General features: G+C 35.6%; 2 protein-coding genes and 1 pseudogene across 2 annotated transcripts; all 3 read right to left on the reverse strand.

Annotated features, from left to right (window-relative positions):
* Positions 1-8,139: 8,139 nt before the first annotated feature.
* LOC129883419 (uncharacterized) lies at positions 8,140-12,404 on the reverse strand. Its single transcript, XM_055958096.1, has 10 exons — positions 11,907-12,404; positions 11,065-11,466; positions 10,639-10,887; positions 10,433-10,543; positions 10,211-10,279; positions 10,000-10,110; positions 9,410-9,924; positions 9,192-9,327; positions 8,453-8,994; positions 8,140-8,365 (listed from the first exon to the last, which is right to left on the reverse strand). Exons 1-10 carry the CDS (start codon positions 12,402-12,404, stop codon positions 8,140-8,142), a joined length of 2,859 nt encoding a protein of 952 aa, XP_055814071.1.
* Positions 12,405-43,366: 30,962 nt separating this feature from the next.
* On the reverse strand, positions 43,367-45,040 carry LOC129883420 (uncharacterized). The gene is made up of 2 exons (XM_055958097.1): positions 44,879-45,040; positions 43,367-43,642 (listed from the first exon to the last, which is right to left on the reverse strand). The coding sequence occupies exons 1-2, from the start codon at positions 45,038-45,040 to the stop codon at positions 43,367-43,369; spliced, it is 438 nt and encodes a 145-aa protein (XP_055814072.1).
* A 2,298-nt stretch (positions 45,041-47,338) lies between these two features.
* On the reverse strand, positions 47,339-49,960 carry LOC129881520 (laccase-17-like; annotated as a pseudogene).
* Between the last annotated feature and the right edge of the window lie 22,129 nt (positions 49,961-72,089).

The following is a 72,089-nucleotide window of genomic DNA, read 5'->3' on the forward strand; positions in this document are numbered from 1 at the left end:
GAACGATTATATCAAATTGCCAGAATCAAATAATGAATCATAAAATTGATGAAATGTTGAACGCTTGAAAGTTGAAACTTCCACTTGATGTTGTTAATTGCAAAAAATAATAAAAGATTGATATTACTTTAAGAGAGAATTGAGAAATTGAGAGAGAATTAGATGATTGTTGGTGGAAAAAAATGATTTAATGTTGTAGGTATTTATAGAATTTTTTTTTGATTAATTAAATATTTTTTTAAAAAAATAGGCATAAATTCAGATTTGGCCGTTGGGCCAACGACTATATATAACCGTTGGGCCCAACGACTATTTTTGAAATTTGTCCCAAATCTGCAATTTTCGAAAAAAAAAATCCTGAATCGGGCCGATACCGATCCCTTTACCGGGCCTATCTTACCGATCCGAGGCCAAAAATAGACTGAATCGGCCCAATTTTTTTTTGTGTTGGTCCTGTTTTAGGGGGCCGATTTGGAGGCCAATCAACACATTTGACAGAAAATACATAATGAGCCACTAGGCTTATAATGCTTATTAAACGAAGAACAAAGAACTTGAGGATAGTTGATGAGACCTTTGTAGTGTAGCTTTAAATAATCTCAAAACTTGCAATTAGTTTGGTTTTTTGACAGAGATGACACCCCAAGAGTATTGATCATTGGATAGAGTAAATTGATGAGAAATTTTCATAAATAGTGAGATGTTGGAGCCTATTTATCATACCCAGTGATATTTTTTATTTTTATTTTTATCAAATCTAGAGACATTATCACTCGTGATATAGTGTATTAGACACGCTAGGAGGTTGTATCCAAGATATAGATGCAGTTTAAAAATGTAGAAATCGTTGTTGAATCCTTTTTAGAAAAACAAAAAGGCTTTTTTAGAATCGTGCATATCTTCAATCCAAAAATAGATCACACAATTGAATCATTTCTTCTTTCTTTCTTTTAAAGAGAAAATCAAACATTAATTGATACGGAAAGGATCAAAATTGATTGTACTGATATAGTCTATTATATATATTGTAAATAAAGTCCATATTATATTTAGGCCAATCTGTTAAGTTCACAAGACGAGCCCAACTCATGTTCTTCAAGTCCAAGGTCGTCTAAAATTACTTGAAGACCAAGATACTCCAAAACCATAGCTCACACCTTTATAAAGGGGTCTTCATAAGACCAGAAAGACAGACAGAGGAAAAAACAAAAACAAAAAAAAACACAAAAATACATAGAGAATCCTTGTTCTTCAGTGGTAATCTGCAAGTTTTCTGCATATAAAGAAGTTTTCATCTCCAAGTGTGGAGCCGCAAATATTCCATCAAATCAAGGACGAAATAAGACTCTTGAATTGATAATCGTGAAGAAAAGAATTAGGGGATTACATCTTTCTTTCTTAAGATTTCATAAAAGATTGTAATATTTGCACAAATCATTCAAATATAAATATTATTGTTTGCTTGCTATTTTCCTTTGTTGATCGCCATTTTTTAGGAACGAAACTTAGTCGCATACAATAGTGATCAAGAAAGGAAAATAGCAAGCAAACAATAATATTTATATTTGAATTATTTGTGCGAAAGTTACAATCTTTATGAAATCTTAAGAAAGAAAGATGCAATCCCATGATTCTCCTCTTCACGATTATCAATTCAAGAGTCTTAATTTGTTCTTGATTTGATGAAATACTTGCGGCTCCATACTTAGAGATGAAGACTTCTTTGTAAGCAGAAGACTTGCAAATTACCACTGAAGAACAAGGATTCTCTATGTATTTCTCTGTTTTCTTTTCTTCTTGTTTTTTCCTTTGTCTGTCTTTCTGGTCTTATGAAGACCCTTTTATATAGGTGTGAGTTAGGATTTTGGGAGTATTTTGGTCTTCAAGTAATTTTAGAGGACCCTTGGCTTTGAAAAACATGAGTTGGGCTCGTCTTGTAAACTTAACAGATAGGCCAGAATATAATTTAGACTTTATTTAAGTCATATATTTAATTTGGGAAATTTTCAGATATGGCAAACCTTTTAAGTATAATTACTCCATATGGGTATAGTTTTCCTAATTACTTATAATGGCAAACATAAATTTTGCCACTATACTAGCGAATCATACAAAAATTGCAGCGAATTATACAATCGTTATACCCATGAATTATTTGTATACCAAAATATACAAACATTGGTATACATATGTATTTGTATATCTGAAAAGCGAGATTGAGAGAGAGGAGGAGAGAGGAGAGAGAGATCGAGAGGTGGAGGAGAGAGGCGTGCGAGAGGCGAATTTTATATGTATATCTGTCGAATTGTATACGTATATTTGTCAAAAAATTGTATATATGTAACTGGTCTACATATGTATTTGTATATCTAGCAAGAGAGATTGAGAGAGAGAAGGTGAGAGGCGAGCGAGATCGAGAGAGAGAGGAGAGAGGCGAATTATATATGTATATCTGTCGAATTGTATATATTTGTAAGAAAAATTATATAATGATAACTAATATACATATATATTGTATATCTGGCAGCGAGATTTGTCATATCGAGTTAATATGTTTGCTGTGAGCCATAATTATTTTAAACTATATCCATATCGCATAATATAGTAGAATGGTTTGCTATACCGCGTAATTTTTTCATTTAATTTTAGCTTAAATATTGATCCAACTTTATTAACCAATAATTTGACTTGGTCAATATATCATGAATTTAAGGATTAATTCAAAATTTAATACAATCTGATACTTGTATATATAGTATGTATCAAAAGCATTTCAAAATCAAGATACAAGGTGAAGACAACGTATAATAATATGTATCCATTTGATAACAACTGATACATATTATATCTTTTTCTCCATTGTTACACAAAGGCAAAAGCTTGAGAAAATCATATCGATACATACTGTGTTAATTTTGCCATTGATATATATACCAAAACAAAAACTTAAGAAAATGGATAAAAAATCAAATTTACTATTTAAAATCTGAGAACCACTAAAAAAAGGTAAACTTTACCTAAATCCCATAATGAAAAAGTCTAATTACTATACATCCCTCATTGTATCAAAATTACCCGATATCCCCTTTTTTTCAACTTTTCTGATACATTAGATTTGTATCTGATACATCAATTATCTAATGAGTAATTAATGAAGATCATCTATTTATGGATAGTATCTTAATATAAGGGATGATTGGTTCTTTAAATCAATTATTGATCTAATTAATGGGATTACTTTGGTTAAAAAAAGAACGGTTGTGCAGTTGAAGATTTAAGCCAAAAAAACAGAGCATAAATTCAAACCAACTTCGATTTCAATTTTTTTTTCCAGTTTGGGCGATACATAAGTTATGTATCTGATACATCAATTGTTAAAGAAATCAACTGTTATGTCCATGAAGATTCAAGCCAAGAAACATAGCGTCGTCTCGAATGGAAAAAATAGAGCATCAATTCATACCGAAGTTGATTTCAATTATTTTTCCACTTTTGCTGATACATAAGTTATGTATCTGATACATAACTTTAGCTATAGAATAGTTAATGCACATCAGCTATTTATGGATAAAAGATTGGCTCTTTATATCAATTACTGATCTATTAAAGAAGGCGACATTTATGTACATGAATTTTGAAGCCAAAAGTCAGAGCATCGACTCCAAGGAAAACAACAGAGCATCAATTCAAAGCAAAAATCGCATTTCATCAATTAATCGATATGAATATCCCGATACTACTGAGACATTCTAGAGTTTGGCAATCCGATATTACTTATGAACAATACAAAAGTGATGGAATCATTGTCGGTGACAATGTATCTTACTCAAATCTAAAAGCAGCAATCGCTGCTAAATTGAGTGTGGATGAATCAGAGAAAGAAATTGAAATCCGATACATAGTTGATGGTTACTCGTCGCCAATATATATTCGTAATGATATGGGTGTTAATCTTTACATAGAGTTGAAGAAGAAAGAGCCTGGTTTCGTGAATTATCCCCTGTGCATATCAAGCTTTGATATAAAAAGATGTGAGATAAAATCATTCGACAGTACATCTGGAGCAATCGTTTGTGCCGAATCAAATGCGAATGAGTCCCACAATTTTGGTTTAGAAGAATCTGGTAATGTTGCAAATTGTTATATAGCAGAATTGGAGTTGATGAACTACATAGATGATATAAATGGTGCGGAAGTGAAGGAGAATCAATTCTATAAGGATAAAGCAACTCTAGTTGATGTAATGGCCAAATACAAAATCAATAATGAATTTAATTTCAAGGTTAAAAGATCCGACAGTAAAAGGTATGCGCATATTCTGCATTTGGAAAATTTGATGTTGGATAGTATCCAACAGTATGTATCAGAAACATATTACTGTGTGTATCTGATACATTCTTAAAATAAAATAATTTTTCCTGTCATGATACATCAAAACTCCATTTCTGCATTTGGAAAATTTGATGTTGGATAGTATCCAACAGTATGTATCACATACATATTACTGTGTGTATCTGATACATTCTTAAAATAAAATAATTTTTCCTGTCATGATACATCAAAACTCCATTTCTGTATTTGGAAATTTTGATGTTGGATAGTATCCAACAGTATGTATCACATACATATTACTGTGTGTATCTGATACATTCTTAAAAAAAAAAAAAATTTCCTGTCATGATACATCAAAACTCCATTTCTGTAACTCAGTTAAAAAATGATAATAATGCTGTCAGTATGTATCAGATTCATAATACTCTATGTATCAGATGTTATTTTTTAATAATACATACAAAGAAGCATGTATCAAGTACATGGGTTGACACACTTCCTATCAGTATGTCACTGTATTTGTTGATATTATAAATGAAAAAATATTGGTATGATACATGTCATTTGTTTTATACAAATGCAGTTATGTGTTAGTATGCCTTTCAGAAGGATGTTGTTGGAGAATGAAAGCTTCATGTTGGAAAAAATCGAATATATTCAAAGTTAGATATTTCAATAGTGAACATTCATGTGCACTGAGAGATAGGATTTTCAACAAAGTTCATGCTACAAAGGCTTTTGTTAGTGCATTTACAGCCCCTAAATTGGTTAATCATAAGAGAATTGTCACCCCTAATGATATACGATAGGATATTAAATCAACGTATGGAATTGATATTACCTATCAACAGGCATGGCGTTCAAAAGAGCATGCTTTGCAGATGTTAAGGGGAAAACCTGCTGATGGGTATAGACAGCTGCCTGTATACATACATATTCTAAAAACCGTATATCCAAATTCGTACATAAGTATGCACAAGTCATTAACTGATGAGTTCATGTATTTGTTCATAGCGTTAAGGCCCTTGATGAGGGGGTTTCAGTTTTGTCGACCAGTAGTTGTTGTTGACGGTGCACATCTTGATGGACCTTATAAAGTGACGTTTGTATCAGCTAGCACACTTGATGGGGCAGGTATTACTTTCTTATACTGTTTCTTATTGAATAACATTGTGTCATCTCATTTTTCACGTTTGTTGTGATTCTGATGAATTCTAATAACTAATGTATCGCTATTATTGATTTATTAGGTTGCATATTACGTTGGCGTATGGTATTGTTGATACGGAAAATGATTCATCATGGACGTGGATTTTTCAGAATTTTAAGAATGCATTTGGAGAGAGGGATAATATGTGTGTTGTATCAGATAAGAACGAAAGCATAATCAAGAGTGTAAGCATGGTATTTCCCAATGTTCCTCATTTTGCATGCATATGGCATATATGGAAAAATGTGTGTACTAAATACAGAAGGAGCAAAGCTGTACTAAGTGACATCTTCTATTCAATGGCCAAGGCATACCGAAAAGATGAAGTCGATAAATTAATGGCCAAAGTTGAAAGAATCGATCAACGGGTGGCACAATATTTAAAAAATGCAGGATATGAAAAGTGGTCAAGGGTTCATGCCACTGTCAACAGGGGTAGAATGATGACTTCTAACATCGCAAAATGTATCAATGGATATCTTGTTGAAGCACGAGAGCTGCCTATAATTGACTTTTTGGAGCAAACGAGAATGTTATTTGGTTCTTAGAACTGCAAAAATAGGGAAATAACATCTTATACAAAACATACTTTGGGTAAAAAATTCGAAGATATCCTAGTTTCAAACACGATCAAGTGTTCGAGAATGAAGGTACACGATACATACTTTCTGACACATATATACTGATACATCAGTTCTGGTACATGATACATACTTTCTGATACATATTTTCTGATACATATATATTGTTACATCAGTTCTGATACATCATTTCTGTAATTGATACATACTTTCTGATACATATATCTGAAATTTATTTCTTGTTGGCTGATGATTCATCAGTTATGTATAACATGTGCTAATTAAATAATGAAACTTCAATTATGATACATAAGTTCTACATTTGATACATAAGTTCTGATACATATATGTAAAGATTATTTTCCTTCAGGCTGATGATTAATCAGTTATGCATAACATGTTCTAAATATATACTGATACATCAGTGTAGATACATTAGTTGTGTAGATGATACATAAGTACTAATAGATATATGTGAAGTTTATTTATATCAGTTTGTTGCTTCGTCATTCAGGTATAGCCTGTGCTCATTATACACTGATATATCAATTCGGATACATCAAATGTGTAGTTGATACATAAGTACTGATACATATAAACATAACATGTTTAAAATACATATTGATACATCAGTTCTGATACATCATTTCTGTAATTGATACGTACTTTCTGATACATATATGTGAAATTTATTTCTTGCTGGCTGTTGATTCATCTGGTATGTATATCCTGTGATAATTATTACCCTTTTACATCAGTTCTGATACATAGTTGTGTATGTGAGGAAGCAGTACTGATACATATATTTGAAATATAATTCCTGCAGATTGTTGCTTCATCAGAGTATCTTTATTCTGTTTACGAATTAGATATAAGATACATTGTGTGTCTAGAGAGAAAAACATGCACTTGTGGTAGATTTCAACTAGACGAGATACCATGTCCACATGCAATTGCAGTGTTGAAGAGCAAGAACATTACTGACCTGCACCCATATTGTTCTGATTACTACAAACTAGAGGCGTTGGCAAATACTTATGAATTACCAATGGTTCCAATGCCAGATAAGAAAGACTGGACTGCTCCGAAGAAAATTTTGGAAGAAATTGTCTTGCCACCAATATACAAAAGGATGTCAGGAAGACCAAAGAAAGGAAGAAAAAAGTTCGCTAGTGAGAAGATAACAAGTAACACAAATTCTTGTGGACGTTGTGGCCACGAAGGCCACAACAGAAAGACTTGTAATTTCATTCCTAAATAGATATGATGTTTGTGGTATCTCGGTATACATTCTAATTGAATCATATAATAACATCTATTATTAAATTTTATATTTGAGTTTGACACGTGACATAAATATAAAAATCTTTTTTCAGTTGATATGTATCAAGATTAGAACATTTTATTGCTACAATTTTTTTAAAAATAAAATACAGGACGTCCATCGGTTCGCCTTGACTTGGATTAATGAAATCTCACATGGTTTATTTTTTGGATCGTTATTTTCCCAAACATAAACATTCTTGTCTTTTCGACAACCATAATTACACAAGAGTTGTTGGTGATACATAAGATCTTATTTGATATAGGTTGTAGATTATCATATGTAGTAAATCTTGATAAATGCGAATCTGATACATAAGCAAGATGTATCATATACGTTAAATCTTGAGACATAGAATTCTTATGCAAAAAATTAATGTATCAAAATCATTAAATATTGAGAAATGAGAATCTGATACATGTGCATGATGTATCATAATAAAAAAAACTTGAATCATGTATCAGAATTCACAAAATGTGACACTTATGAATATTATACTCGATACAAGTTTGATACAGTAGAATATAAAACATAAACTTTGATTTTATATTCTATTTTGACACCAGGGAAAAACATAGTAAATCTGATGTATGGAAATATTAAAACATATAAAATCTGATACATTATAGTTTATGTATCAGATACATTGAAAGAATTAAAATCACCTAAAATGTTTACTATCAAAAAAAAAATTATTGGACATCAATCAGTTCTCCTTGGTTTGGAGATATGTCTCTCCTAGATTTTTTTGGATCATCGTTATCGCTAACATAACCATCAATGGCCTTCTGACAACCATATCTCCATAAGAGTGCGACATATCTTGAACGGAAGAATTCAACATTTAGTCCGGTATTTGAAATAGAAATTCCATCACTAAGATATTCAGCAAACATGGCCAGGAAAACTCCACAATCCCTGCAAAGAAAGGAATACACGAATTTAAAAAAAAGTAAAATTGACATATGAATGATTTAGGTATACATAGCCGATGTTAATACTCACAAGCTGTCACTTCCCTGTTGCGCAATTCCTTCAACATACTCAACTGCAAATGGGTGATGTGGTTCAAGCATGTTACCAGTTGATTTGTCCTTGTATGAATCAAGAGACGACCAATCAGTACGTTCGTTGTTGTCAAAGAAACCACTGTCTTGCAGGTATGTTGGTAGCATTGCTGCTATCTTTTGGATCTCTTGGGAAGGGTTGCTACTTCTTCGTCTAGGCGATGAATCATACACACGTATCAACCTCTCTTTCAACACAGCTATCGCAAGAACCCAATGAAAATCTCTATCGCAGTTTACTGGAATGTATACCTCATCTACCAAATGCCAGGGCAAACCGGCTGGTATTGAGAAACCTCTTATTATGTTCTTCACGGATCTCTCATGATGAGCTGTAACAGTGGCCCTTGCCATATCTTCTTGTGTAGACATGTTAGGTAGAAGGTGATAGTAGCATGTGTGTGCATATTCGATGTAATTTTTGAAAATGAAGTTTGTCGTTGTGTATCGATACTGATTGCTCAACTGCATCTTCGATTTCTTCCGAAGGTAGTAAAATATTACATCGATGTGCTGCACATTTTAAGAAAGTATTAGTTATATAACAACTAGCATGAGGGCTATCAGATTATGTATGTATCAGATACATTTATCTATCTATGTATCAGATACATTAATATGTATGTATCAGGTAGTTAGTATGAGTTGTATCATATTATTTATGATGAAATTTTTACCTCATCATTCCAGCATCTGTTCGGCTGTGACATTAGGTAGAACCAGTTCTTATCTTTAGGAAATGCCACAACAAAGTCCATTTTATCAAAGCCGAATGAAGAGCACTTAGATCTGTAATGATCCTCCTTCGAATTCCTGAATGGAAGCTTGTAGTTTAATAACATAACAAATATAATACACGACTTGTATGGGTATAAGTTGAATATATCATACTTACTGGTTGACATGTGATTTTAGAAGTCCTTTATCTCTCCATTGAGAGTAGTCTGTGACAAGCTCGGATGGGGGATGATAGCATATACCAAAATCTTCAAAAGGGTGTGTCTGATGCATAACATCTGACAAATTTTTCTTTCCCTTTTCACTCGACCCAAAGTTTGAAAGATACGGCGACTGTAAGATCTTCGAAGGAATCCTGCTTCTTCGAAATAGTGTCTTCACATCGTCAGACAATACATTACCTTTTGATGGAAGAGTGGTTGGTAGCTGGCTATCGCGTAATAGATATTCATCCTGAACTTGCTCATGACTAACAGCTGTCAATGGCATGGCTGGTAATGGAAGTCCGTATATTAGAGCATCTATCACATCCAGAGTTTCGGTCGAAAATGGTGCTGAAGTATTGGATTCTGATGTGCTTGGTTTGATTTTTTCTTTTTCAATCTCCTCAACTTGCTCTTCTACTTTGTCAGTTTTATCATCGGCTACTCTTCCATCTTTCTTTCCAGTGTTCTACACGTAATGTATAACGTCATTAAAAAAATTAATAATGTTGACTTTATCTCAGTAATGTATCTAATACATTACCTGTAATGTATCAGAATCAGCAATAAGCTGATCAGTATCTGCTCTTTGTGGTTCCATTTGGTGTGCTGATACATCCTTCAATTGTGGTGTAAAATTTAATGTTTTCAGTTCCTACAAATGTTAAAAAAACAATTACTTAATAAAAAACTATGGATATAATATATTATCTTAAAAAACCAATTACTTAATAAAAATTGTGCAGATATCATACATCATCTAATACAATATTATGTTGTGATACATCATCCACCTTTTGTATCTTGACGGATGGTTCATCTTCCTGAAAACATAATAACATTTACTTATGATATATATGTACTAAATGTCTAGATATATATATATATATATATATATATATATTTAAAGAGGTTGAGCTTATACAAAATATATATATAGAATCAAATTGTTCATCAATTTGTTTCTGATACATTACCTTTAATGTATCAGAATAAACTTGCTGATCAAATAATTCAGGAACATCTGCTGAAATGCTTTGTTCCGATATATTGTCCACCTGATTTATCATGGTGGATGGTTCAGGTCCCTGAAAATATAATAACATTTACATTTGATACATAACAATGAAAAGTATCCAGAAGTTTAAAAGCATAAATATCAAATATTACATGATGTATGTACCTTAATATCTTCCTGGACATTAGATTTGTCATTTTTTGGGGGTGGGTCAGATTTATTTGCAAAATTGTGCACCTCCAAACCAGTAGGTGCTTCTTGTTGTTCAACCACATAGAATGATTGATCAAAATCATCTTTTTTATCTTGAGATGATGTGCCAGTCATTCGGTTCGCCATACTGTCGATGGCTTTCAAAAGATCAATGTGATTTGAATCCATTTTATTCTCCAAACGCTTGAACTTCCGGTCAACCTTGATACATGTGTATGAAAAATTAGAATGTATCACCTAATTAAAAGTATATTGTATGTGATACATCTTAAAGTAATAACTTACGTATCTCTTTAGAGACTTCTTTATGGACTTCTTCAGTGCTTTGAATTGCATATGAATAATTTGATCCGAATGACCGGAAGATTCACCTCCTACAGCTGACTTCGCCCCTGGTACATTTTCAGGAGAAACAGGCTTTTCTGATTCCTTTGGTGACTTCGCCCCTGGTTCATTGTCAGGAGAAACAGTCTTTTCTGATTCATTTGGTGGTATAAAATCCTTGTGCATGTTGGCTGTTTCTACTTGAATTGGCTTTTTAGCAGGGGAAGTCTTCATTCTCTTGGAAGGAGGTGGAGAAGATGTATCAGCGACATCCCTGGATCTCTTTAATAATTCAGTGGGTGGTGTTGTTGAAAAGTCCTCAAATCCAGGGACTTCATGAGGTTTTCTAAAATTGACCTTGGCAGCCGATGTTGAAGCTTCAGGTTTCTGTTGGCTGTCATGAACGACAATAGATTCCATTTCATGTTGAGATTGGACAATGTTGGAGCATGGATACTGCAAAAAATATTGATTGATTGTTAGAAAACAATTGAATAATTGATACATGTTAATGCTGATACATAAACATGATGTATCAGAAACATTAATCCTTCATACATGCTAAACTGATAGAAAAACAACATTATCTGATACATACATGCAGATGTATCATGAGATGTAATTCTTGATACATAAGATAGAGTTTTCATGAGCTGTAAATACTGATAAATGAGTTTTTAATACATACAATTATATGTATCAGAAAGGTTATATAAAGTATATGTATCAGATACATTATATCTTGATACATTTATATCCTAATACATAAATATATGAGCTGATACATCTACTTTATGAATCAAATTATACTGTATCAAGGTCATGAATATATAATGTATCTTAGATTTTATGTATAATGAATCAGTGCATAAACGAATAATATTCAAAGCATGTACCTCACTGAAGATGGTAGACATGAAGGTCTCAAATTTTGGCTTCACGGCGACAACACGCCAGTTAAGAATTCTGGAAATTTTATTACCCACTCTTACAGCAATTTCAGAGGGAACTTGAGATGCACATTCATATATCCAAACATTCAGAGCGTATGGCATGCCGCCTAGACGATACATTTGTTTGGCATTTGAAAACTCCTGACGCATTTCTTTTATTAATTTTGAATATGCTATTTTTCCCCATGGATATTGCTCATAACTACCATCTTCTACCATTTTAAAATCATCAACTGATATAGGTGCATCACCTAGTTGAGAAAAAACAAAAGTATGGATGAAATAGAGAATGGCCATCTGAACAGCATCTTCGTTTGTTTTCCATCCTCCAACCAGAAAACGCTCAATGAAATGAGCTTTGTTGACCCCATTTTTGGCACCAGGAAAATATAAAGATAATAATCTACTTGTTTGATCATCAGAATACTTGAAGTCATTCATATTACTGGTACATCGCAAACCAGTAATTATAGCAAAATCATTTATTGTAAATCGCAGTATACTTCTCTCAAGTTATGATACATCTTTGTTGAACCTGGATGGATGGAATACTTAGAATTATGGGCTTCTTTCATGATTCTCTTCCTAATACCATCAACACTTGGAACACATAATCTTTCTTGATATCTCAACACTCCATCTCCCCCTTTGGTAAAAGCCATTACCTTCTGCTTGTGAACCTCATCCTTCAGTTGAAGAAGAATGGGATCCTGATCTTGCTTTTCTTTCACCTCTGCAACTAGAGATGATTCAGCTCCATTTCGTACTATTGTACCACCCTCACTAGAGTCAATAAGTTGAACTCCTAAACGCGCAAGTCTATGCACTTCCTTTGCCAACTCCTTCTTTTCCTCTTCCACATGAGTTGTACTCCCCATAGATAACCTGCTAAGAGCATCAGCAACTACATTTGCTTTACCTGGGTGGTAGAGAATGCTCATGTCATAATCCTTGAGCAACTCTAGCCATCTCCTTTGCCTCAAATTCAGCTCCTTCTGGCTGAATACATACTGTAAGCTCTTATGGTCTGTGAACACATCCACATGTACACCATAAAGATAGTGACGCCAAATCTTAAGAGCAAATACCACAGCTGCCAACTCAAGGTCATGAGTGGGGTAGTTCCTCTCATGAGTCTTAAGCTGCCTGGAGGCATAGGCAATGACCTTACCTTTCTGCATCAATACACATCCCAACCCAACTCTTGAAGCATCATAATAGATTACAAAACCATCTGTTCCTTCGGGTAGGGATAGTACTAGAGCAGTAGTCAATCTAGCTTTCAACTCTTGAAAACTTTTCTCACAAGCATCAGACCATTGAAACTTAGCCTTCTTCTGAGTCAGCTTAGTCAATGGTGAGGATATGGATGAAAATCCCTCAACAAACCTCCTGTAGTAACCAGCCAAACCTAAGAAACTCCTTATATCGGTTGAAGAGGTGGGTCGGGGCCAGTTCTTAACTGCCTCAATCTTTTGAGTATCAACTTGGATTCCATCCCCAGATATAATATGACCTAGGAATGCTCCAGACTCAAGCCAAAACTCACATTTTGAAAACTTAGCATACAACTCCTCCTCCTTAAGAGTTTGAAGGACAATCATAAGGTGATTAGCATGCTCACTCTTACTTCTAGAGTAGACCAAAATATCATCGATGAAGAAAATTACAAACGTATCTAGGTATGGCTTGAATACTCGGTTCATGAGGTCCATAAAAGCTGCTGGAGCATTTGTCAATCCAAAGGACATAACAAGAAACTCAAAATGACCATAGCGGGTTCGAAAAGCCGTCTTCGGGATATCACATTCTCTCACTTTCAACTGGTGATAGCCTGATCTGAGGTCTATCTTAGAGAAGCATGTGGCACCCTGAAGTTGGTCAAATAAATCTTCTATTCTGGGGAGAGGGTACTTGTTTTTAATGGTGACCTTGTTTAGTTGTCGGTAATCAATGCACATTCTAAGGGACCCATCTTTCTTTCGTACGAATAGGACAGGAGCGCCCTAGGGTGAGACACTTGGCCTAATAAACCCCTTATCTAGGAGGTCTTTCAGTTGTTCTTTCAACTCTTTCAACTCAGCAGGAGCCATCCTATAAGGAGGAATGGAGATAGGTTGTGTATCAGGAAGGACATCAATACCAAAGTCTATCTCTCTATCAGAAGGGATTCCAGGTAGATCCTCAGGAAAGACTTCAAGAAACTCATTCACAATGGGAACTGACTCAAGAGATGGAGTCTGATCATTAATATTTTTGACTCGGACTATATGATATATATATCCCTTAGAGATTAATTTTTTTGGCCTTAAGGTAGGAAATAAATTTACCCCTAGGCACTACAGAATTCCTCTTCCACTCTAAGATAGGCTCGTTTGGAAATTGAAACTTGACAATTCGGGTCCTACAATCAACTGAAGCATAACAAGAATAAAGCCAGTCCATACCAAGAATCACATCAAAATCAACCATGTCCAACTCAACTAAGTCATCCATGGTATCCCTATGATAGATTAACACAGTACAATTTCTATAGACCCTCTCAGCTAAGATAGAATCACCAACAGGAGTAGACACACTGAAAGGCTCAAGAAGACACTCAGGAAGGATCTCAAATTTACTAGCCAAGTAAGGAGTCACAAAAGATAATGTAGCACTCGGATCAAGTAATGCATACACATCAAAAGAAAGGACTCGGAGCATACCAGTAACAACATCGGGTGTATTTTCTTGGTCTTGGCGACTACCCATAGCATACAGACGGTTGGTTCCCCCACCTGCACTTGAAGCTGCACCTCTATGATTACCTCTATTCTGTGGAGCTGCAGAAGAAAACTGAGCTCTACTACTTCCATCTCCCTGCCTCTTTGAAGGACACTCATTCTGGAAGTGACCTGTCTTTCCACATCCGTAGCAAGCATTGGTGTCCACACGACACTCTCCCAAATAGAGCCTCCCACATCTAGCACATGGTGGTTTTCCTCTAGAACCTTGAGCCATACTTAATTGGGACTGAGAACCTTGAGATCGAAAGTTTTGGTGACTTAGAGATCTTTGATCATACCTGGTATTAGGTGTAAAAGCATTTGTTGGGGAAGGTACATAATTGGAAGACTTTTTTTGAAAGAAAGACTTGTTACCCTTCCCTTGCTTCTGCTCATTCTCATGCCCAACAGACTTAGCCTTCTTGCTTAGGTGTTCCTCTCGGTCCTTTTTCTTGTCATCCTCAACCTGCTGAGCATATACCATCAATCTAGAAAAATCCATGTCAGAAATCATTAGCATTGCCTTGCATTCTTTCTTTACATGTTTGCCTAGGCCAGAGACAAACTTTCTCATCTTAGACCTCATATGAGGAATCATTTCTGGGGCATATTTGGACAATTGAATAAACTTCAAACTATACTCTTTCACAATCATACTCTCTTGCTTGAGGTTCACAAACTCCTCAATTTTTGCTTCACGTAGCTCTTGGGGAAAGAAGTTATCAAGAAATGCTCTTTCAAACTCATCCCAAAGAGCAGGCTCTGCATCCTCACCTCTACTTTCTTCCCACTGGTTATACCAGACATTTGCCACATCCTTAAGTTGATAAGAAACCAACTCAACCCCCTCAATCTCTGTAGCATGCATCGCTTTTAGTATCTTTCACATCTCATCAATGAAATTTTGGTGGTCTTCATCAATGTTGGAACCCGTGAAAACCGGCGGATTCATTCTCAGAAAATCTCTGATCCTTGTGGCAGCAGACGGCTCTTGATAACTAGAGCTAGGAGTTGGTGAACTTTGGCTACTATTTCGAGCAGCCACCAACTGGGTGAGCATAGCAATCGCTCCTCGAAAATCTTCTTCAGAAGTAGGAGTGGTCTGAACAGTAGGTACTTGGGGTACCTCAGTAGACCTTGCAGGTCGTTCCCTAGTTCTCCGTGGAGGCATCACTGACTGTGGAACCTCAGTGCTGGCAGCATTTCTCTGACTAGCTGAACGTTTAGGAGGCATGTCTAAAACGTATAAACGCACGAATTAGAAAAAAAGCTTTTATAGAGTTAAACTCTATCGCACGAACTTAGATTGTGAAAGAAGTGAAATAATTCCTAATGTCCTATAGCTTCCTGATTATAAGTGTGGTGCACGACACACCCATAAACAAGACTCTACTACACACGGCTTCATAGACACCCTAGGACTCTTGAACTCTGTGCTCTGATACCAAGTTTGTCACGCCCCGAGAGGGTACCCTAGGCGTGGCCGGCACTCAGAAACCATTTCTGGCTTCTGAGAGAACCACTTGGTCTCATTTCTTATTTATTCATCAGTGGAAGACTTAAGAATACTAATGTGGGCTAGTCATAATCAAAGGAAAAATAGATAATTTTTATAAGAAGTAGTTTCTAAGGAGAACTACTCCGATTACATCATCAGACTCTGTCTATGAAGCCTCTAATACTCTTAGATGGTGCCAATGACATGTCCATGGCTACCTTAAAAGAAACATCACACTCAACAATAATAAAAGGATAAGGAGTTTCTTCGAATACAAGAAGGACTCACCAAATAGCTGAAAAGAAATTATCTTCAACGATGCATCTGTTGAGGATCTCTAACACCTATATCTGCATCATAAAACGATGCAGGTCGAATGACGTCAGTACGTGGAATGTACGAGTATGTAAAATGGTAGGAAGGTAAGAACAGATATCAAGAAACTCCTCTCAAGAAAACTCAGCTCAGAACTCAACATCATCTCAACATGAATATGTAATGCAAGTTTAAAATATAATAATAAAAATAATAGTAATAAGCAATGCTTACTCAGTTGGGAGTTTCTCTAACCGACAACCATCACTTATGAGCTAGCGATGATACAACGAAGTGATATCGTTGCCACATCCATCCAATACCTTGCCAGGGTAAAGGACATCACCATCTTGGATCCACTCATCAAAGTCCTCTTTTTGGGACTTAAGAGGCATAGCCTCCATCCTACGCTGGCTACGTAGTTCTGGGGTTTGAGTTAATTAAACTCTTACCCAACTCGGTGCTCAATACTACTCCCAAAATATGTGCTCATATTAAACTCATCATCTAGTCTCATTAGACTTTAATTTAAATCATCAAACTCATCTCATTTCATGTTCATCAATCATTATACTTCCAAAAAAAACATCATTTACATCTCATCAAAACTTGCTCAAAATATCATTTGCTCAAATTCATTCAAACTCAACTCTTATGCTCTTTTAAAACTCAATAAAATACATATATAGTATTAATTCATATAACTTTCTTTTTATCAATGAAAATAATAAAAAGCCAACATCTTTACTCAAAACATATGTAAAAATATTCATGAACATCAAATCAATTAGGATTCATGGAAAAGTAGCCATGAACAATAATTCCAATAATAAGAGAGATAACAATAATAATAATATTAATTCATAAATATATCAAACTCAATAGAAGAAGAATTAATTCATCTAGAATTCAAGATTTGGATAAAACTCAACTATAACTCAATTATAATAAATTTAAATATTGGGCGCATGGACGAACTCAATCCAATGCTATGAAAGCCTTACATACCTTAAATCCGAAGGTTTACTCCGAATTTGAACACTCTTGGACCCCTAGGCTTTTCTTCTCGCCGGAGCATTTTGTGTACTACCCGGAGTATAAGAATAATCGGAGTAGTATTTTTATACTACTAAAACTAAAACTATATTTGAGAAGAAGTATATAGAGAGAAGAAATGCTTAAGAAAGCTTGATGAATAAAATGAGGAAATAAGATGGGTATTTATAGGTGGGAAAGAGGGACCTAACAATAAATAAAATAATTATAAAGAAAAATCTGAAAATTTAATGGAATATATTGATGTCATGGATGATGTTAAATGAAGGACAATTTATGTCATGCATGATGTCAAATGTATCTAGATGTTTCCATGGTAGGTAAGATGAGTTCTTTTTAACAGAATACTCTTTTTCGAAGCTATGTTTGAATAAGATAAACTCCTTATTAGGATTTGGTTTCTTCATAAGAATTGTAGATATGGAAGTCTAGTTTCATATCGTTCAAGAATCAACCAATTTGGAGCAACCTACAGTGAGATATGAATTTTCTTCTATCAACACTCAATTCCGTCACAGCACTATATCTTGCAAAGATTAATTTATTTGACCTACTTATACTCCGAATTTGAAGTTATGTTATTCATGAAAGTTGTAGGTAAGGATGTTGTGATTACCAAAAAATTTGAATCACCTAATTTGGACCAACCTATGAAAAGTTATGCCCAAAATACAGAGGCTGTATTATTTTCGTCGAGAATTGAAATACCGACATACAACATTTTAGGGGTTGTTACACAAAAATAGAAAGATTTACAGAAGAAAGCAAATGATAAAAATTTAGAAGATTTTTCAAAGATTTTCAGAAGAAATCAAAATATACAAATTTTAGGAGAAATCAGATTGAATGAGGATGAATTAAAATTCCATATAAGGAAAGATTGATACAGTACCTTATTTGGAACCTTGAAATTGATTAACAGTTGAAGAGTAACTAATTAACTAGAGCAAATTAGGACAAGAATGAAGGAATAGGGCGGATGTAACAGTTGAAGAGTAACTAATTAACATGTAGTGTTTTAAGCCTTGAAAAATTGGTGTATTTTAATTGGTGAATTTGCTATAAAATGATAATTGTTGCTACACTTGGTAATATTTCAAAATTGTATTTATATATGGTAGATTCGTGTTTTAAAAAACGTTTTTGGGGCGAGCCCTGGGGCGGGGCGTATCAAATACGCTCTGGGGCGCAAATTGAAGGCGTAGATCCATAGGGCGTTAGTCCTAGAATTTGGGGCGTAAGCCCTAGGCATAAAACGTAAGTCCTAGGCGTAAAAACGTAAGCCCCGAGTGTTAATTATTCTTTTTTTTGGGGGGGGGGGGTTAATTTATTTTTGCTTTAAATCATATTTTTTTTTATTATTGGTGTAATGATATTTATATTTTATGTTATCATATTTTTCAGGTTTTAGTGATTTATTCTAAAATGTATAAATTAACTCGTATAGAAAATGATATTGCTATAAATAATATTTTACATAATCATGTTTCATAGCACTATGTTCCTGAGATAACTTTATTCATTTTTTGTCATTACTCTTGCACTTTTTATCCTTTTTTTTCTTTAAAATATATAAACAATAATCAATGGAAATATTAATTGAGAGTGAGAAGAACTAGTAAATGTGAAGATGAATGATAATTTTATCTTAAAGATTATTTTGGCTATTATCATAATAGTAATTATGATACTTTTTTTCTATATTATTAATTATGAATACCTTTCTCAAATAATAATTATGATATATTTTTTCTATATTATTGGATATTTGTTAAAATTTATTTGTAAAATCATTGAAAGTTTTACTTTTACTTATTTTCTAAGTAATAAAATTATAGAATTGAATATACATGAATGGTACGCTCCGTAGATCCATGGGACTTACGCTCCATATTTCGGGGCTTACGCCTCACCCCGTACTGCATAAAACGTCTCGTCTTACGCCCCCGCTTTTTAAAACCCTGTGGTACATATAGCAGTTGTGTTTGCTTGCTTAGATATTTTTTTTCTAAATTGATTGATCCTACTCTCAAGAATAAGGAATCTTCTCAGTTAATTGCTTCCTTGACTTCAGTGATTTGATTGCCTTATTTTATTTTAGATTTGAATACTTTATTTTATTTTATTGATTGAGGTGATGGTCTAAAGGTGAAAAATGAATGTATATATTGTGTATCTCACTATATATCTGGTCTGTGTTTAGTGTATATCTGACGGATTTTTACTACATATCCTATATATTATCATATATTCAGTGACATACACATGACATACAATGACATAAAAGTTTGTATATTATTGTATGATGTTTGTATGACATGTATATATATTGAAAATTTTGTGTATGTTAATATATATCAATGTTTGTCATGTGTATGTCAATTGTATATATTGACATACAATAGTATAAAATAAGGCGGAATTCATCGGTGGCCCCCTAAAGTTGGCACCAACTTTCATTTAGACACCTCAACTAAGCTTTGTTCATTTTAGACACCTCAAGTAAGGTTCTGATGTGTCATTTTAACACTTTGTGCTGACTTGGCACATTGCGTGTGCTGCACCCATTTTGAGCGCGTGAAGACCAATTTTTTTTTATAAAAAAATAAAAAAATTCTTGCTCTTCTTCTTCTACATTTTCTAAATGTTTTCCTCCATAACTTTGGACCTTGATTTTGTAATCTCATTGTCATTGTCTAGATCTAGTTCTTGTTTTTCTTCTATTGTTAATTAGTAATTGATTTTTTAAAAGTAAAGTAGAAAAAATTATATCTTTGTAAAATAAAATTTTCAAAATAGTTTCTTTAGATAGTGTTTCTTGAGAAGACAATATGGGTGGGGAAGGAGTTGGGGTTGGGGTGGGTGGAGGTGGAGAAGACGACAACGACTGGGTGGGGTGGGTGAAGAAGACAACTAGGTGGGGGTGATTTTTTTTTTTCGAAAATCACTTTTTTTTAGAAGATGAATTTCTTCTTTTTTTTAATTATTATTTGGGTAAAAAATGACATATGTCATCAAATCAATGGCCACTTTTTTTTCTACTCAAAAGTCATTATTTTAAAATTATTTTTAATATATATGTCACGTGTCTTCATTTAATTGGTCACTTTGACACATAATCGACAAGTGTATTACACACACTTTAGATATTTGGGTGATTGTAAAAAAAGTGTCAAAATGACACATCGAAACCTTACTTGAGGTGTCTAAAATGAACAAAACTTAGTTAAAGTGTCTAAGTGAAAGTTGATGCCAACTTTAGGGGGTCACCGATGGGTTCAATAATCATTTGTGGAAGTCATGGGATAGAACTCTCGAAATAAAAGCAAATATAATCATTTGATTTTTCGGTGAAAATTTTGAAAATTTTTAACGAAGAAATTGCAGTTGGGTCACAATAACCATTTCTATTTATATTTTTTGTCCTTTTTTTTTTACATTTTTAATTCACTTTAATACATAATCTACTCAATAAATGGATTAACAAAATACTCATAAAATAACTATTGTAATTAAGCTCACGTAGCAATAACCAAGTATGATTTTTATGACCTCTCTTAATTCATCATTAAATAGTCAAAAATGAAAGAACATTATTGTGAGAAAATGTCAAGTTTTTTCAACTTATAGCCTTCACACAAAAAAACTAATGTTAAAATTAATTCTTACCATTTATAATAAAAAACTTTTTTGTTTCTAAATAATTTCTTTTAGTTACAGCATAATTCTGCATTACTTAATTATGGAATTGTAAAGGTTTTTGCAGTGTTAAAATTTTGAACAAAACTATATAAACAAAATACAATATGCTCCAGTGGTGTAATCAGCTTAATTCTCAAGTGGAGCATCGACCTTTTACTCCTAAAGAAGATGATACTATTATCAAAGCTCATGCCAAATTTGGTAACCAATGGGCTATGATAGCTCATTTGTTATCAGGTCGAATCAATAACGCGATAAGAAATCATTGAAATTCCACCGTGAAACGCAAGCGCCCTTCTATGTCAGAAGATTTGACATTCAAAAATCTGCAACCGCCATTGAAGAGGTCGTTCAGTATCGGGGCGGGTACAAATTCAGGTAGTCCATATGAATCTAATTTGAGCAATTTTGGTTTTTTTAGGTTCCCTAAGGGTGATTGAGCTTTTCCTACATTTCTTCTAAATATAGATAGATTTTGCTTTTTTTTCTTCTACATTTCTATAAAAGTCTAATGAGATACTATAAAAACATCAACTAAAGTTTAAAGAAAATAATAATTATGATCTCTTTAAATTTTCTCCTCCTTATTCAATAGTTACTCAATCTTTGCTAACGCTAATGTTGTTAACAATAACATTCATTATTGCTTGTGTGTTCATTGATATCCTTTCATTCTCAAATTCTGACATATAATTTTTAACTTCTTTTTCGTATCATATCTTGTTATAAAACCATCAAAACTTCTGGACTCAATAACTGTTTCTCCATACTTGAAATACCAAAATTGCAATTCTAATTTGTTAAAATTTGGGGCATAAAAATCGATGGATTGGGTTTAGATGTCAATACAGGTGCCAGTTCAACTATTTGTTCAATTCGGTTCACCCGATTTGAATTCTAGCTAGATCTGTATTCGAGTAGAGAGAGACTCAGAGATGTTGATGGATTAGGCAGTACTGGTGAAATTGCTAAAAGAGGTGAAATTCGACCCAATGAGGCAAAGGACGGATAAATACACAACTTGGGAAACCTAGAAACACCCAAGTGTATGGTTCAATGGTGAGGCAATGGACGGATAAAGACACAAAATTCGACCTGTTGAGGCCATTCGCCAATTTGAGTGTTTCTAGGTTCCCTAAGTTGTGTCTTTATCCGTCCATTGCCTCACCAGGTAGAATTTTGCCTCTTTCAGCAATTTCATCAGTAATGCCTAATCCATCAACATCTCTAAGTCTCTCTCTACCTAGATATAGATCTAGCGAGAATTTGAATTGGGTGAATCAAATCGAGCAAGTAGTTGAATTGGTACCTGTATCGACATCTAAACCCATTCCATTGAATTTTATGCCCCAAATTTTAACAAATTAGAATTGCAATTTTGGTCTTTCAAGTATGGAAAAAGAGTTATTGAGTCCAAAATTTTTAATGGTTTTGCAACGAAATATGGTACAAAAAGAAGTTAATAATTATATGTCAGAGTTTGAGAATTAAAGGGTTTCAATGAAAAAAGCAATAAGGAATGTTATTGTTAACAACATTAACGTTAGCAAAGATTGAGTAACTATTGAATAAGGAGGAGAAAATCTGAAGAGATCATAATTATTATTTTCTTTAAACTTTAGTTGGTGTTTTATAGTATCTCATTAGACTTTTGTAGGAATGTAGAAGAAAAAGAAAGCAAATACTATCTATATTCAGAAGAAATGTAGGGAAAGCTCAATCACCCTTAGGGAACCTAGAAAAACTAAAATTGCTCAAATTAGATTCATATGGACTACCTGAATTAGTACTCGCCCCGATACCGAACAATCTCTTCAACGGCGGTTAAGAATTTTTGAATGTCAAATCTTCTGTCATAAAGGGCACTTTCGTTTAAGAGTGAAATTTTAATTTTAAAAAATTGCGTTACTAATTCGACTTGATAACAAATGAGCTATCATAATCCATTAGTTGGCATGAGCTTTGATAATAGTATCATCTTCTTCATGAGTAAAATGTCGATGCTCCACTTGAGGATTAAGTTGATTACATCATCGGAGCTTACACGCTTTTCCACATCAACTCAGAATCAATTGGTCTATAAACGATCAGTTCTCTGCTCCATGTTCCTTGACTAACATCCGAAGGTGAAGCAAGAAGAAGAAAGGAAGCATAAATTGAAACTTTTGAAGAAGTTTTAGCCTAAATCTAGGTTAATTTTTTAGGTATAATTTTCAACTCAAACTCTTGCATGAAAGTTGTTATTTTTCTTCTTCTGTCCTCTCTGCCTTTTTGATTGAAATATTTGAATTTATATTTTTTTAAAATGACAATATTTACGAATATATTGATATTGGGAATTTTGCATAAAATTAGGAGAAGATAGAAAGGAAAGTATATGAAGTATTGAGAGAAAAAGAAAAATAAAACAAATAAAGAGGGATAAGAAAAATAGAGATATAACGAAAGAAAAAAAGGCTTCATATAATATCGCCAAAATCAAAGTTTAATTTCTAAATAATGATTCATTTATTTTGTTCCATATATAAACAATCTCCAGAAATTTATAAAGAATAACGATAAATTATTTAAATGGTAGGAGATGTTATTTCAAAAGGAGCAAAAAGAGAGAAAATATTTTAAATTCACTTTGAGGAAAAAAAAAGAAAATGATTTCTGAATTGAAAGAAAAATTCGAGAATAAAGGAAAGGCGCATGATTAACGTGTGAGGGAGAAGGAATAAAAATTAAAATAAAAAAGAAAGGCATAAAGAAAAAAGAATGTCGAAGATTTGAATTTGATTGTATCATTTCCTTTTTTGGTTTTCAGTTTTTTTATTTTTAGTTTATTTCATAAAACAATAATAACAATAAATCCAGTGAAATCCCTCTAGTGGGTATGAGGAGGGTAAAGTGTACACAGATTTTATCATTAACTTATAGAGATAGAGAGGTTATTTCCAAAAGATACTCGGCTCAAATGTATCAACTCCAAGTAAGAGAGAAAAATAATAGATATAGCCTAGAGGCTAAAACGAAGAGCAATGTGAATTCTACAAGATAAAAATAACAACAGTAGCAAAATAATGTGATAATAAAAAAGCAATAACAACACAACTATAATGGCACAACTAGACCTATGGCCAACCTTAAACCGTCACAAGGCAAGACAACATTCTACCCCCACTAGCCTTTTACCCTGATACGCAACCTCCACTCATTTCTATCTAAGGTTATGTCCTCGATGATATAAAGTTGTGGCATATCCTGTCTAATCACCTTTTTCCAATACTTTTTCGGTCTACCCCTACCCCTCCGCGTAACCCCTAAATTCAACTGTTCGCACCTCCTAACTGAGGCGTCGACACACCTCCTCTGCATATGGCCAAACTATCTCAACCTCGCTTCTCTCATCTTATCTGCTGCAGAGGCCACTCCCACCTTTTCTCGAATAATCTCGTTCCTAATCTTGTCACTCCTAGTATGTCTACACTTCCATCTCAACATCCTCATATCTGTAACACGCATGTTCTGAACATGTGAGTTCATGATTGGCCAGCACTCAACCCCATATAACAAAGACGGTCTAACCACCATTTTATAGAACTTACTTTTAAATTTAGGTGGTACTTTCTTATCACACAGGACTCTATAGGCAATCCTCTATTTCATCCATGCTTCCCTAATACGATGCGTGACATCATCATTGATGTCCCCACTATTTTGGATGAAGGATCCAAGATATTTAAAGTTTTCTTTCTTGGGGATATGTTGAGTGTCAAGCCTCACTTTCATTCCCTCTTCATCCATCGCAACACTGAATTTGCATTCCAAGTATTCTATTTTGGTCCTGCTCAATTTGAAACCTTTGGACTCCAGAATTTGCCTCCAAACCTCCAACCTATCATTAACTCTGTCCCGAGTCTCATCAATTAATACTATGTTATCAGCAAATAGCATACACCGTGAAACCTCCTACTGAATAGACCATATCAGCTCACCCATCACCAAGGCAAAAAGAAAGAGGATCAACACAGATCCCTGATGTCTCCCATCTTAACAGGAAAATGCTTTGAGTCACCTCCCATAGTTCTAACCCGAGTCTTGGCTTCATCATACATGTCTTTTGTCGCCCTAATATACACCATCGGGACACCTTTAACCTCCAGACACCTCCAGAGGACATTCCTCGAAACTTTGTCATAGGCCTTTCCAAGATCAATGAATACCATATGAAGATTTCTCTTTCTTTTCCTAATTTCTCCACCAGTCTCCGCATAAGATGGATTGCTTCAGTAGTCGACCGCCTCGACATGAATCCGAATTGATTCTCTGAAATTGAAACTCCTCTGCTTACCCTCATCTCCACCACTCTCTCACATATCTTTATAGTGTGTCTTATCAATTTGATACCCCTGTAATTATTAAAATTTTGGATATCACCCTTGTTCTTGTACAATGAAATCATTGTACTCTACCTCCATTCATCGAGCATCTTAGCTGTCTTCAAAATAACATTAAAAAACTTAGTCAATCACTTCATACTTGCCTTGTCAGTACTCTTTCAAAAGTCCATCGGAATCTCATAGAGATTGATCGCTCTCCCCTTCCTCATCCTACGAACAGGACGTCTAACCTCGTCAACCCTAAAATTCCTACAGTATCCAAAATCCCAAAGACTATGAGAATGCGCTAAATAACCCAGTACAATGCCTTTGTCCCCTTTTTCATCTAAGAGTTTGTGGAAGTAAGCTTGCCACCTTGCTTAATAGAGGTCTCATCTGCTCGCACCTCACTTTCCTCGTCCTTGATTCACCTTACTTGATCCAAGTCGCGAGCTTTTATGTCTCTCGCTTTGGCGAGCCTATACAATCTCTTATCCCCACCATTTCCCCGTAACTCGACATATAAGAGTTTAAAAGCTACCGTCTTAGCACTCGTGGCCGTCGACTTTGCTTCTATCTTGTAGATATCTTTAAGCCTACACTTCTCATACTCATCCACACACTCCAATCACTCCATATAGGCAACCTTCTTAGCTTTCACTTTGCCTTGAACTTCTCCATTCCACCACCAATTTCCTTGACGATCAGCAAAGATTCCTCTCGATACCCCTAGTACCTCGGTAACTGCTTTTCTAATGCAACCAATATTCATGTCCCACATGTTGTTCACATCCCCGTTATTACTCCAAGCCCTCGAATCAATGAACTTCTCCCCTATTTCCTGAGAAAGAGCAGGAGTCAGGCCCCCCATTTAATCATAGGTCAATCATAAAGGGTCTTCTTTCTCCTATCCTTCTTAATCTTCAAGTCCATCATCAAAGCCTATATTGGGTAGTAATATTTTTACTCGGAAAAACCTTGCAATTCTTACAAAGGTTTTTATAACCCTTCCGTAGGAGTAAGCAGTCTATCTGAGTTCTACCTACCGTGCTACGAAAGATAACCAAGTGATTTCCCCTCTTCCAAAAATACGAGTTAGCAATTACCAACTCAAAGGCTTTAGAAAAATCCAAGAGAGATGCCTCCACCACCATTCCTCTCCCCAAACTCAAAGTCTTCATGGACATCATCAAAACCACTAGAATTTGTATCGATATGACCATTTAAATCTCCACCAATGAAAATCTTTTCGGTGCTCGGTGTACCTCTTACTACCTCATCCAAATCCTCCCAAAATAGCATTTTGACTTCCTCATCCATGCCCACATGGGGCGCATATGCACTAACAACGTTCACAAAAAGTTTGCCGATAACTAGCTTAATAGTCATCATCTTATCACTGATCCTCTTAACTTCCATCACACACTCCCTAAGATCCATGTCAACTAGAATGCCTACTCCATTTCTATTTATTGAGCCTCCTGATTACCACAATTTAAACCCATCCATATTTCAATCTTTGGTACCTACTCATCTGGTCTCCTGAACACAAGTTATATTAATATTTCCCCTCTTAAGACTCTTCACTAGCTCTATAGATTTCTCTGTAAGTGGCCTTATGTTCCACGATCCTACTGTCAACTTAAGAAAATCCGTCCCCCTCTTACCACTATTTCCTCTTGCCTTCGACCCCAATCGAGGACATGACCCTAGTCCACCATCAACCTCTAAAGCCACTAAATATTATATAAACTACAAAATGATAAATTGAGAACAAATAAATTGAGAGAATACAGTAAATCAAGAAGATACAAGCACCGAGATAATAGTAAACGAATAATAGAATATAGAATAGAGACAACACACAATAATTAATAAGCAAATATACTAAATCAAGAACATTAATCAATAAGTGAAGAAAGAGGAAAGAAAATGAAAAACAATAATGGTAAGAAAGAAGGGGAAAAAATCAAGAACAATAAATGTAACAAAATAATCAAGAATAATAGGCTGTCACAACTAACTCAAACTGATCAAGAACCAATATTAGAAGGTGAACTGGTACACAAGAAATCAGTTAAGGAAAGGAAAGGAAAGATACAACCTGAAGCTAAAGACAGTCACCGGGAAGATGTCGACGTCAGCAGTTACGGCGCCGTGAGATCTGGACTGGAGAAAGATGTGGGAAAGATTCTAGCTCGGAACCCTAGATGTTGCCGGAATCTACTTGAAGCCGCCAGAAATTGATAGATCTAGTTCAGATCTTGACCGATCTGGACAGATCTATTTTGCTAAGAAACGAAAAGCTTCGTCGAAAAAATAAAGAAGAAGAAATGAAAGAAGAATTTTGCCGGAAAAACTTCACCGAAAAAAATAAAGAAGAAGAAGAGAAAGTAGCAAATCTGAAGAAAAAGAGAAAGATTTGAAAACTTACACATCGATTTCGCCGGAGAAAGTGACCGGTGGGGAGTACGGCAAAGGAAACACGACGGAGAGGAACTTTTCCCACAGCGTAGAAATGAAATTTCAAAATTACCAATTAGAGATCTCGCTGGTGACGTCGCCGGCAAAGAAGGAACTTGTGAAAGTAATACAAGTAGATGTCTTATTTTTCTGTAATTTATATTTGGAATTTATATTGAAGTTTGAATAATTCGAATTCAAGTGTTATTGTTCCATTTGATCTTCCTCAAAAGTTTGTAAGAAAAATGCTTGCGTAGATGTAAAGATATCAGTCAATTCACATTTTTCTAGCTCACACGGATTTTATAGAACACAACTAAGAAACAAAATAGAGGTAAACGTCAAAAAAGGCACAAATACATAAATATGCTCTTTAACTTGGATTCAACTGACATCTATGTTCTTCAATTTTGGGTGTGCATAAGTAGACACTTAAACTTGTATAAAACTGAATAAGTAGACACATGTGTCCTACATGACATAATACACGTAGGACGCCACGTAGGATACAAAATTGTCATGTAGGACGAAGGTATCTATTTGTTCAAGTTTTGAATAGTTAAAGTGTCAAAGTTAAAGGTCATAGTTGTCAGCTGAAGTCAAGTTAAAGATCATATTTATGTATTATGCCTAAAACAAATATTCAACGTATTTCGTAATATATCTTTTAAATAATTCACATTTATCAATTAACTCAAATATATATTGTTTAAGATTACTTTATTTTCATAAAAAATAGTGCATAATAAAGTTAAACATATGTTCATAACCACACGAAGCGTGGCTAAATTCACGAGTGTTGAAAGATGAGAAGATAAGAAGAAAGAGAAAAACAAGGAAAATCTCTATCCTAATGACATTATTATTATTCACTTGCTAACAAGCTATTTTCTTCCAATAGGATATATTCTTGAAGAGTGAAATCAATGGTTTAAAAATTACTAAATAAATCCTACCATCCTAAATTTAATTATAAACTATTTGCATGTGCTATAAAGGAAATAAATGTCAATTACTTTGTATGAACTTTTTAAAAATGATTCAAAAAGAAGATAATAATTCTCATTATTGATTCCAAATTCCTTAGTATTTTGAATGACAAATATTTTCCACTCTCTCTTGTAATCAATTAAATAACGTATATGAACTAGAAAAAAGAGAGTATAATTTACACAAATCACATAGTGTTAAGATCTAATTATATTTTATCTTTACCTTTTTCCTAATTACAAAAATCTCTTAAATTTGGTCACTTTCGGATATATCACTACCAATCCATTTACATAGTAACTTGATACGTTATCTTCCTTCTGTTACGCTAAAAAGGGGATAATAACGGAATATTAAATTAAAATCCCATATAACATGCAATCACGTATTTTAAACAGCTAACCAACTCCTCACAAAGTGTAACAACTTCTAAAAAATTCAACTTTCAAAATTGTTCTAGCAGATCATCGAGCATCCTTTCAATTTTGATTTAAAATTTTCAAAAAATTGGAAAAGATCAAGAAAAAAAATTAACTAGTTGCTCTATCAATATTGTATCATATACATAACTATGAATATTGAACTTGCTCTACTAAAAGTGATGCCTTGAATAAAGAAAGTTTGATAAAATATTGTTAATGAAGGAAAAGATAGAATGAAACTAATGAAATGACTATTTGTGAACAACTGTATGCAATGAACCTGTTACTTCATTGTGCAAATATGTGAACTATTCGTTGTGGACAGTGATTGTGGTTGTAATTGTGATATTGAATTGGGTGTCACGTTCTGACACATATATAGTTTGGGTATGAGTTCCATGAGAGAAGCATTGTGTGGCTATCATCTGTGTATTGATCTTCACTATATGGGTGATGATACAGAAACTGATCTGAATATAATTGAGCATGTCCATCCTGTGTAATTATTGATATAAAAGGACCGAAGGTCCAAGTGTTACCATGTTGATTGGTGTATTTGAGATTTATCCTCTGAAACTATATATTGCTCCGAAATGGTAAATTGATAATGTATTCTTGTATATGCCTATTCGGATTATGTTATGGGTGCTAAATACTTCAGCATCATAGGTATGAGGTCATGGGTAAATAAGTGGAGAGATGTTGATGTGTTGTTTAGTGGGATTAGTGACTTAGAGTCAGCTATTGATGGTGTCCTGTTGGTACATATGTTAAATGGGAGAATTGGAAATAATTCAAAGACTCTGTCTCTGGGCAGGCCTCCCTGGCGGGAGGAATCCAGTTGTGGCGAGGCCGCTAGAGTGGGATAGGTCCCGTCATGGCGGGCCAGTACAATTATGAGAGGAGTCTTAGTCCACCTAAATATGTATCTCTTTCAAATGAGATATTAATTATTCTAGGGCCAGGTGTTGGTGTGAAAGCTAAAGATAGTAAACTGGTTAGACAGAGTTAGTAGTGACACGTAGTTTGAAAATTTCTCTATGTGATAGAAGGGCTAGGCCTTGATCTGTATTAGAGTTGGCAGCGGACCAACTAGAAAAAATGTGAGTTAGGCTTGAACGACTTAAATGAGGTTAATGGGAATGATAAAAATTTGTGCATAAAGGTTTGGTGGTGTATTTCCTTAAGAGCTTGTTTCCTTCTTGTTGATCTCTTTATATTATGTGGTGGATATCGGGTTGACCGATGATGCCTACCAGTACATGTTGTTTGTACTGATACTACTCTTTCTATGTCACTTGGCATAGTCTAGTTGCAGGGTCAGTGATGTTTCATAGGTGAAGACGGAGATGAGTTTCCAACAGCTTCTACTCTTCCTTCCTTATGGTGGGATCTATGTCTTATTTTTTTAAAATTTATAAATTGTACTCTTAGATGCTCTTGTATCTATTTAGACTAGTATCTTTGGGGGTGTTAAAATATCCTTGTAATAAACCTTAGAATTTTAAAAATTCAATTATAGTGTATTCTTGACTTTTCAGGCTATTAATTTGATATTTGTTAAACTTTTGCATGATATTTCTGTAAGGGTTATCCTATCTAGGTGTTAGAGTAGGTTCCCGCACGGTTCGGTGGTTGGGTCATGACATTTTGTGTTTTATTTTCTTCTTATTTTTTCCTCTGTCTGTATTTCTAGTCTTATAAAGACCCCTTTATATAGTTGTGAGCTAGGGTTTTGAGGGTATTTTGGCCTTCAACTAATTTTAGAGGACCCTTGGGCTTGAAGAACATGAGTTGGGCTCGTCTTGTGAACTTAACTGACAGGCCCAAATATAATTTTGACTTTATTTAAGTCATATAATTTTAGCTTAAATATTGATCCAACTTTATTAATCAATAATTTGATTTGAACAATATATAATGAATTTAAGAATTAATCCAAAATTTAATATGAATTTATCAATAAAATTTTAATATATATATATATATATCAATATGTATCAATCTGATAATAATTGATACATACTCATCATTCTGCCATTGATACACAAAGGCAACAACAACAATACCAACATACCCAGTGAAATCCCACAAGTGGGGTTTGGGGAGGGTAGTATGTACGCAGACCTTAACACTACCTCATGGAGATAGAGAGGCTGTTTTCGAAGGACCCTCGGCTCAAAATTCACAGTCTCAAGTAAGAGAAAAATAATATATGTAGCATAATGGCAAAAAAATAAAAAATGATGAAATTTTACAAGACAAGAACAATAACGATAACAAAGTAATATGATAATCAAAAGCAATAACAACACAACTATAAAGACATGTCTAGACCTACGACCACCCTAAACCGACACACGACAAGACACTATTTTATCCCTATTGGCCTTCTACCCTAATTCGCAACCTCCACTCCTTTCTATCAAAGGTCATGTCCTCGGTGATATGGAGTAGTGTCATATCTTGTCTAATCACCTTTCTCCAATACTTTTTTGGTATACCCCTACCCCTTTGCATAACCCCCACATCCAACCGCTCGCACCTCCTAACTAGGGCTTCGACACCCCTTCTTTACACACGCCCAAACCATCTCAGTCTTGCTTCTCTCATATTGTCTTCCACAGATGTCACTCTCACCTTCTCCTGAATAACCTCATTCCTAATATTATCACTCCTAGTGTGTCCACACATCCATCTCAATATCCTCATAACCGCAACATATATCTTCTGAACATGAGAGTTCTTTACTGGCCAACACTCAACTCCATATAACAGTGTTGGTCTAACCACCATTCTGTAGAACTTACTTTTAAGTTTAGGTAGTACTTTCTTATCACACAGGACTCTAGAGGCAAGCCTCTATTTCATCCACGCTACTCTAATGTGGTGTGTGACATCATCATCGATGTCTCCACTTATCTGGATGATGGATCCAATATATTTAAAGCTTTCTGTCTTGGGGATAGGTTGGGTGGCCAGCCTCACTTTCATGCTCTCTTCATCTATCGCACCACTAAATTTGCACTCCAAGTACTCTGTTTTGGTCCTGCTCAATTTAAACCCTTTGGACTCCAACGTATGTCTCAAAACCTCCAACCTATCATTAACTCTGTCCCGAGTCTCATCTATCAAAACTATGTTGTTTGCAAATAACATACACCATGGAACCTCCTCCTGAATAGAACGTGTCAGCTCATCCATCACCAAGGCAAAAAGAAAAGGACTCAGCACAGATCCCTAATGTAGTCCCATCTCAACAGGAAAATGCTCTGAGTCACCTCCTACCGTCCTAACTCGAGTCTTGACTCTAGCATATATGTCTTTTATCATTCTAATATACACCGTCGGGACATCTTTAGCCTCCAGACACCTCTAGAGAACATCCTTCGGAACTTTGTCAAATGTTTTAAAAAATTCTTATATTTTGTACCAATATGTATCAATCTGATAAGAATTAATACAAATTGTATTGTTTCCATTATTAATACACAAAGACGAAGTTTGAGAAAATTGCTAAAAAAATAATCAAATTAACAATTCAAAATCTGAAAATCAGTAGAAGAATTGAGGTTCAGAGTAAAGAGGGAGGGTGAATTGATAGGAGAAATTTGAAAATAGATTAAGAATAAAAATATCGATCAAAGGGGAACAATCCTTTGTCAATGACAATGAAGGAACATAATCGTGCAATGTAGAGAGACTAAGAAAAGTGAAATTTGGTGAGAGAGTTAACAAATAGATACATGAAGTGTTTTAAGCCTCGTAAAGGAAAATGAATTTTAATTGGCCCATTTGCTATAAAATGATAATTATCGCTACACGTAGCAATATTTTAAAATGATATCTATTTATTGTAAATATGATAGTTATGTTTGCTTATTTAGGTAATTATTCCTAATTGATTGATCATATTCTCAAGAATAAGATAGAGCTAGCTTAATTAATTGCATTATTGATAATCGCCAGATCCTGATTCATTGTAGAGGAAATTTTCAAAACACTAACATTGTAGTACTTAATAGGACTCTCTAGTTACATTTTAATATTTATTGAAAATGACAATATTTTAAATTGTTATTTCGCCTGATTTTGTATTTTTAAAAGAAATTAAAAGAATACAACTAATAAGTAACAAATTGGAGAAAAATATGGGAGAGAATCTTTCAATTATGGTAATGTATCCCTGAAATATTCATTTAGTTATTTTTCCTTTTAGAATAGCAAAATAGACGACTCAATTCTCTCTTTTCTCTCTTCCTCCATTAACGAGCTTAAATCATCTTTCTCAACCACTATTAAGGAGATTCAACTCATGTATAATGCAATTCGATGGATCAAGTTTGTGGCTAAAAAAGGAGATCTATACTGATAAATTAAAAGCGTGCTAAAATCAATCAGGTATTTCGAATTCAATTTTTGTTTTGAACTTCCAAATTTCGTTTGAATCAACAAAAAGCCTACTATTACTTCTACGAAAATTCAGACTGCTACAAGACTTGTTTTGCCAGGTGAATTGGCTAAGCACGCTATTTCTAAAGGGACTAAGGCTGTGACTTAGTTTAGTAGGAACTAGTGTTTGAATTTGGGTATCCTTTTGGGTTTTCGGTCAATGTAAAAGATGGTAGTTTTTATGTTTGATTTGTAATTGGCCTTAGTAAGATTACTGCAAATGAATCAAAGTTTCACTCTTTCAAAAATAAAAAATAAAAATTATTTGAATGTGTTGTTGTGAATTCAATTTTGTTTCGAATTCTCTCAGTTGATGGTGAAGGCAAAACAAGATATTGTATGCATTGTGTAAATCTTATGTGATACAAAATTTACTTTGTCATGTGATTTTTTATTAGAAATTAGAATTGTGAAAAAATAATTTGGATACAAATCGCCTGTTGAGTCCGTTACACTTTGTTTGAAATACAAATGAAATATAGATACATTTTGATGTGTATCTTATAATTGTATTTTTTCTGAAATCAAATTTGTATTCTGAATTTTCTGTCCCACCAATTTTGGTCATAGTAAAAATAATTTAACATATGCATACTAATCAGTTGTGCAGTGTGGATTATGGATACAAATAAAATGTTGAATCGTTTTGAATATTTGTATATTAATCATTTTGGAATACAAAGTGATTGTAAAACATTTTGTGATGTGCTTTAGATACATTTTTTTAATCTTATTTAAAGTCATTGTGATACATTTTATTTTGTGATACGTTTGAAATATTTGTATATTAATCATTTTCTTTGTTGATCTGATTTTGAATACGAATAAGATGTTGAATGGATATGAATATTTGTATAATAATGGTTTAGGAATACAATGTGCTTCTTTGCAATTGGAATACAATTTTTGTCTGATTGTAATACATTTTTTTTGGAATACAATTAGATATGGGGAGCATTAGTTTTCTGATCATGCATTCGGAAAGATGAAACGAAGATAATTGCTATACTGATTACACGACAGAGGCTATTATGATTAAGGAGTATGCAACATTTCAAAATTTAGTGGAGGAGGTTGCTAAGCAAATTGGTGTTGATTCGAGATATAATTGCATGAAGCTGAAGTATAGGATCGAAGATAGCAGCGCACCTTTGAAAATACTCAACGAAATGGATATATGTGTGTATCTATCATTGAAGAAAGATAGCAAAGATTTGTCAAATTATCCTATATGTGTAACTGTTGTTTTGTGAAGTATGCTGAATTCTTTGAAAGAAATCATCAGAAAGAAGGGGTTTGTGATAGATATGTGATATCTGAAGTGATATAAATATAAAAAGCATAAAAATTAAAATAAATAGAATTTCAAAACGGATACAATATTCTGATAGGAAACAGTTGTTATATATATTTCATATATATTTTTAAAAAAAATATGAAATCTCTTTTGGCATAATCTTGGAGTGAATACAAACAAAAAAGAATAAGATTCATGAAATATGCATAATTTTCCAATTTAAAATGTATAGATATACAAAAGTCATACGTATCAGAGTGAATACAATTGTAGAGAAATGATACAATTTTCTCAAAAAGTAAACAATTTGAATACGTAATTAAACCATTTAAAGAAAAAATACAATTCTAATTGGCATTACTCTGGAGTTGATACAAATCAAAAAGGAAATAAAGGGAATAAATACAAACTAAAGAGAAAAGGCTACAATTTTCTGAAAAAGCAACAAATTCGATACGTAATACAACCATTTAAAGAAAAAAATTACAATTCTAATTAGTTTGGTAAAAATATTTGTATCCATTTACTTTGAAAAAGCATGAGTATTCGTATAAATACAAAAAAAAAAGAGATATTAAATTCTATAGTTATTCGAATGAAGGATTAAATGGGTATAAAATTGCCTAAAAATATAAAATACAATTCTAATTAGCATTACTTTGGAGTGGATACAAATTAAAGAAAAAATAAAAGGAATAAATACAAAATAAAGAGAAAAGGCTACATTTTTTTGAAAATAGAGAGAGAGAAAGATAAATACACGTGGGAAAAAAAGCATAGAATCTTATCTCTACAAGGAATGGAAGGAAATAGAGAGAGAAAAATATTTCACCTTTTAGTTAATTTGAATTTAGAGAGAGAAAGTATCATATAATCGAAAAAAAGAGGAAAAAAAATCAAATCGTGCATAAAATGTGGGATAGAAATCAGATAATTTAGGAAGGGATTTAGAATACCATTAATTTGCTACTTGACTAAAATATTGTTCTTTTTACTAATATTTTTAAAGCGTAGTTATTTTTAATGAATAAGTTATAAAATTTGTCTGTTAGCTAATTTTTCCTTCATTGTATTCCCTGGTACTTGTTTCATTTTGGCTGTGAGTGTTTAGTATATATTTGACGTATATTTACTGTATATTCTATATAATTACTTTATATACACTGATATACAACTTACAAATACATACAATGACGTCCAAGTTTGTATATTGTTGTATGTTGTTTGTATGACATGTATATATCTTGTAAATTTTATGTATGTTAATATATATCAGTGTATGTCATGTATATGACTGTTATTGAAATAATTCTTCTACATAGAAAAAAATAAAATAAAATAAGTAAAATTCTGCAATCTAGAAATACTGAGGAAAGTGAGATTGGTGAAGAGTTAACGGATAGATACATGTAGTGTTTTAAGCCTTGAAAAAAAGGGTGGATTTTAATTTGGTGAATTTACTATAAAATGATAATTGTTGCTACACTTCGTAATACTTCAAAATTGTATTTATGTATGGTAGATATAGTAGTTGTGTTTGCTTCCTCAGATAAATTTTTTTCTAAATTGATTGATCCTACTCTCAAGAATAAGGTATATTGAATCTTCTTAGTTAATTGCTTCCTTGACTTCAGTGATTTGATTGCCTTATTTTATTTTAGATTTGAATACTTTATTTTATTTTATTGATTGAGGTGATGGTCTGAAGGTGAAAAATGAATGTATATATTGTGTATCTCATTATATATCTGGTCTATTTTAGTGTATATCTGATGTATTTTTACTACACATCCTATATTCAGTGACATACACATGACATAAAAAGTTTGTATATATATTGAAAATTTTGTGCATGTTAATATATATCAATATATGTCATGCGTATGTCAATTGTATATATTGACATACAATAGTATAAAATAATCATTTGTGGAAGTCATGGGATAGAACTCTCGAAATAAAAGCAAATATAATCATTTGATTTTTCGGTGAAAATTTTTAACGAAGAAATTGCAGTTGGGTCACAATAACCATTTCTATTTATATTTTTTGTCCTTTTTTTTACCTTTTTCATTCACTTTAATATATAATCTACTCAATAAATGGATTGACAAAATACTCATAAAATAAATATTGTAATTAAGCTGATGTAGCAATAACCAAGCATGGTTTTAATGACCTCTCTTAATTCATCATTAAAAGGTCAAAAATTAATGTTAAAATTAATTATTACCATTTATAATAAAAGTCTTTTTTGTTTCTAAATAATTTCTTTTAGTTACAACATAATTCTACATTACTTAATTATGGAATTGGAAAGGTTTCTGCAGCATTAAAATTTATACTATATAAACAAAATACAATATGTAATTATCATTTCATTTTTTTGATGAACCAAATTTGAACTTTGTGAAGTATAAATTTGTAGAAGTAGGTAGAATAGAAAGAGAAGCATTCCAAGAAATTATATTATATAAATAACTCTCCCTTGATCACCTTTCAAGATACAAACACCATTATATGTAGTAGAAAACTGATCATTTATAGGTCAATTGATTTCGAGTCAATCTGAAAAACCGTGTAGGCTTCGGTGGTGTAATCAACTTAATCCTCAAGTGGAGCATCTGCCTTTCACTCCTAAAGAAGATGATACTATTATCAAAGCTCATGCCACATTTGGTAACCAGTGGGCTATGATAGCTCGTTCGTTATCAAGTCGAATCAATAACGCGATGAAAAATCATTGAAATTCCATCCTTAAACGGAAGCGCCCATCTATGTCAAAAGATTTGACATTAGAAAATTCTCAACCGCCGTTGAAGAAATCATTCAGTACCGGGGAGGATACAAATTCGGGTAGTTCATATAGATCTAATTTGAGCAATTTGGGTGTTTCTAGGTTCCCTAAGTTGTGTCTTTATCCGTCCATTGTCTCACTAGGTCAAATTTTGTCTCTTTCAGCAATTTCACCAGTAATGCCTAATCATTCAGCATCTCTGAATCTCTCTACCCTGATACAGATCTAGTGAAAATTCGAATCAGGTGAACTGAATCAAACAAGTAGTTGAACTGACACCTATATCGACATCTAAATCCACTCCATCGATTTTTATGCCCCAAATTTCAACAAATTAGAATTGCAATTTTGATCTTTCAAGTATGGAAAAATAGTTATTGAGTTCAGAATTTTTGATGGTTTTGCAACAAGATGTGATACAAAAAGAAGTTAAAAATTATATATCAGAGTTTGAAAATGAAAGGGTTTCAATGAACACAAAAGTAATAAGCAATGCTGTTGTTAGCAACATTAGAGTTAGCAAAGATTGAGTAACTATTGAATAAGGAGGAGAAAATATGAAGAGATCATAATTGTTAATTTCTTTAAACTTTAGTTGATGTTTTTATAGCATCTCATTAGACTTTTGTAGGAATGTAGAAGAAAAAAGAGAGCAAAAACTCTCTATATTTAGAAGAAATGTAGGAAAATCTCAATCACTCTTAGGGAACCTAGAAAAATAAAAATTGCTCAAATTAGATCCATATAGACCACCTAAATTTGTACCCGTCCTGATACTGAACAATCTCTTCAACGATGGTTGAGGATTTTTGAAGAGATTGTTCAGAGCGAGTACAAATTCAGGTAGTTTATATGAATCTAATTTGAGCAATTTTGATTTTCCTAGGTTCCCTAAGGGTGATTGAGCTTTCCCTACATTTCTTTTGAATATAGAGATCTTTTGCTCTCTTTTTCTTCTACATTCCTGCAAAAGTCTAATGAGATACTATAAAAACATCAACTAAAATTTAAAGAAAATAATATTTATGATCTCTTCATATTTTCTCCTACTAATTCTATAGTTACTCAATCTTTGCTAACACTACTGTTGTTAACAATAGCATTTCTTATTGCTTCTGTGTTCATTGAAACCTTTTAATTCTCAAACTCTGACATATAATTTTTAACATCTTTTCGTATCATATCTTGTTGCAAAATCATCAAAAATTCTGAACTCAATAACTATTCTCCATACTTGAAAGACCAAAATTGTAATTCTAATTTGTTGAAATTTCGGGCATGAAAATCGATGGAGTGAATTTAGATGTCGATACAGGTGCCAGTTCAACTACTTGCTTTTTCGGTTCACCTGATTCGAATTCTCACTAGATTTGTACCAGAGTACAGAGAGACTTAAAAGATGTTGATGGATTAGGCATTACTGGTGAAATTGTTGAGAGAGACAAAATTCGACCTGGTAAGGCGATGGACGGATAAAGACACAACTTAGGAAACCTAGAAACACCTATATCGCTCAAATTAGATCCATATGAGCTACCTGAATTTGTACCCGCCTCGGTACTGAACGATTTCTTCAACAGCGGTTGAGGATTTTCAAATGTCAAATTTTCTGACATAGAAGGGCGCTTCCTTTTAAGGGTGGAATTTCAATAATTTTTTTATCGCGTTATTGGTTCAACTTGATAACCAACGAACCACCATAGCCCATTGGTTACCAAATGTGGCATGAGCTTTAATAATAGTATCATCTTCTTCATGAGTAAAATGTCGATGCTCTACTTGAGGATTAAGCTGATAACACCACCAGAGCCTACACGCTTTTCCAGATCAACTCGAAATCAATTGGCCTATAAATGAACAATTCTCTGCTCCATGTTCCTTGACTGACATCCGTAGGTGAAGCAAGAAGAAGAAAGGAAGCAGGAATTAAAATTTTTGAAGAAGTTTTAGCCTAAATCTATGTTAATTTTTTAGGTATAATTTTCACCTCAAACTCTTGTATGAATGTTGTTATTTTTCTTCTTCTGTCCTCTCTGCATTTTTCATTGAAATATTAGAATTTATATTTGAAAAAATGACAATATTTTAAGAAAATATTGATATAGGGAATTTTGCATAAAATTAAGAGAAGACAAAAAGGAAAGTATATGAAGTATTGAGAGAACAAATAAAGAGGGATAAGAAAGATAGAAATATAAAGAAAGTAAACAACAGGATCCATATAATATTTGCCAAAATCAAAGTTTAATTTACAAATAATGATTCATTTATTTTGTTCCATATATATATAGTCTTAGTATGTTCCATATATAAACAATCTCCCTAAATTTATAAAGAATAACGATAAATTATTTAAATGGTAGGAGATATTATTTCAAAGGGAGCAAAAAGAGAGAGAATATTTTAAATTCATTATGAGGAGAAAAAGAAGGAAAATGATTTCTGAATTGAAAGAAAAAATTGAGAATAAAGGAAAGGCGCATGATTAAGGTGTGGGGGAGGAGGAATAAAAATTAAAATAAAAAAGAAAGGCATAAAGAAAAAAAATGTCGAAGATTTGAATTTGATTGTATCATTTTCTTTTTTTGGTTTTCAATTTATTTATTTTTAGTTTATTTCATAAAACAACAACAACATATCTAGTAAAATTCCACAAGTGGATAGAATTACACAGACCTTACCATTATCTCATAAAGATAGAATGGTTGTTTCAAATGTATCAACCCCAAATAAGAGAGAAGCATAATAGAGATAGCATAGCAGCTAAAATGAAGAGCAATGTAAATTCCAAAGACAAACACAATAACAGTAGCAAAATAATGTGATAATAAAAAGTAATAACAACACAACTAAAATGGCATGACTAGACCTATGACCAACCTTAAATCGTCACAAGGCAAGACAACATTCTATCCCTACTAGCCTTCTATCCTAATACGCGACCTCCACTCCTTTCAATCTAAGGTCATGTCCTATGTGATATGAAGCTGCGATATATCCTGCCTAATCACATCTCCCCAATACTATTTTAGTCTACTCCCACCCCTTCATGTAACCCCTAAATCCAACCGCTCGCACCTCCTAACTAGGGCGTCGACACACCTCCTCTGCATATGGCCAAACCATCTCAGTCTCGCTTCTCTCACCTTGTCTACCACAGAGGCCACTCTCACCTTCTCTCGAATAACCTCGTTCCTAATCTTGTCACTCCTAGTATGTCCACACATCCATCTCAACATCTTCATCTCCGTAACATGCATCTTCTGAACATGTGAGTTCTTGACTGGCCAGCACTCCACCCCATATAACAAAGACGGTTCAACCACCATTCTGTAGAACTTACCTTTAAATTTAGGTGGTATATTTTTATCACACAGGACTCTAGATGCAAGCCTCCATTTCATCCATGCTGCTCCAATACGATGCGTGACATTATCATCGATGTCCCCACTACTCTAGATGATGGATCCAAGATATTTAAAGCTTTCTTTATTAGGGATAGGTTGAGTGGCAAGCCTCACTTACATACCCTCTTCATCCATCGCAACACTGAATTTGCATGATGTGTCACATATTTACGACACTTTCGATACTCAAAATAGTGAATTAGTTTATATTGCAAGCATGTTTCTGTAGATACGATGTGTGTTTTGTTTATTTTACAGGAAAATTAAGTCGAGCACGAGTTTGGATGATTTTGTGTATATATGCTGATATGTTGCTGAGGACCAAGGAATACGAGCTTTACCACGGACCGTAGTGCTTTGCTCAGGTCATGGTGGCAGCCGTAATGTTGATCAAGGAAAAGGTTGATGCTGAAGTTTTGACCAAATGTAACTTTACGGAACCCTTCACGGGCCGTGGAGTTCACTACAAATTGTGATGATGGCTCGTGAAGACTGGTCAAGGAAGATTTAGGAATATTACTAACGATGGCACTACGGACCCCAATACGAACCGTAGTATGTACCACAAGGTGTGTTCCTTTCTCGTGAAGGAATGAAGGCCACACATTGGTGGAGCAAAAGGCAAACACCATAGAGCAGGACCACGGACCGTGAAGATCAGTAAGGTCCGTAGTGCTTGGGCGTGAAACTGTGCCGACTTCAATTTTCCTAGTTGGTTTAGGATTAGGTTTTGTACTTCTATAAATACCCGAAGTTATTATATTTTTAGGGTTACGTATTTTAATATCAATTTTTAAATATTATTGTGAACACATTGAAGATACATTCTACTACTTTTTGAGATAGGCTTTTGGAATATAATTTTGATTTTCATTCTTGATTTTTGGTTTGTGTGTGTGATTCAAGGTTTACTTCTTCATTAACGTAGGTATTGATTCATGAATTCTATGCAAATTCATATTCTTTTACTTGCAATTATGAGTAGCTAAACGCACAACTAGGATTTTGGAAACCATGACAAAATAACAAAGTAGGTACACATGTAAAGTGATTATTGTGATTTGTCTTGCATGTATTGTGATTTTCTTCATCTATAAGTCTTTCTTGATGAGTGCACGCATTGGGAACCTTCCCATATTCATTGCTTTCCCGGGAGAGATATGGTGATTAGGAAAATATTATCATAATAGAAATTTGAAGGAACAAAACTTCGTCTAAGTTACTTGAGTCCGGGATGGGATAGTACTCTGAGGTCTAGAGCGAAGGTTAGTAGAGCACACATTCTGAGACCAGGAGGAGATTGAATGATATGCATCTAAGAAGGACTGATAGGTGAATTAGATGTTACATAACTCGCTAAATTTTACATGCAATTCATTGAAACATTACCACTAACACGATTAGTGTGCTGAGTTAAAAGTTATGGGAAACACAATCCTAGCTAAATTTTTATATTGTTCACAACCTGATTACTAGTTACTTTGTTATTGCATCATTTAGTGTTACTAAATAAATTAACAAAACCCCCGTTTTACTTTATGCACTTTTGCTTTTGGGAAGTAGGAACTACAATTGAAAAGTGCTTGCTAATAGATTTTTTTCAACCTATTCCCTGTGGGATCAACCCCAACTCTTAATTGGGTAAATATATTGCTAACGATTGTCTATATTTCTTTCGAGAGGTATACTTGAACGTTATCATTGCACTCCAAGTATTCTATTTTGGTTCTGCTCAAATTGAATTCTTTGGACTCCAAAGTTTTTCTCCAAACCTCCAACCTATCATTAACTCTGTCCTGAGTCTCATTAATCAATACTATGTCATTTTCAAATAGCATACACCATGTAACCTCCTCCTCAATAGATCGTGTCAACTCACCCATCACCAAGGCAAAAAGGAAAGGGCTTAGCGCAGATCCTTAATGTGTCCAAATCAACAGGAAAATGCTTTGAGTCACCTTCCACCATCCTAACTCGAGTCTTGGCTCCATCATACATATCTGTTATCGCCCTAATATTTACCATCAGAATACCTTTAGTCTCCATACACCTCCAAAGGACGTTCCTTGAAACCTTGTCATAGGCCTTTCCAAGATCAAAGAACACCATATAAAGATCCCTCTTTCTTTCCCTAAATTTCTCCACCAGTCTCTGTATAAGATGGATTGCTTCAGTATTCAACTGCTTTGGCATGAATCTAAAGTGATTCTTTGAAATGGACACTCTTCTCTTCACTCTCATCTCCACCACTCTCTCTCATATCTTCATAGTGTGGCTTAGAAATTTGATACCCCTGTAATTATTAAAGTTTTGGATATCACCCTTGTTCTTGTACAATGGAACCATTGTACTCCACTTTCATTCATCGGGCATCTTAGTTGTCTTCAAAATAGCATTGAACAACCTAGTCAATCACTTCATACCTTCTCTGTCAGTACTCTTTCAAAAGTTCATCGGAATCTCATCGGGATCGGTCGCTCTCCCTCTCCTCATCCTATGAATAGCATATATCACCTCCTCAACCCTACTATACCTGCAGTACCCAAAATTTTGAAGGCTATGAGAGTGCGCCAAATCATCCAGTACAATGTCTCTATCCCCTTTTTCATTTAAGAGTTTGTGGAAGTAAGTTTGCCACATTTGCTTAATATAGGTCTCATCCACTAACACCTTACTTTCCTCGCTCTTGATGCACTTTACTTGATCCTAGTCATGAGTTTTTCTCTCTCTCTCTTTGGCGAGCCTATACAATATCTTATCCCCACTCTTTTCCCCTAGCTCGACATATAAGTATTCAAAAACTATCATCTTAGCACTCATGACTGCCGACTTCAATTCTGTCTTTCCCATCTTACAGATATCTTTAAGCCTATATTTCTCACCCTCATTCATGCACTCCAACCGCTCTGTATAGGCAACCTTCTTAGCTTCTACTTTTCCTTGAACTTATCCATTCCACTACTAATCTCCTTAACGACCATCAAAGATTTCTCTTGATACTCCTAGTACCTCGGTAGCTGCTTTTCTAATGCAACTAGCAGTCATGTCTTGCATGTTGTTCACATCCTCGCTACTACTCCAAGCCCTCAAACCAATCAACTTCTCTCCTATTTTTTGAGAAAGGACGGGAGTTAAGCCCCCCACCTCTCATCTAATCCTCGGTCAATCATAAAGGGTCTTCTTCCTCCTATCCCTCTTAATCTCCAAGTCCATCACCAAAATTCTATGTTGGGTAGTAATATTTTCACTCGTAATAATATTTCAATCCTTACAAAGGCCTCTATCACCCTTTCAGAGGAGTAAGTAATCTATTTGAGTCCTAGCTACTATGCTACGAAAGGTAACCAAGTGATTTTCCCTCTTTAGAAAATACGACTTAGCAATTACCAACTCAAATTCTTTAGCAAAATTCAAAAGAGATGCCCCACCACCGTTCCTCTCCCTAAAACCAAAGCCTTCATAAACATCATCAAAACCACTAGAAGTTGTACTGATATGACCAAGGAAAATCTTTTCGGAGCTAGGTAGACTTCTTACTACCTCATCCATATCCTCCCAAAAGATCTTTTTGACTTCTTCATCCAGGCCCACATGGGAGTATACGCACTGACAACATTCACAATAAGTCTGCCGATAACTAGCCTAATAGTCATCATCCTATCACTGATCCTCTTAACCTCTACTATACATTCCCTAAAATCTCCAACAATTAGAATACCTACTCTATTTATATCTTTTGAGCCTCTTGATACCACAATTTAAACCTATCCACATCCCGAGCTTTGGTACCTACCCATCTAGTCTCATGAACATAAGCTATATTAATATTTCTCATCTTAAGACTCTTCACTAGCTCTATGGACTTCCCTGTAAGTGACCCTATGTTCCACGATCCTACTCTTAACTTAAGAGAACTCGTTCCCCTCTTACCTTATTTTTCCTCGCCTTCGATCCCAATCGAGGACATGACCCTAGTCCACCATCAGTCTCTAAAGCCACTAGATAATATATTAACTACAAAGTTATAAGTTGAGAATAAACAAATCGAGAGAATACAGTAAATCAAGAAGATATAAACAATGAGATAATAGTAGACAAATAATAGAATGTAGAATAGAGAAAACACACAATAATTAATAAGCAAATATACGAAATCAAGAACACTAATCAATAAGTGAAGAAAGAGGAAAGAAAATAAAGAACAATAATGGTAAGAAAAAAAATCAAGAACAATAATTGTAAGCGAAAAGATCAAGAACAATAGGCTATCACAACTAACTCAAACTGATCAAGAAGTAATATTAAAACATGAACCGGTACACAAGAAATCAGTTAAGAATAGGAAAGAAAAGATACAACCTGGTGTTGCACACAGCCACTGGGAAGACGTCGGGCTCACCAGTTGCGGCGGCGTCAGATCTGGACCGGAGAAAGATGTGAGAAAGATTTTGCATCAAAACCCTGGACTTTGTCGAGAATGCTTGGATGTTGCTAGAATCTACTTGAAACCACCAAAATTTGGTAGATCTAGTTCAGATCTTGACCGATCTGGACAGATCTATTTTGCTGAGAAACAAAAGAAGGAGACGAAAAGTTTCATCGAAAAAATAAAGAAGAAGAAAAGAAAGAAGAATTTTGCCGAAAAAATAAAAAAGAAGACAGAAAGTAGTAAATCTGGAGAAAGAGAGAGAAAGATTTAAGAACTTACAAATCGATTTTGCCGGAGAAAGTGACCGACGGGGAGTACCACAGAGGAAACACGACGGAGAAGAACTTCTCCCTCAACATATAGATAGAATTTTAAAATTATCGATTAGAGATCTCGCTGGTGACTTCGCCGACAAAGAAGGAACTTGTGAAAGTAATACAAGTAGATATCTTATTTTTTTGTAACTTATGTGTTTTTTATTTGGTATTTATATTGAAGTTTGAATAATTCGAATTTAAGTATTATTGGGCCCATTTGGTTTTCCTCAAAAGTTTGTAAGAAAAATGCTTGTGGAGATGTAAAGATATAGGTCAATTCACATTTTTCTAGCTCACGCGATTTTATAGAACACAAGTAAGAAAGGAAATAGAGGTAAACGTTAAAAAAAGACACAAATACAAAAATATGCTCTTTAACTTGGATTCAGCTGACATCTATGTCCTCCAATTTTGGGTGTGCACAAGTAGACACTTAAATTTGTATAGAATTGAATAATTAGATACACGTGTCCTACGTGGTATAATACACGTAGGACGTCACATAGGACACAAAATTGTCATGTAGGACGAATGTATCTATTTGTTCAAGTTTTGAATAGTTAAAGTATCTACTTGTGTAACTAGTAAAGTTAAAGATTATGCATGGTTGTCAGCTGAAGTTAAGGTAAGAATCATATTTATGTATTATGCCTAAAAACATTGCTCATACATTACGTATTTCGTAGTATATCTTTTAAATAATTCACATTTATCAATTAACTCAAATATATATTGTTTAAAATTATTTTATTTTCATAAAAAATAGTGTATAATAAAGTTAAACATATTTTCATGACAGCACGAAGCGTGGCTAAATTCACTAGAATTGAAAATGAGAAGATAAAGAACAAAGAGAAAAAAGGAAAATCTCTATCCTAAAGACATTATTATTATCCACCTGCTAACTAGCTATTTTCCTCCGATAGGACATATTCTCGAAGAGTGAAATCAATGGTTCAAAATTAAATAAATCTTACCATCCTAAATTTAATTATAAACTATTTTCATGTGCTTTAAAGGAAATAAATGTCAATTACTATGTATGAACTTTTTCGAAAATGATTCAAAAAGAAGGTAATAATTCTCGTTATTGATTCCAAATTTCTTAGTATTTTGAATTACCAAAAAAAGAAAAATGAGGTACAAAAATTGAATGAAATTAAATCCTCAACACTTGGGGAGGTCCATCGGTGGAGGAGGCAACTTTTGATTTGGAAGTTTTCCATCTAGAACCAACCATGCCATCTTCAATCCCCAACTTGTGTGAACTTCCAAGTGACAATGCATAAACCATACTCCTATTGACAAACAACATCATACATTAGCATATGTACTATGCACTTTTTCCGTTCTGATATATGTGATGATGTTTGACTGAGTACAAAATTTAAGTATACAGATACGTATGAAGTTATAAATCTTTTCATTAAGGATAAAATAGATATTTTAAAGTTAAATTGTTACTAAATACAGAAATGTGTCCTTCTTTTTAGGACTAATTAATAAAAATATGTGTCGCGTAAATTGAAACGAGTTGATAATACTAGACTTTTCGAAAGCAAATTCTTAGATTACCTGGATTATCGGCTAGAAATCGAATAGCAACCCAACCACCAGAAGGGACACCCACAGTGTTCCTCTCAATAGGATCAACAAGGTTGAAATTTGATGGATCCTTATTAGGGTCATAATTCCCAAAACCTTGTCCAACAACAAAGAAGTTGAATCCATGAAGATGAAAAGGATGACTTTCAGCACCAAGAATGCTTGTATCTTGCATTACTAGCTCCACACTTGTGTTAAATTGTAAAACCATAAGTTTTGTGTCATTATTAACTAAGGTGTTATTTGGAGGGTTTCCAGTGTAGTTAAACCAATGTAAAGGACTATAAGGAAAATCAGGCTTGTATACACCTTTGGATTGTCCAAAGAAATGAGATTGGAGAAGTGCATTTGTAGGTAGTATAAACGACACATTGTTAATTGAAGCTGAGAATTTTGTGCCATTAGGTCCTTGACAAGTTTTGTTTTGATCACAAGGACTTGTTCCAAGACCTATTGTGAAAAACAAATGTTTATCGACGTTTAGAGGTACATTAGCAGGGAACTGAGGAGTAGCGAGACTTCTTAATTTACTTGTAAAATTGGTGACAAAATTTGTGTCGTTGAGCGCTGGTAATGATGGTTTAAAGATTGGTAGATTTTTCAAATGGAGTTTTGATTTCGATTCATATTCTAAAATTCCAACAACTATAGAGTTGTCAAATGTGCCGGGACCTGTCACATATGGCCTAGCAGTCATGTAAAATATGGCATTAGGAAAATGAGGTTTAGTTTTGAGAAGAACATTATGAGTTTGTCCAGGTGTAATAATAATTGTATCTGTATCAAAGGGTTTAACATAAACTCCATCAGCATCGATAACTTGGAGAGTATGGTTCGCAATACTGAAGAAAAGCTCGTCATTAAGGGCAGCATTGATCAATCGAAGAAGGTAAGTTTTTCCAGGCTTCACCTTCAATTTAAAAGTATCTGTGTAAAAAAAATCTGAAATTGTTAATATTTTTACTCATATACAATCATTATTTTGAGTCGTACACGTGTACTCTGTCATTCATTTTAGAACAGACGAAGGAATATTACCTTTTGTCGAGCAATTATACAAAGGGCCAGGAAGTCCATTGATAGTATAAGCATCAGAAACATTAGGACCTCCACCTGTTTGCAAAGCTTGGGAAATTATAGCCTCAGTGTCTGCATTGAACCATTCCCCTATATGACATAAAATTGCATATATTCATCAATTCATTATTAGTATTTTTGATTACTAATTTAGACAAATTAATTAATAATTATATATAATGACTTAATTAATTATTACCAAAGATGATGGGAACTTGTTTGTAAGGTTTGGCAAATGGATAAGGAGTATTTTTCTTAGGAAGAATAATAATAGGACCATAGAGAGTTGATCTTAACCATGAAATATTGCATGCCACCAAAAAGTTCCTCTTTGACCAATTATAGTGAAGTTATACACATAACTTTGACCAGTTTGAATTGGACATTGTGTTACATATGCTGGTCCATCTGCCCATCCACTATGAAGTTGTCTAATTCCATGCCTATTGTAACAACAAAAATATCATTAATCCTTGTCGAATTTCATCGATTGCTTGTTGAACCGTGTGAATTATATAATAGTAAATATTTTTTTATGTATATATACCAGTGGATAGAGATTTTGTTTCGGACATTATTGATCACTTCGATTTCAAGACGATCACCTTCCCTTGCCACAATACGAGGTCCAGGAAATTGTCCATTTACTGTAACCATACTCTTGGTGTGACATAGTCTTGTCACATTTTGCAATTTGATCTGATGAAATTCAAAACATGAAACAACTTCTATGCACTGACAGTAACTTAATAAATTAATGAGATTAGTAGCAAGGTTGGTATGTATAACTTACTGGCTACAACATGTTAAAATACACATATAGTGTAACTTTTATAATAATGTCGGTATGTATAAGTTAAATCTCCACTATATAAATATGAAACTAATTAACAATATGCTTACTTCAAATTTGTAATGCCTGGTTGCAGCTGAAACACTAGGGAGGAGACATAATGCAATTAGAGAGACAAGAAATATTATTCCAATAGCACCCATTTTTCACCCAAAAATAAAAAATAAGAAATCTTTTTCTTTAGAAATTTAATCTTTTTCTACTAGAGCATGGAGGTTTCATATGTGTGTATATATATATATATGAAGTTGTTTGATAGGATGTTTGGTTGATTTGGTGAAATAAAAATAAATAAGAAAAGGATAATGTTGAAGAGAAAGTGAATAGCATTGATTATATTGTAAGCAATCTTTGGTTAGACCAACTGTTATTGTAGAACAATCTTTAGAGTGGTGTCAAAGAATACAAATATTTGTATATTTGTATGGTATTAATTGTAGTATATTTGATATATATCACGAGAAGTTATGATGAATTGGTAAGTACTTCTTCATTTTTAATTAGAGGTCTAGGGTTCAATTCCGGAGTAATGGAATCACTTTTGATAAGAAACGTTTTATCCTGTGCGAATTTCGTATAATCGATCTTCAAAACAGATATCAAACATCGAGTGAGAAATCAAATCTAATAATATATTTGACATGCAAAATATTTCACTATCTCTATACATAGGGATTTTCCTTCTAAATGAGTCATGAGGTTAGATTAATTAAGGCTTCATAGAAAGCTAGCTAATTAGCTATAGACAAGATTTTGACACTCTTCCCAACAAGAATGATGATAGTCTTGAGGAGAAAGTTTTTATCATATTTTATTATAGTGTTGTCATTATCAAAAACATTTCTTCGCCTTGTTAACAAAAGCAGATCGGAGCTGGGATTTGATGTTAATAAGCTTCAAATTTTAACTTTTTAAATTTATGCATTATATTTAAATTAATTAAATAATTTATACATATTTAATGAATTTCTTTAGACTAATGTATGATTTAAACTAAAACTGTTTGGCCGAAGCCGCCGCGGCCCGCAAACTCTATTCAGTTCCGCCCCTGCTTGTTAAGTGTTCATAAGTATTAAACAGTAATTAACTTGATGGTGGATTTGTTGATTAGACCAAACAAAAAAATCATGCTAATTTCATTCAACTACGAATTATCTAATAGATTATAAAATAAAAAATTAATTAGGAGCCTTTTAGCGATAAATTAACTAGGAATTACGGGATAAATTTCCTTGCCAATTTCATGTTTTCTTGTACTGATCAGTATGTTTGACATGCAAAATTTCACTTTCTAAGTATGGATTTTAATTAAAGCTAGCTTAGACAGCTAGGGATGATTTTGACCTTACAACATACAGTGTTTTTTCGTTATTAAAATATTTCTTCACTGGAATGTTAAGAAAATTATAGTAATAACTAACTTTTATATTGTTAGTGTAAATAATTTTAATTTACACTATCAAAACATCTATATATGTTATAGTAGGTAAAACATATTCCTTATGTCCCTATATATATGATTTTTACGTATGAAATATTTTAAATTGGTAATCCTTATAACTTATAGTACTTTTATGTATGTAAATTACTTTTTCAAAATCCTTAAAGATTATCTATCTGAATGGACAGTCAAAATTAAAAAATTTGATTCTCGTAATCAAATTATGTCATTTAAATTAAGACGTAAGAAATATGTTATTTTAAAAAAACGCTATTTAAATAACTTGATAATGTCAAAAATTATTTATAATACAAAAAACTCATACTCATCTTATTTTAGTTATACGACTCTTTTAATAGAAAACATAACATAGGAGATCAATACATTCATTTTTTCATTGATCAAATTATAGCTAGTCAGATCATTTTCTCGAAATAATTATAAGATAAGAATTCACGAGTGAATATCTACAAAGCCAAATTAAATCTCCCTTTAGTAGGTTGCTCTATTTGTAACAACGTTTAGCTATAGTGAAAAAATAATAATAATAACGCCAGAAATCAAGGTAAGGTGCTAGAAGTCTAGAATTGGTATAGTAAATTAATGAGATAAGTGTCAAAAATACACCTGAACTATTCTTTTTTTTTTGAGTTTCTTACCTAAACTATTAGGACTGTGAGTTTCATACCTAAACTATCACTTATTAGTTTGAGAAATACACATCTCTCTTTTATTCCACTCTCATCATGGTGTGTGTACTATACCCTCTCTTTCATTTAAAATCATTTATCACATTACACTCCACATGGACAAAACATTTCATCTTAATAAAAATTAAATAAATTATTAGAATTAATTAAAATTAAAATTAAAGTATTACTACCTCCCGTTCAAAAAAAATTATAAAATAAAATATAAATATTAATATTTTTCTTACATTACTCCACCATTTTCTCTCATCATACCCACCTCCACCCTAATTTTTTAGTTTTATTTTTATTTATTAAATTTCTTTTATAAAAGTTTTAAAAAAAAATCCTACTTCATCTCCCCCTGTAACGATCTAGCCCGTCGTCACTTAAAATATTTGTGGTAAAGGTATACGAATCTCTTTCATCATAATACTAGGATCAATTCCTTGGTATGCGAGTGCATTAGTTGTGAATTAAGATCGTAATATGCTCATATCTCAAAGTTAAGTTGAAAGTGTCTTTCCGATTTAGTTTTGGACTTGAGTTTAAACTAAGGTCAACTTCAAATGACCATATCACTCAGCCTATAATGAATTAGGTGCTCCATGACCTATCAAATTAAAGGTCTTTGCGTTTTTTTTCCAATGCCACCAAATTTACCTCATTTGAAGTTTGGAGTAAAATGTTATGCTCATTTTACTGAGCATTGTCTGTTCTGGGCCGTCAGAGCGGGATCCGACGGGTGAGAATGTAAAGGAGGCATTTTTTTATTATCTCATTGTTCCCCTAAGTTTCAAAATAGATGATGGTTACCCTAGAAACCCTTAAGAAGTTATTCTAGGCTTGGAAAGAAGGGGAGAAGAGATTCCTAACGTAAGGAAGGCTACAACCCACAGATTTAAGGCCGCCTCCATTGATTCTCCTTTTGAAAGTCAGGGATTGTGCTATAATCTTTCTACAATTGCTTGGAGCACAGGTAGGCTAGGTTTTCTCAATTGAGTAGTTATAAATTCATTCTCATTGCTTAATATAATGTAGATTGATAGGACATTTTATGCCTAGGCCTTCGGGCACGGAGTCTGGATGATTAAATGATTGTCAATTATTATTTAGAGTGGAAATGTATGTTGTGGGTAATGATTATTATGTGATCAGTGAAAAAGACTCAATCTTTGAATGTTAATCTGGGTGAAACTATTAGAAGGCCAATGATTCTTGTGAGATTAAGTATAGAAAATAACTGGGTCATAACGGAATTCTAAGACTTGGGGATTATGGACTATTGATGCATATAAGGATAGGATTATACAATAATTGTGTGTGTTTATACTGACTATTGCGAGTTGTGAAATAAAGGGCAAATGTGAATGACTTAGTGTTGATAAATCTCATGCCATGAACCTATCTGATGGCATGTAGTTGTATGTTATGGTTTAGACTATATCATAGAGAGACTCTTAATAACAATTGAGTAATACTGTGATGTCTACCATGCATTTAATTGTTATGGTTAGGTGAATGATATGACGTTGTGATTGGTCTATAATCTCAAGACTGTGAAATCCATAATCTTGAACTTGTTCTACTAAAACTGATGTCTTGAATGAAGAAGTCTTGATGAGATATTGTTAATGAAAGGAAGATTGAATGAAACTAATGAAATGACTAATTATGAACAGTTGCATGCAATGAACCTGTTACTTGATTGTGCAAGTATCTGAAATATTCGTTGTGAATATGTGATTGTGGTTGTGATTATGATATTGGATTGTATGTCACGTATCGACACATATATTGGATCGAGTGTCATGTTTTGATACATATATAGGATTGGGTGTCATATTTTGACACATATTAGATCGGATCATGTTCCGACACATATATGGATTGGGTATGGATTCCATGAGAAAACCATTATGTGACTATCATCTATGAATTGATCTTGACTATATAGTTGATGATAGCTGTAACACCCCTCAAATTTCTCCAAAGATTCGAACCCTTCTTGTGTTCGGGAGGGGTCAAACTCGAGTATCTTGAAATATATTCGTGAGTTAAGATGAGTCTCTGAGGGACTGAGCAGTGTTAGAGGTGATGTGGGGTCACCAAGGACCCCTAGGACCGAGCTAAGCCCAAAAGATCCGTCGTGGCTAAGTTTAGGATGAATTCGTATAAGGGTCAACTTTTGATGACCCTATCTTTTGAAGGACGTCAATCTAGGTGGCCCACGACCTATCAAATTAAGGGTCGTCGAGTCTTCTTTCCAACGCCACCAAGAATGTGAATTTTGGAGTTCGGAGTCAAAAGATATGACGATCCTAAGATGAACTAGCACGGCAGGAATTTCATTTTTGGCCTGGGCTACAACTGCTGGGGAAATGGCCTTGGCGCTGTAAGGACGCGACGCGCCACTATCGCGCCAGAAACATGCCTCAGTAGTTTGGTCCTTGGCGCGACGCGCCACTAAAAGTTGTGCAGGGTTTTTCAGGCCAAATTTCCAGAACCCAGAAAATTTGGCCTTGGCGCTGTAAGGGCGCGATGCGCCACTATTACACCAGAAATATGCCTCAGTAGTTTGGTCTCTGGCGCGGCGCGCCACTACGAGGTGTGCAGGTTTTAGACGTGTTTCATCCTGGCGCTGCAATGACGTGATGAGCCACTATCGCGCCAGGTGCATTTTTGCCTATTTTTCAGAACTTTTGAGAAGGGGCAATTTGGGAATTGCCCCAAATTATATATGTATCACCCTAGACTATTTTAGGATCATATCTTCAGCCCCCACTCACTCTAAAAGCCCTAGAAACCTCTTCTCTCTCTCTCTCTTCTTCTTCCTCTCCAAATCCTTTCCCAACAAGAAGAGTTCCAAGAGCTTCAAGATTTGAGTCCTCCATTGAAGACCCAACACCAAGGTTTTTTTCAAATCTTCTCTAAGGTATGTAAGGCTATCTAAAACATGGGTTGAGTCCACCCATGTGCCCTACTCTTGCTTTGAGGTTAGATGTTCATGAAAATAGAGTTTCTTGGTATGGTTTATGCTTGTATGAACTTTGTCCCCTATGTATTTGATTCTATATGTGTTGATTTTGTTGAGCCAAGGAGTTCCTAAATTGAGACTTTATGTGAGTATGAGTCGATGAAGATGAAGTTGTTAAATATGTTTTATTAATCTCCTTAACTATGTGGATTATGATGAAAGAGGTTATTTTTCTAAGAAATGTTACCTATTATAAAGTGTGATTTAAAGTCTTGAGTTGTGATGAGTCTCAAGGATTTTTCAAATGGATAGAGTAAATGATTGGTTATGTCTTTATGTTGCTATAATTGTGCATTTAAATTTCTTTTGAAGAGATGATTGAGATTGATCGGATAGTACGATTGGAAGAGGTACGATTGTGATAGAGTTTATGAGTTGACAAGGTTGTAATTAGACTTGTCGATATGAGTTGATCGAGTTGACTGGATGGAGTTTTATGAGCATGGAGTTTTGGGAGGAGTATCGAGCACCGAATTGGGCAAGAGTATAGTCCATACTCGAACCCAATACCTGTGTTGCCAAACATAGGGGGGATTGAACCGTTAAAGTCGGATGCTTCCTCGAGAGTATTTTCCTGACATTATAGGACTTGGTTGGATTGGATCCATGATTGATTGACTCGTTCATGCCCTGGCAAAGTATGAACGGATGCAGCAACAACGATAGTTTGTTGTACTTTCACTGGCTCATAAGTGATGGTTGTCGGTTAAGAGAAACTCCCAAATAGGTCTTGATAGTACTCTGAGTCAGATTGAGTTGAATTATATATGATTGGTCCCGTCTAAATCATATTCTTGTTTAGACTTAGGACATTTGATTGAGTTGTTATTCCTCTTGAGTTGAGCTCCCCGATTTGATAAATTCTTCCTTGATGTTCGTTGTATTCGGCCATTTTACATACTCGTACATTCCATGTACTGACGCCATGTGGCCTGCATTGTTTCATGATGCAGAGACAGGTACTAGAGATCATCAACCGGTGCTCCGTTGAAGATCCACATACACTTCCAGCTAGTTGGTGAGTCCTCCTAGTTCCCGGAGGATATTGAGCCTCCTTGTAAAGTTTTGTTGTCATTTCTTTTATTGTGATTGTTGGTAGCCATGGACTTGTCATTGGCACCTTTTAGACTTTGATAGAGGCTTCATAGACTGGAGTGTGGGGAGGTTGAACGGTTAAATTTGAGGAGTCTTATTATTTTTGTTGTTGGGTTGATGAATGTTTGGCTTTCGGCCCTCATATTGCGAATAGTATTTCATTAATTGAGTTTCCTCTAAGAGAATGTGATTGAATGAATGTGTGACTGGACCAGGTGGTTCGCTCGGAGGTCAGAAATGGCCTTCGGGTGCTGGTTACGTCTAGGGTACCCTCTCGGAGCGTGACAAACATGGTATCAGAGCACAGAGTTCAAGTGTCCTAGGGAGTCTATGAAGCCGTGTCTAGTAGAGTCTTGCTTATGGGTGTGTTGTGCACCACACTTATAAGCAGGAGGCTATAGTTTATTAGGAATTGTTTCACTTCTTTCATACTCTGACTTCGTGCGATAGAGTTAAAACTCTATAAGACTCTTTTCTAATTCGTGTGTTTGTACGTTACAGATAATGCCTCCAAAACATACTGCTAGCCAGAGGAATGTCGATAACGCCGAGATGCCCAGTCTGAGGCACGCCCGGCAAGGGCTAGAGGCCGACCTGCGAGATACTCGGAGGCACCCCAAGTGCCATCTACTCCACCTGCACCCACATCAGAGGCAGAATTTTGAGGGGCAATTGCAATTCTCACGCAACTAATGGCTGCCCGAAGTGGTAATCAGAGTTCGCCGACTCTTAGCTCCAGCTCCCAAGAGCAATCTGCTACCACTAGAATTAGAGACTTTCTGAGGATGAACCCGCCGGCATTCACGGGTTCTAAGGTCGATGAAGATCCCCAAAACTTTATCGATGAGATGTGGAAGATTCTGAAAGCTATGCATGCTACAGAAATCGAGGGGTTCGAGTTGGTGTCTTATCAACTCAAAGATGTGGCAAACATTTGGTATAACCAATGGGAACAGAGTAGGGGTGAGGATGTTGAACCTGCTAGATGGGATGAATTTGAGGGAGCCTTCCTTGATCACTTCTTTCCCCGAGAATTGAGGGAAGTGAAAGTGGAGGAATTTGTAAACCTGAAACAGGAGGGTATGACGGTTAAGGAGTATGGCCTAAAGTTCATCCAGCTGTCCAGGTATGCTCCAGAAATGATTCCAGATGTGAGGTCAAAGATGAGGAAGTTCGTCTCCAGATTAGGGAGGCATGTGAAGAAGGAGTGCAAGGCAGCATTGTTGATCTCGGATATGGATCTTTCCAGATTAATGGTGTATGCTCAACAGGTAGAGGAGGAGAAAAGAAAAGACAGAGAAGAGCACCTGAGCAAGAAGGCAAAATCAGCGGGCCATGAGAATGAACAGAGGCAAAACAAGGGCAACAGGTCCTTCTTCCAGAAGAGGCCTTCCAACTATGCCTCATCTACCGCAAGTGCACCTATGCCGCAGAACAGGTATGACCGGCAAGGACAGAGTCGCCAGAATTTCAGCCCCCAGGGTTCTCAATCCCAGGCCAGTGTAAGTCAAGGTTCGAGGGGGAAGCCACTATGCGGCAAGTGTGGTAGGCTCTACTTGGGAGAATGCAGAGTGGGAAGGGTTGGTTGTTATAAATGCGGCCAAATAGACCATTTTCAGAAGGAGTGTCCAGCATGGGGGAACAGAGCCCAGTTCTCTACCACCGCACCACTAGCTAGGGGTAATCAGAGGGGCGCTACTTCAGGTACGAGTGGAGGTACAAACCGCCTATATGCCATGGGCAGTCGCCAAGATCAGGAAAACTCTCCAAACGTCGTGACGGGTATGATTCGAGTCTCTTCTTTTGATTTTTATGTATTGATGGATCCGGGTGCCACCCTATCTTTTGTGACTCCTTATGTGGCTAGTAAATTCAATAAAATTCCTGAATGTCTTCTTGAGCCTTTTAGTGTGGCCACTCCTGTCGGTGAATCTGTCTTAGCTGAGAGAGTCTATAGAGATTGCACTGTGTCCATTTATCATATGGATACCTTGGCCGACCTAGTTGAGTTGGACATGGTTGATTTTGACGTGATCCTTGGCATAGACTGGCTCTATGTCTGTTATGCCTCTATTGATTGTAGAACTCAGATTGTCACGTTCAAATTCCCGAATGAGGCTGTCATAGAGTGGAAGGGTAGTCCGGTTGCGCCTAAGGTAAGTTTATTTCATACCTTAGGGCCAGGAAGCTAATCTCAAAAGGGTGTGTTTATCACATTGTCCAAGTGAAAGGTGACAATATTGAGTCTCCATCCCTTGAGTCAGTTCCGATTGTCAACGAGTTTCCAGATGTCTTTCCTGAAGATCTGCCTGGAGTCCCTCCTGATAGGGAGATCGACTTCGGGATTGATGTTCTTCTTGATACCCAGCCTATCTCAATTCCTCCATATAGAATGGCCCCTGCTGAGTTGAGAGAGTTGAAGGAGCAGTTGAAAGACTTGTTAGATAAGGGATTCATTAGGCCGAGTGTCTCACCATGGGGTGCTCCGATCCTATTTGTGCGGAAGAAAGATGGGTCCCTTAGAATGTGTATTGACTACAGGCAGCTGAATAAGGTCACCGTAAAGAACAAATACCCTCTCCCCAGAATAGATGATTTATTTGATCAGCTTCAGGGTGCCATGTGTTTCTCAAAGATAGACTTGAGATCCGGTTACCACCAGTTGAAGGTGAGAGAATGTGATATTCCGAAGACTGCTTTCCGGACTCATTATGGCCACTTTGAATTTTTGGTCATGTCCTTTGGATTGACTAATGCCCCCGCAGCTTTTATGGATCTCATGAACCGAGTGTTTAAACCATATCTTGATATGTTTGTGATTGTATTCATAGATGATATTCTGGTCTACTCCAAGAATGAAAAGGAGCACGCCTATCATCTTAGAGTCGTTTTGCAAACCTTAAGGGACCAGGTATTATATGCAAAGTTCTCTAATTTTGAATTTTGGCTTGCATCAGTGGCCTTCTTAGGCCACATTATATCTGGAGATGGTATTCAGGTTGATGCTCAGAAAATTGAGGCAGTAAAGAGTTGGCCCAGACCCACATCCCCGACAGAGATAAGGAGCTTCTTGGGTTTGGCTGGCTATTATCGAAGGTTCGTAGAGGGATTCTCATCCATATCATCACCATTGACTAAGCTGACTCAAAAGAAGGCTAAGTTCCAATGGTCCGAGGCTTGTGAGGAGAGTTTCCAGAAATTGAAGACCAAGCTAACCACTGCTCCTATTCTAACTTTGCCCGATGGAACAGAGGGTTTTGTGATCTATTGTGATGCATCCAGAATTGGTTTGGGTTGTGTGTTGATGCAAAGGGGGAAGGTGATAGCCTATGCTTCAAGATAGCTTAAGCTTCATGAGAGGAATTACCCAACTCATGACCTTGAGCTGGTAGCTGTGGTGTTTGCGCTTAAAATCTGGCGCCACTACTTGTATGGAGTTCATATCGATGTATTCACCGATCACAAGAGCTTGCAATACGTATTTAGCCAGAAGGAACTCAACCTGAGGCAAAGGAGATGGCTTGAGCTACTCAAGGACTATGATATGAGCATCCTCTACTATCCAGGTAAAGCTAATGTTGTTGCTGATGCTCTTAGCAGGTTTTCTATGGGTAGCACTGCCCACGTGGAGGAAGGAAGGAGAGAATTGGCGAAGGAGGTACACAGATTAGCCCGATTGGGAGTTCATCTGGAAGAGAACAATGAAGGCGGAGTTACTATTCAGGATGGGTCTACGTCCTCACTTGTGGCAGAGGTAAAGGAGAAGCAAGACCGAGATCCCATCCTTCTCCAATTGAAGGGAGATGTTCACAAACACGAGGTAATGGTTTTCACCAAAGGGGGAGATGGTGTGTTGAGGTACCAAAATAGATTATGTGTGCCAGATGTCGATGATGTTCGAGAGAGGATTATGGCCGAAGCGCATAGTTCCAGGTACTCCGTTCATCCAGGCTCCACAAAAATGTATCATGACTTGAAGGAAATCTATTGGTGGAGTGGGATAAAGAAGGATATCGCGGAATTTGTTTCCAAGTGCCCGAATTGCCAACAGGTGAAGGTTGAGCATCAAAGGCCATGTGGTTTAGCCCAAAACATAGAAATTCCAGAATGGAAGTGGGACATGATCAACATAGACTTTATTACATGCTTGCCGAAGTCCCGAAAGCAACATGATTCCATTTGGGTGATTGTGGATAGAATGACGAAATCAGCTCACTTCTTGGCGGTTAAGACTACTGATACCGCAGAAGATTATGCAAAGTTGTATATACAGGAGGTCGTCATATTGCATGGGGTCCCTTTGTCTATCATCTCAGACAGAGGAGCTCAATTCACTTCCCAATTTTGGAAATCTTTTCAGAAGGGATTAGGTTTGAGAATGAACTTGAGTACAGCCTTCCATCCCCAGACAGATGGCCAAACAGAGCGCACCATCCAGACATTGGAAGATATGTTGAGGGAATGTGTGCTTGACTTCAAGGGAAATTGGGATGATCACTTACCTCTCATAGAGTTTGCATACAACAATAGCTATCATGCAAGCATTCAAATGGCCCCTTATGAAGCTTTGTATGGGAGGAGGTGTAGGTCTCCCATTGGGTGGTTTGAAGTTGGTGAAGCCGAGTTGATTGGGCCTGACCTTGTTTATCAAGACATGGAAAAGGTGTGAATTATTCGAGAGAGGCTAAAGACAGTCCAAAGTCGCCAAAAATCTTACACCGATGTGAGGAGGAGAGACTTGGAGTTTGAGGTGGATGATTGGGTGTATTTGAGAGTGTCACCCATGAAGGGTGTCATGAGGTTTGGAAAGAAGGGGAAGCTTAGTCCTCGATATATTGGTCCTTACCAGATCTTGAGGCGGATTGGGAGTGTTGCTTATGAGTTGGAGTTGCCTTCAGAGCTAGCCTCTATTCATCCGGTATTCCACGTTTTGATGTTGAAAAAGTGCTTGGGCGATCCCTCGTTGGTAGTCCCCATTGATAGCATTGGAATTAAGGATAGCTTGTCTTATGAAGAGGTTCCGGTCCAAATTCTTGATCGCCAAGTTCGCAAACTGAGGAACAAAGTAGTCGCCTCAGTCAAAGTCCTGTGGATAAACCAATTTGTTGAGGAAGCCACATGGGAAGCGGAGGAAGCCATGAAATCTAAATATCCCCATCTATTCGTGCCTACCGAGGAGAATGTTGAAGGTAATGACCATTTCCTTGACTTGAATTCACTTGTGCCTTCTTGAGTCTTGATTGATAATTGATTGAGAATTTGACTGATTGAATGACTAAGTTTTGATTGTGATTTGCACCCCGAGTCTATTCTTGATTTCTCGTCATTCGAGGACGAATGATCCCAAGGGGGAGATAATGTAACACCTCTAAAATTTCTCCAAAGATTCGAACCCTTCTTGTGTTCGAGAGGGATCGAACCTGAGTATCTTGAAATATATTCGTGAGTTAAGATGAGTCTTTGAGGGACTGAGCAGTGTTAGAGGTAATGTGGGGTCACCAAGGACCCCTAGGACCGAGTTAAGCCCAAAAGATCCGTCGTGGCTAAGTTTAGGATGAGTTTGTATCACGGTCGACTTTTGACGACCCTATCTTTTGAAAGATGTCAATCTAGGTGGCCCACGACCTATCAAATTAAGGGTCGTCGAGTCTTCTTTCCAACGCCACCAAGAATGTGAATTTTGGAGTTTGGAGTCAAAAGATATGACGATCCTAAGATGAACTAGCACGGCAGGAATTTCATTTTTAGCCTGGGCTGCAACTGCTGGGGAAATGGCCTTGGCGCTATAAGGGCGCGACGTGCCACTATCGCGCCAGGTACATTTTTGCCTATTTTTTAGAACTTTTGAGAAGGGGCAATTTGGGAATTGCCCCAAATTATATATGTATCACCCTAGACTATTTTGGGATCATTTCTTCAGCCCCCACTCTCTCTCTCTAAAAGCCCTAGAAACCTCTTCTCTCTCTCTCTCTTCTTCTTCCTCTCCAAATCCTTTCCCAACAAGAAGAGTTCGTGGAGCTTCAAGATTTGAGTCCTCCATTGAAGACCCAACACCAAGGTTTTTTTCAAATCTTCTCTAAGGTATGTAAGTGTTACACCCCGCACTTTTGAGCTCGGAACATCTTCTTAAGTTCCTTAAACACGATCATGTGAGCCGGATAAGCTACGACACTATCAAACAACTCTAAGGAAAGAAGATTGTGATACCTCGCGAGAAGGGAGGTTGGAGATAGAGTCATAAGAATCCGGAAAGAGTTGGAGGCTAAGAAATGAGTCGTAGGACTCGATTTACCTACGTAAGACACTAAGTTAAGAGTCTTATACACTTAAGTTGCTTAAGGATATACCAAGCTTACGTAGTGCGGATTACATGAGCTCTTAAAATAAGACGAGAGGACAAACCTACGAAAGGGAGGAAAAACTAGTTTTCGAACTTATGAAAGCAAAGCAAGCAGGTGACAAGAAGGTAGGTGACACACCTAGGTGGGACCCACACTGCCACATGGCAGCATGTGACTGGCCGAATAAGTTGAGGTGGCACCCTAGGAGGCTGCCACGTGTCACCCTAGGGGGCTGCCACGTGGCACCTTCTAAAAAGGTGTATATATATGCATTATGTGACTCTTAACTTGTTCATTATCCAAAAATCAGCCAAGGAAGTTGAGAGAAAACGTGAGAGAGAGAGAAAGCTAGGCAGCCACGGATTGAAGAACCCGTTTTTAAAGAGGACTGCTTTTACTAATACTATCATAACTCCTTCTGTATAGTTCCGTTTCAAGTGATTCAAGATGTTTTGGAAAGCTATTTCATAGGGATATAACTTTAGTGTAGCCACTGAAACCCAGTTTTTCTTTTATCATCTCGAGAAAGGGTGATGAAGTATGGGGTAGGTGCTGCCCAGATTTCGTTTATGAAATCCTACACAGACTGCTGTTGGTATTTTGGGCATATCTCTTTGTACAAAATTGCTGTAGGGATGATTATAAATGGTATGCGACCTTGAGACACATGTCTATAACTTTCATTGAGAACACAAATCCTGTTTCCGTCAATTAGCCCTTCGAAACTAAGGGACAATACGAGACAGTAACCTGCCCAGAATTCACGTTTTGACAACTTTGGTGAATTTTGACCAATTTCGGGTGAGGTAAGGTCTTACCTTCTAATTTGAAGTTTATGGTATTGTTATAAGGTGTATTAAACACCTTTTAGGCTGCTGGAAGTGTAAAAATGTCATAGCAATGTTTAACGTTCGAAGCAATCCAAATTATAGTCGTTATAGTCGAATTGTTGTCGAAGTGAAGTGTTGTTAGTGTGAGTGGTTGTTGCAGGGGTGTGAGGTGTGGTTGCAGGGCCTAAATGTGTTTTAAAGTGGTTTATGGTGCTGCTGGTTGAAGCCACATGACCCCTCGTTGTGTATAATTAAAGGCGTTACAAAATAAAGGCTAGACGCCCTATTGTGATATCGTATTTTTGAATAAGTCGTTTGAAGTTTATGTTGTATATTGTTGTTGCGAATTGCTTAAACATATGCTGCAGGTTGTTGTTGTTGGTTGGCTGTAGGTCTTAGGGACCTAATTGGAAATCCGGATAGGGCACATTGTAGGGGAGGTGCTGCCCGATTTTCGTTAACATCCTAACTAGTTAAGGAACTAGTCGAGAAGGCGAGCGAAGGGATGAATGTTATAAATACTCGTGGTTAGTCTAAGTTGCTGAAAAGTCCAAGGTTGTTAATACTTATATTACTTCCATGTTAAATAGGTTTCGAGGACAACGATGTGGATGTGATTAAGAGAAGTCCATACAAGGTATGTGAAGCTTTCCTTTGGCGTGTTTTTGGAATAGATATGTAGAACTATTCTTCTTTTCTTTTGGCATGTCTTAGATATAAGTTATAAATGATATGTATATGATATTTGGGATTCAATCCATTCGTAAAGCCCTGAGTATGAGTCGAAACTCTTGTTTACTTTTTGGTATTAGAACTTCTGCAATAGCTGAGTCATTGCCTTGTTGTCTTCTATGTGATGAAAACTAGTACATGTAAAGCCTATTTCTTCTTTCCTTTGGAGTGGCTTAACTTTAAGTGAAATGGTATATGATATAGGTTTAGAGGTAATTCCATTTATGAGCTCTGAATGTAACTCGTGACTTGTAGTCACTCCTGAACATCAAGAGTCTGAAAGTAGTCAAACTGATATTCTCGAGCCTGCTATATAATGAATAGTAAATAGAGGTAATAGCTCCTCTTTTTAGAGGCTCTGAAATGATAAATGCCGTTGATTGCATGAGTTGATTCTTTGACTAGATAAATTGTGTTTCTGATTGCATAGACTATATTTCTGATTGCATAAATTATGTGGCATTATTTTGATGCATGTTTGTGATCCCTGAAGCCCCAACTGATGTAAGCCCTAATGACATCTAAAGGGATACCTCAGATAATTACTCCCCCAGTCTTCAGGTGACGGTTCACTTGACTGTTTCATCGAGTCTTAGATAATGACTTAGTTGCATATGGTTTCTCACTATTCTACTCGTGCATACTGTAACCCATCCTTCCTCGAATCCCACGATGGGCCGGGATATGTTATCGTACACAGTGTTACTACTTCTTTCACCGCGTCCCGGGCCGGATGTGTATAGTTCCACGCACGAGGAGACGATGTCGTACGTGAAGTGTGATATATGTTATATGTTATGACGATACGATTATTCACCGAGTCCCGGGTCGGCTGTAATATGATAGTATATGCGGTGAAATAAGGAAGGAACACCGAGTCCCTTCTTAGAGGGCCGGGTACATATGTATATTATGATGGTACGCTATAGACGTACACCACTCCATTCACCGAGTCCCTCACAAAAGGGCCAGATACTTTATGTAGGCATGCATATGAGATTAAAGCAATACATTGTGACCCTGAGCCCCGCAGTGAATCGGGTGTGATACGATGATATACATGATAAGATGATACCGTATACGATGGTATGATACCGTATACGATGATATGATAAAATGAAATGCATTATGATATGATGATATATGATTATGAAGAAGTGATTATAACACCGAGTTCACTAGATGGCCGGGCACAGCATATGATGATGTGTATGATTTACGTGTCCTAAGTTGCAGGTACAGTAATTCATTTAGTTATTATACTTGTTCCCTGCATCCCTATTTCAGTTATGATCTCAGTTATGATGTGTTATGCTTTACATACTCAGTACATATATCGTACTGACCCCCCTTTTCTCGGGGGGCTGCGTTTCATGCCCGCAGGTACAAATGTTTATTCTGGAGATCCATCAGCATAGGAGTTCCTCTCAGCTGTGTTGGAAGTGCTTCACTATTCTGGAGCCTAAATTTTGATGCTGGTCACTTAATGTATATATTTGTACATTCAGGGGTACGGCGGGGGTCTTATCCCGCCATATGTTACTGTTACTATTCTTAGAGGTCTGTAGACATATGTATATGTGGGTTGTTTGTGAGTTAGTTTTGATGTTGCCTATTCGATATGTTGTGAATGTTTTTGTTATAGCAGCCTTGTCGGCTCACATGCCCTTTCATGATATGATACAAATGAAAGAGGCTACATGTACATGAAAAAGTTTTAAACTATTGGGGTTTTTGTATATAGTATCACATCACACACGGTTCAACTTAAGTGTAGTTGATAAATACGCATAAAAGGGTCCAGGTCGGACCCCAGTTGCGGCCTACGGGGTTGGGTCGTGACAGTAAGGCTATCTAAAACATGGGTTGAGTCCACCCATGTGCCCTACTCTTGCTTTGAGGTTAGATGTTCATGAAAATAGAGTTTCTTGGTATGGTTTATGCTTGTATGAACTTTGTCCCCTATGTATTTGATTCTATATGTGTTGATGTTGTTGAGCCAAGGAGTTCCTAAATTGAGCCTTTATGTGAGTATGAGTCGATGAAGATGAAGTTGTTAAATATGTTTTATTAATCTCCTTAACTATGTGGATTATGATGAAAGAGGTTATTTTCCTAAGAAATGTTACCTATTATAAAGTGTGATTTAAAGTCTTGAGTTGTGATGAGTCTCAAGGATTTTTCAAATGGATAGAGTAAATGATTGGTTATGTCTTTATGTTGCTATAATTGTGCATTTAAATTTCGTTTGAAGAGATGATTCAGATTGATCGGATAGTACGATTGGAAGAGGTACGATTGTGATAGAGTTTATGAGTTGACAAGGTTGTAATTAGACTTGTCGATATGAGTTGATCGAGTTGACTGGATGGAGTTTTATGAGCATGGAGTCTTGGGAGGAGTATCGAGCACCGAATTGGGCAAGAGTATAGTCCATACTCGAACCCAATACCTGTGTTGCCAAACGTAGGGGGGATTGAACCGTTAAAGTCGGATGCTTCCTCGAGAATTTTTTTCCTGACATTATAGGACTTGGCTGGATTGGATCCATGATTGATTGACTCGTTCATGCCCTGGCAAAGTATGAACAGATGCGGCAACAACGTCGGTTTATTGTACTTTTACTGGCTCATAAGTGATGGTTGTCGGTTAAGAGAAACTCCCAAATAGGTCTTGATAGTACTCTGAGTCAGATTGAGTTGAATTGTATGTGATTGGTCCCGTCTAAATCATATTCTTGTTTAGACTTAGGACATTTGATTGAGTTGTTATTCCTCTTGAGTTGAGCTCCCCGATTTGATAAATTCTTCCTTGATGTTCGTTGTATTCAGCCATTTTACATACTCGTACATTCCATGTACTGACGCCATGTGGCCTGCATCGTTTTATGATGCAGAGACAGGTACTAGAGATCATCAACCGGCGCTCCATTGAAGATCCACATACACTTCCAGCTAGTTGGTGAGTCCTCCTAGTTCCAGGAGGATATTGAGCCTCCTTGTAAAGTTTTGTTGTCATTTCTTTTATTGTGATTGTTGGTAGCCATGGACTTGTCATTGGCACCTTTTAGAATTGGATAGAGGCTTCATAGACCGGAGTGTGGGGAGGTTGAACGGTTAAATTCGAGGAGTCTTATTATTTTTGTTATTGAGTTGATGAATGTTTGGCTTTCGGTCCTCATATTGCGAATAGTATTTCATTAATTGAGTTTCCGCTAAGAGAATGTGATTGAATGAATGTGTGACTGGACCAGGTGGTTCGCTCGGAGGTCAGAAATGGCTTTCGGGTGCCGGTTACGTCTAGGGTACCCTCCTGGGGCGTGACAATAGCGAAACTGACCCAAACATAATTGAACACGCCCATCCTGTGTAGTAGTTGATATGAAAGGACTGAAGGTCTAAGTGTAGCTATGTTGACTGTTGTAATTAAGATTTACCTTGTGAAACTATATATTGCTCCTGAAATGATAAATTAATAATGTGTTCCTGTGTATGCCTGTTCGGATTATGTTATAGGTGCTAGATGCCTCCGCATAGTTGTCACAACCCCGACTCGCCGTGACTGGCACCCACTCTAACTCTCCGATGAGAGAATCATTCTAACAGCCCAACAACAATAATCATAATGTGTACACAAGCTTAAAGATGCGAAAGTAGATTTAAATCAATGGTAGGTTTAAATCAAAGATAAGTGATGTATTCCGATAAACTCAGAAAACTAATTAGTTATAACCTCAAATGTGCGGAATTAAACACCCCTAGGAACTGAAAGTCGTCCGTACCAAAACTCAAAACTAACAAGTATAGAACAGGAGTACAACTCCAAATAGGAGCCAGTAATAAATATAAACATTGTCTGAACACCTAAGCCTTGAAAAAGAAAAGGACTAGAGCAATGATAAAGTCCACGGCAGCCTGAAAAAATAGCTTACCCTTGAACTCAAAGACACGATCACTGTCACGCCCCGGGAGAGTACCCTAGACGTGGCCGGCACTCGAAAGCCATTTCTGGCCTTCAAGCGAACCACCTGGTCCAATAACACTTTCATTCATTCACATTCTATCAGCGAAAGACTCAATCATAAGGATACTATTTATAATTTAGGGCCAAAGGCCAAACAAATACTCAATCAATAACTAGCTAGAATAAAACTAGTCAAAATGAACAATTTAGCATTTTCATACTCTAGTCTATGAAGCCTCTATCAACAATCCAGGAGGTGCCAATGACAAGTCCATGGCTACCAAAAATCAAAATAAGGGAAATAAATCAAAACTATAAAGATAATCTCGATATCCTTCAGAAACTGGAAGGACTCACCAACTAGCTGAAAGTGAAAAGATCTTCAATGGTGCATCGGTTGATGATCTCTAGTACCTGTCTCTGCATCATAAAACGACGCAGGCCAAATGGCGTCAGTACATAGAATGTACGAGTATGTAAAATGGCCGAATGAAACAAACATCAAGGAAGAATCAAATCAACTCGAAATCTCAACTCAAGAGAAAGAACAACTCGATCAAATGTCCTAAGTCTAAACAAGAATATGGCTTAGACGGGACCAATCACATATAATTCAACCCAATCCGACTCGGAGTACTATCAAGACCTATATGGGAGTTTCTCTTATCTGAAAATCATCACTTATGAGCCAGTGATAGTACAACAAGCCGACGTTGTTGCCACGTCCGTTCATACCTTGCCAGGGTATGAATGAATCAATCAATCATGGATCTATATCCAACCAAGTCCAATCATGTCAGGACAATTATTTGGAAAGCATCCAACTTTAACGGTTCAATCCCCTTCTATGTTTGGTGACATAGTTATTGGATTTGAGTTATTTCTTACTCTTACCCAATTCGGTGCTCGATACTCCTCCCAAGACTCAATGCTCATAAAACTCCATCCAATCAACTCAATCTAATCATATCGACAAGTCTCATTTTGAACCTTGTCAAATCCTCAATTCTATCACAATCAAATCTCTTCCAATCATACTATCCGATCAATCTCAATCATATCTTTCAAGAGTAGTTTAAATATGCATTTATAACATCATACAAGTCTATCCAATCATTCCTCTATTCATTTAGTAAATCTTTCCGGAACTCATCAAGACTCCAAGGTTCTAAATCAACCATTTAAGGAAATCAACATATTTAAGAAAGTTAACATATTTAAAATAATCAACATATTTAAGAAAATAAACAAAGTATGTTTAATAACTCATATAAATCAACTCCTACTAACATGAAGAATTTAGCAATTTCTCGACTCAACAACATCAACATAACAAAAATTAAGTTAATAGATGAAAGGACTCATTTGGACATAAGCCTATCAAGAAACTCCATTCTTATGAACATTTAACCTCAAAGAAGGTGTAGGGAACATGGGTGGACTCAACCCATGCTTTGAGTAGCCTTACATACCTTGGTGAAGACTTTGAAGGAACCTTGATGTTAGGTCTTCAATGGAAAACTTGAATCTTAGAAATTCTTGAAGGCAATCCTTTTTGGAGATGGATTGAGGAAGAAAAGAGGATGAGGATTAGGGCTTTTTGGGAGAGGCAATGGACTGAAAAGAAATGGTCCAAAAATATGACCAAATCAGTGTATATATAATTAGGGAAAATGTTCAATTTGCCCTTTCTCAAAAATCTGGAAAAATGGGCTAAAACCCTCTTAGCGCTATAGTGGCGCGCCACGCCACTGCATCGCCAAGTCAAATATAGGCATAAACCCTGCACATCTAATAGTGGCGCGTCACGCCAAGGACCAAACTACTGAGGCTTGTTCTTGGCGCTATAGTGGCGCGTCGCGCCCTTGCAGCGCCAAGCCTAAATTTTCTGAGTTCTGGAAAATAGGCTTAAAAACCCTGCATATCTAATAGTGGCGCATCGCGCCAAGGACCAAACTACTGAGGCTTGTTCCTGGCGCTATAGTGGTGCGTCGCGCCACTGCGGCGCCAAGTCCAGGTTTTCCTCAGTTATGGTCCAGGCCTGAAATTTCTACAGCACTAGTCCGTCGTAAGATAGTCATACCTTTTGACTCCGAACTCCAAAAATTACAATCTTAGTGGCATTGGAAAGAAGACTCAAAGACCTTTAATTCAATATGTCATGGGCTGCCTAGTTTGATATATTCAAAAAGATAAGGTCATTGGAAGTCGACCCTTATACAAACTCATTTGGAAACTTAGCCAAGACGAGTTCTTTGGACTTGACTTGGTTTTAGGGATCCCTTATGACCCTAAATCACATCCGACACTCTCCAATTTCTTAGGAATTGATCCTAACTCATGCATGCACTCTACAATCATCTAGTACGATCCTATACGTACACGAAGAACAGTCCAAATCTTAGTGAAAAATTTTGGGGGTGTTACAATCACTCCTCTAGATGAGGTCTCTCCGTATCCGGCTGAATATTTCCTGTACTCAACAAAAAGGCAAAGAAAGAGTAGTATTAGTATACAAAGACAACGGTGTACTGGTAGGATCACATGGTTAACCAGTAAGTGGATCATAGACAAGTAAATTCAATCTAATAGGCATATACATATATATAATAAGTCAACCACATCTCAATATCACATCTCAATGTCTGCCACATGCTATAATTTCACACAAGGGTCATCTCAAGGAACCTAAAAATAATCATTTTTTTGTCAGAACGTGACACCCGATCCAAGTATATGTCAGAACGTGACACTCGATCTAAATACGTGTCAAAATATGACACTCAATATAAATTATATGTCGGAATGTGACACCCAATCCCAAGATACTACAATCATAATAATATTCAATGCTTATAATATTTATACCACCAAGAACAGGTTCAACACAATAACAGGCCAGCAAGTGATCATTTCACACATAATCTAGCATGTTTCTCTATTCATATACACACATGCATATCATAAAGCAATTTAACAAGTATATGAAACACATACGGGAAACTAGACCATCACCTACCTCAAATTCAAGCTTTCTCAACATTACAATGCAAGAGTCTTCCCTTTATTGGTTTGTTCTTCTCTTTCTTGGTCTAGAAACATTAAATACATATCAAGGATCAATACAATGGCCTAACTATCAAGAAATATAACATAATTTCATTCCCTAGGCCAAACCCATGATCCGAATCTTATCCTAGGGTTATTTCCAACCATAGATTTTCAATTCAAACACTCCCCCAATAATTATCACCCATACTTCTAGTTTCTAGGAATCAAACTCTGATTCTAGATAGTAAAAACCTTATCTTAAGCATGGAAATCCATGAAAATCAATGGAAATTGCCCTAGGTGTGGAAATCCGTGAAAATCAACGGAAATTGCCCTAGGTCACCTCTTGGGTTTTTAAAAACTGATTCTTGCATAAAAGACCATTTCTGGTCTTTTTCACAATTTAAATCGCGACTGCCCCACTCTGGCGGGATAGATCCTGCTCTAGCGGCCTTACTTTGGCTGGAATAATCCCACTCTAGCGGGATATGCGGTAACAGTAAGCTTGGAGTTTGTTCTCCAAGCCTCCATTTCACAACACACCCATTTTCAAAGACGTACTAAAATATACCCTTTCACGCCAACTTCAATTTTAGAAGTTTTACTCACCCGAATGTGATTCTGCAAAGTCGTAAATGCTCCATATCATCTTGGCTATCAGCCTGTCAAATCAAATTATATATTTGATCTCCCAACATTCACGTGATCACCCTAGACTTCACTAGACTAAGTATTTATTCAAGTATGGCCTCAGCTCAAATTTTTATTGAAGTTACTATCCGAAGTTTTCTGGCCCAAAATTCTTCCCCATTGGCCTATCCCTAACGCCGGAGCAAGTCGTTATAATAGTAGTTATGAGGTTGTCGATAAACAAGTGGAAAGTAGCCAATGCATTATAAAGTGAGATTAATGACTTAATAGTCAGATATTGTTAATGCCTCGTGGGCACATGAGTTAAAATAGGGATCGGGAGGTTATTCGTAGTTTTTGCCTCTGGGAAGGCCGCCCTGGCGGGAGGAATACCACTATGGAGAGGCTGCCAAAGCGAGATAAGTCCCGCCATGGCAGGCCAGTATGGACCAAAGAGGAGCTTAGGTCCCTTAAATGTTTACCTTTTCCAAGTGAGATGTTAATTATC

This window comes from Solanum dulcamara, chromosome 3 (assembly GCF_947179165.1).
Source record: "Solanum dulcamara chromosome 3, daSolDulc1.2, whole genome shotgun sequence".
In the NCBI taxonomy this organism is placed as follows: domain Eukaryota; kingdom Viridiplantae; phylum Streptophyta; class Magnoliopsida; order Solanales; family Solanaceae; genus Solanum; species Solanum dulcamara.

Coding starts and splice junctions, on each gene's coding strand:
- LOC129883420 (XM_055958097.1), bottom strand. CDS start 45,040: ATGGATGAGGTAGTAAGAAGTCTACCTAGCTCCGAAAAGATTTTCCTT. Junction 43,643..44,878: donor TTGCTAAAGAATTTGAGTTG/GTAATTGCTAAG, acceptor CATCTTATACAG/AGACTGGTGGAGAAATTTAG.
- LOC129883419 (XM_055958096.1), bottom strand. CDS start 12,404: ATGAATGACTTCAAGTATTCTGATGATCAAACAAGTAGATTATTATCT. Junction 10,111..10,210: donor ATAATATTGTATTAGATGAT/GTATGATATCTG, acceptor TAACATTTGTAG/GAACTGAAAACATTAAATTT. Junction 9,925..9,999: donor CTGATTCTGATACATTACAG/GTAATGTATTAG, acceptor CATTACGTGTAG/AACACTGGAAAGAAAGATGG.